This window comes from Drosophila gunungcola, assembly GCF_025200985.1.
Source record: "Drosophila gunungcola strain Sukarami chromosome X unlocalized genomic scaffold, Dgunungcola_SK_2 000023F, whole genome shotgun sequence".
Lineage (NCBI taxonomy): Eukaryota > Metazoa > Arthropoda > Insecta > Diptera > Drosophilidae > Drosophila > Drosophila gunungcola.
In genome coordinates, this window is record NW_026453185.1 from 1,085,347 (window position 1) to 1,156,736 (window position 71,390).

Below are 71,390 nucleotides of genomic sequence, written 5' to 3' on the forward strand. Positions count from 1 at the left end.
AATCTTTATTAGACATACAACTTGATGTGAACTGCTGGAAATGTTTAGATCTGCACGTTTTATTAAAAAATGGAAATTTATATATAAAACTATGAAAGTACAATTTTTCATTTTAATGATGGTGAATTTTCTTAAACCATTTTCATGTTAGCTAATTGTGTTTCTAAAAATATTACCCTAAGCTGCGCTTTTGGATCCTATTACTTAACCAGCTCCATTCTGATTTCAAAGTTTGTGGCTTAAACTTTTAGGCCCATAAATTGACTAATTCATTTAAATTCTTTTTTTAATAAAGATACACAATTATTGGCAGTCAATTGTTTGAAGTCATTTTTAAATTAAATTCATATCAAATTTTCAATGTCCTGTGAAAAGGCGACCCATTTCTTAACTTGACATATCAAATTTCGTGTTTAAGCTGGCACATCTCTTAGTGTTTGTGCTTAAATTTTCTCATAATATGCATCTAAATGGATCAATTTATTCATTGTGAATGCTTTAAACTTGTTCTTGTTCGTATGCCAAATGGCTTATGATTCAGGTAAACTGTCGTTCTGATTGGGTTCTAGTGATGAAAGGGCTTCTGCCCCCGAATCCACCTGCCCCCCTGCTAAGGAGTCCCCTGCCAGGGAGTCCGTTTTTCGGCGGTATGTGCAGCCGCCAGGGATAGACGCCGCCATGCCGCTCCATGATCCCGCTCTTGTGCGGCGGCCGCAGCTTGAAGGTGATGCCCCGCCGGATGGTGGCCAGTGCCCTGGCCTCGCACTGCAGCGCGTTGTACAGCTCGACCTTCTTGCGGGCCACCGTGTGGGTGGTGGGCGGACTGATGGCCTGGCTGACGCAGTTGTCGCGCCACCACTCGAACTCCTCCTGGGTGAAGGCCAGGTTCGAGATGTCGCCGATCTCGTGCAGCACCACCAGATCCTCGTAGCGCAGTCTCAGGGCCACGTTCGTGGGCACCTCCTCGAGCTGGTATCCAAGGTCCAGTTCGCCCAGGCCCAGCACCTCGGCTATCCGATACTCGGGCAGCTCCTGCCGCCCGTTGATATTCACCCGGACAAAGCATCCCGTGACGGCCTGTTCGAAGGCGGGCCGCACCAGGAGCAGCCCGATCCGGTGGCGACTTAGGCGCAGTTGTTCCAACTCCCCGCAACTGGCCACCGGCACATCCGGAGCGGATCTCCGCTCGTGTCCCTCAGCCCAGGACTCATCCTCGTCGTCGATTCGCAATGGCGTGGCCCTCAGGCGCCGCAATTCCCGGACTATTTCCGCTGCCGGGCGACGACTCCGCTGGCGGGACATTCAAACGGCTTGCTCTTCAGTTCTCCACCGCAGTGGTGCGCTTTAAACACTTAAACAATTTTCGGGGACTTTGGAGATTTGCTTTGACCAAAAGTAAAATGATGTCAGCTGGAAAGAGGCCAGGCAAACAGTTGGAGAAAACTCAGAGACTTAATAACGGACTACTTAGATACGGAAAATTACCATTTTAATAAAAAAGTAACTCGACTAACATATTATTTTATTATAAATAAAATAAAATATAACTAAAATATATTTACATAGCTATATTAATTTGAATCAATTTAAATCAACAAATTATAATAATTCGGGATATTACAACTTTATTGATACAGTTCAAAGTGGTGAGCTTTTAACACTTTGCCACTTTAAATAATAAAATAAATAAACCGGATAAGCTCATATTTCCTTTTAATAACTAAATACTTCTTATAATTGTAATCATTAAAATATTATTTAATTACCATTTTATAATCACATACATTATAACATATAATTTAATTAAAAATCATTAAAAAGTCATTTATTTATCATTCCATAAGAGATTATTTTTGAATCAAGCCCTTGTTTCACAGACTTTTTTTTTCAGTGTTATTTGCAGAATTAATTAGGCATTTCAATTGTCTTTGAATGGCGGCCAAATTGTAAAAACGGGTTTTACGAGCTTATATGCGGTTTTGTGTGAGGCTTATAAAAATACCCTCCATTCAAAATCTAAACTAATTGGGTATGAAATTTAAAAAATTAACTCAACTCATAAAAAATGTATATATAAACAAAATCCTGACTTTTAAAATGTTTAAAATTTGTATTTCTACGAACGCATTCAGATAGAACACATCCAAACTGTAGTAAAATAAAAGTATTATTACACGTTTTTAATAATTTGATTTTTTTGGAATAGATTTTAATCGTATATTTTGTTTGATAATTTATTTTTTTTATTTTTTTGCAGGGTATCCTTGGGCTTGTGCTTTTTTTATCTAGTTCATCCATTCGAATGCATTTAACGACCCGCCTCCGTTTTATGCCCTCCATAAATGCCAGGGGCCAAAACTATTAAATTTATATTAATTTCTCAGTTTTTCCTTGGCGAGCATTTCACTTGGCACCCGCTGCTTAACCCCCTAATGCCCCGCCCCGTCCACTTATTGCGATTATACCTGCCGGAGTGAAATGGGTGGATCTTTTCCCATTTGGCAAAAGATTTATTATACAATTGCTTTAATTACAGTTGCAGCTAATTGTATGCGGACCTCCCGGGCAGATGCTACTTTAGACGCTGGCACAGGGCCCATTGGATGGGGGTTAAGGGGGTCACTGGTGGGTTAATGGGTGGGTGATGGTTGCTGGCTGGTGGTTTTTGGCTGCCTGATGGAGGGGTAATGCAAAATCTTTGCATGCTTTGTATGTGAGTCTGCATAAATAACTTGGCTGTATTTGTGGCACATCGAATATGCTGCTCACGCACAAATTTCCCTTGCCACTCCCACTCCCATTCCCACTCCCACTCCGCCCACTCTGCACTACCACCCCCTTTTCAGCCAGAATCTTTGGATCCTCGGCCCCATCCTTCAGCATGCGCACACACTTAAGAGTAAACCCGTTTATGCAAGCTCAGTCATCATCATCATCCCCATCATCATCATCATCATCATCATCATCATCATCATCATCGGCATCCACAACACCATCGCTATCCAGGCCATATCCCATGTCCTTCAGAACCCCCACACCCCCCTCAAAATCCGAACCCACTCACAACATCCAACACCTCCACATCTTCGATGAGCTGACCAACAGAAATTCGCTTCGATTTCGATGATGCTTTCTTTTTTGGCCATAAAGCGAATTGCACACTGCAAATAAAGTTGGTATACGAAGTCCACTTAAGAATACAAACATTTTAAAATGAATTTAGATTCAAATAATTTCAAGTAATGTTTTACCTATTACTCTGCGCACAGTTAAAGATATTTTTCTAAGATTTACATATTGTGAAATTTCAGAATTAAAAAAAAGTGTTACTAACAACTTTCAAAAAGAAATTAATGATTTTATTAAAATATATATTTCATTTTTAACATAAGATGATTTCAGTCCATGATTCTTTGAAATTTGTATAGGTTTGTCAGAAGAAGTTAAAAATAAAACATAAATATTATTTAATAATTGTAATGTGCAGTCTTATAACTATTTTGGTAAATTAGAGAAAATTTGAAATATATATTACATAAAATTGATTTTGGGCATTTCGAATAAATTTCAGTGCACCGACGATGTTGAAGATGGTTAAGGATTTAAAGAAAGTATACGTTGCAATAGACAAAGAGTTGGGGAAGAGGTTACAAATACAAAAATTTAAGAGGGGGCTTGCTTTATAATAAATTTATAAGTCCAATTCATAGTAAAACAATTTGAGGAAAGTAAAAACTTTCACATTGTTAAAGAAAACTAAAAGCAAAAATTCAAAATAATTGGTTTTAAATCAAGGTTTGAAAAACATAAAAGCATACAAGTGTGATGTACATTAACTAACTATGTACAATATAATGCTCACATTGTCTTGCCCGATTATTCATACTAAGAATATATGTACACACTTTACTAGTTGAAAATGCATCCATTACTCAGAGTTAAAAAGGCATAATCCTTTTGCCTAACTTTAAAACAAAGCATGTTGCGTTGAAGTTATTAAAACGCCGTAGACCTGAACGTCATGCAAATAATCTAAACGGAGTGGCTACGGGTGTGAAAAATCCTAGAAAATGCTGAATGCCATGAGAGCCATCCATCACGGGAGCATCAGCTGGTGAGGACCCAACATCAAGTCTACGAGGCTCAAGAACTTTTCCTCGAACACCTTTGGGCTGGAGGGCGCAGTACAGTCACCGCCACAAAGGCCAGTCAGCCACGCCTTGACGTTGACAGGCTGTGCAAAAAGTTTGTGCCCATCAGGAGAGCCATGACCGAAGGGCGAAGGAGGAGCTCTGGGGGCGGAACCCTCATCCAGTCGGCTGGCATGCCGAGCCCAGAACCCTTTAACACCACCCGCTGCCCAGTAATGTAGACATAAGTATTTAACCGGCTGGTCTCCAAACCTTAATGAAATGCAAGGAAATATAGAATAATGGATTTTACTAAGTGCTCTCCCCTCATTTCACCTTAGCTTAATCAATGTTTTTGCTTGCTACATGGTCACACTGCGTCTGTTGTAAAGTTAACATTATTGTTTGATGTCATGGTCACATTGTCCTTATTGTAAGGCAACAAGGTCACACTGTTAGCATTTTCTGGCCCTAATTAAGCATATTAAAAATCATATATTAAGTTCTATTAATTAGAATTCATCAGAATCTTCAAGTTTAGTAACTCTTATTGGTGGTGTTCGAAATGAACTTGATTTCAGTTGGTAGTGGGCAAACGCACTTACCAAAAACTCAGGGACTTAAGTGCTGGAAAATTCCTGTACAGCAAGTGGCGGCGGACGCAGGCTGGATAAGAGCGAATCTCGGATACGGATACCCATGTCAAAAAAAAGAAGAATAAGGCAAAAGGAATGTGACTAGGCCAGAGGCAGTTGCCAGTTGCGAATTGCGAGTTGCGAGTTGCCAGTTGGCAGTGAGGCGAGGAAACTTGTTTGTTGCACAGAAACAAAAGCGTTTCCGCTTTTCATGACAGAAACAAGTGTTAATGGTTTTGGGCTTAGGCAAAAGGCAATGGCGCCGCAGAGCGCGAAGGGAAAAGGACGAAGGACGCTGGATAAAGGACGCAGAACGGACAGCTGGACAATGTGCCGTCCAAGCAGATTAGATATCACATTACAGGCGTGCTGGCGAAAAAGAACCTCTTTTGTAACAATTTGCTTGGCTTACCGATTAGCTGTTACATAATTTTAAACGATTTTCAAAAAGAACTGATTCAATAATAATTAACATACCCCTCTCCATTTTTAAAAATATCCTAGTTTTTAGTTGGCATGGTCACACTGCTCTAGATTTTTATACTGCTCCTTTAGTATTTGTGTTTTACTTGTAAAAGGTCATACCTATTTGGCAATTATTTTTAAGGCTAATGACATGCTTTTAAATTTCCTTAAAAGTATGTGGATATATAAAATACCTTGCCTTGCTTTCTATATGCCACTTGCTTAAAAAATGAGATCTTGTCTCAAAAATACAAAATTAAAACAATACTAATAATAATAATATAATAACATCTTTAAATTGATCGGTTAAATTCCTTATATATTTTAACTTCCAACTTTAGGAGCTGGTCACATCAGTTTTAATAAGTCTCTGTTAGTGCAGTGCAATTTAAAGTAAGGGCTCCGATAGAAATTGTTTGTTTCCTATTTTCTTTGATAATTCTATCATGCTAATTTGTGGTCTTCCCTTATGACAATCAACTCTGGTTGCGTGTCATGGCAGTAAGCCGTACTTCCCACTTTCTCTAGGCTTTTTTCAGCCCCCTCTCCTCCTTTCTCCTTTCTCCCTGTTTTTTTCTTAGTTTCATTGCTTTTTTCCCGCTCCTCGCCTCTCAATTTTTCAGTCTGGGCCAATTTCAGTGTGAAACCACCGCAGTCTGCCCCGCAAAACCCCAAAAACCCAACCACTAGACCCTTGCACCAACTTTCCGCCCCCTTTCTCCTTTTTTTTACTCCGCCTCTGTCTGTGACGTGAGCTCTTTTGCTATTTTGAGTTGGATTTCTCTGCTTCTTTTTTTTTTTTTTTTTTTTTTTTGCATAGTATATATATTTTTTTTTGTTTCCTTGTGCAGTTGCAGCTTTTTGCATTTTACCTCCAGGAATTTTTCGTTCCGTATGCATATGCAAATGCCTCGGCCTACATGTGTCGGTGTCTGTTACCGCACAGAACCCTCTTTTTTTCAGCCCCCCTTTTCTAGCATATGGGAAACTTTTGCCAGCATGTTGCCTATTGCTGTTTTTTTCTGCACTCATTTTCTGGCTGATTCAGGGGACTCCCTTACCCAACCCCCCCCCCCCCTCCTCCCCCCTCCTGCTCTGGTGCAGAATTACAATAATGAAAATGTATTTGCAAAACTCGCCTAATTAGTTGAATATGAGCCATGTTGGGTATTCAAATATGCACAGGCAGGCTGTCAGACAGGGACAGCCAGAGTGGAAAGAAGGGGACAGACAGCCGGTGTGGGAGTGAGCGGAACGGGGAGTGTGTGGCACAGATAGCAAACACGAATTGCAAGAAGTTAAAAAAAAGTTGCTCAATTGCACTGCTTTTGTTTGACAGGCAACATGAAAGCATTTATTGCAGTGCCACTGTACTGCAACTCGACTCTGTTGTTAGAAGTCCCTTTCATTTTAGATCGAATAGCAAGGGTTAAACAGCCCTCTATTTTACACACATGGTCACACTTCGTTTAAACTCACTCTTACACTGTGGGGTCACACTAATTCGTTTGCTTTCGATGAAAAGGGTTAATCTATAAGCCAACTAAATTCTTTAACATCTTTTTATTGCAATGGAACTTTAAAAACTGTCTTTAAAAACCTAAGGCGTTCATGGAAAATTCTAAAAAAATATCAAAATTAGCTGAAAAAATGCGATAACAAATTTAAAAGGAGACCATAAACCTTTTGCGATATTAACCCACTTTCGAAAGTGTGGGGGCAAGTGTTAAAGTTGTCGAGAGCATTGAACGCACCTGCGACACCTGTCCTCCGTCTTTGACTTTGGCTTACAAACAAAGAAGTAAAAAGCTTGAAATTATGATTTCCCTTTTACCCTTGGCTCAGTTTTATGCGTTTGGCAGCAGGTGAGAGCATAAATTTGTTGCCAACGAAAAAGTTTTTTTTTTCTTTTTTTTTTCGGCGGAGGAAGGGCGTGGGATTTCAGCTAGGAACGCACAAACAAAAAAAAACCCTGTCAAACATGAGCAAACATAATCGACGGGCATTCGACAAGCAAATTTACACAAATCACCACATTAGTGGGCGCTGTGGGCACACTGGGCGTGGCATATAGGAGCACACACATCATAATCACAACACATCAAGTGACAATCAAAACCGCAAACAGACAAACGGCATCCCAGAGCAGCCTGTAAGTGATATGTGGGGTGGGGGGCACAGGGGGCACTGGGGGGTTAAGGTTGGTCTGCCCGCTGGGTGGCACTTTTCCAGGGGGGTGGGGGCAATCCCAAGGGGCGTGGGCGTCCCACATGTGTCCGTAATGACGATTAACTGCTGAGCCGCAATTAACTGTGAACAGGCGGAAATACGCTGAATGACAGCTGGAAAAGCGGAGTGCGAGTGGGTGGAAAACAGTGTCGAAAGAGGGGGTGGTGCGGGAAGCTAGGGAAAAAGCGGGGAAAAGCGAGGGAAAGCGGCATCCTCCGGAAGCAGCCGCTAAGGACAGAAGTCAAGGTGGAATAAAAGGCCTGCGACTCGGGCAAAAAAAAAACACATAAGCAGGAAATGAAAAGCAGACACAACACTTTAAAAAAAAAACACAATATAAATATATATATTTTTAAATACCATGGTGTTCACTAAATAAAAAATAATAAAAAACAAACACAAAAAATTTAAAAACAAATAAATATAAATTATAATAACAAAAATTGAGTATAGAATCAAAGGGCAAAACATTTAACCTCTTTAGTTTTTTTTTTATTCATATCGCTTATATAAAAATAAAAATCATTAGAAAATAAAACTTATACCTTCTACGTTAAAAACCATTTATTATAATGTTATACACACCATTTGTAAGACATTATTGACTAATTGGAGAGCCAATCTTTTAAATAAATCTGTTAATTAAAGTTATTTAACCCGTTGACTATACTCAACAAAGCTAAATACTTTATGATGTTTTCATTATTTAGTTCACAAACCGCCTGTTAATTGTAAAAAATAAGTCACAAATGAACCATTTATTCGTTCGCAGGGCCATTTAATCATTTACTTCGCAGCCTTATGAATGAATCAGAAAGCGAAATGGAAGAGGCCGAGTGAATAAATGATTCATACATGATTTCTGACCAGATAACTTGTTCTATCTCTCCGTACTCCCACTTCCCTGTACATTTATTAATAAAGAAAATGGAAAAATTGGAGCATATGTGAGAGTTTTTCCTTCGTTTTGGCGAGGCGGTGTGAGTTTTGTGATATGAATGAGTGCCGACAAAGGCAAACAAATGCGCAAATAAATCGAGCTGGGTGGTATGGTGAAAAGTGGGTGGGTGGAAAATCCAGGGGAGGCTTGCGGAAAATTCATGGTTTGGAAAAGCGGGAGCGTGAAGGACAGCTGAGCACGGATAATGATTATGATGGCGCCCACCTAGGCACGCATTTTGGCCCAACTTTGGATGACAATTGCAGCGCATATCCGCTTCCGGTACTACACCATCACATACACAGAGCCACAAGACATTTATCCTAATCACACACACACAAACGCACACACACACACACACACACACACACACACGCGCAAGCAGGACACTGGGAGCTTATTTATGTGCCCAACTTCTTTTCAACATTGTTCTTTTATTATTTTAGTCCCTGTCGCCTCCTCCCCGAATCTTCCTGCCATTTTTGTCGCAATTTAGCTAAAAGCGTCGTCTAAGAGGAAGTCCTTTTTATACTCGCATTCCCCGTCCGCCGTCGCTCTGTCCTTAATCTCATTCCACATCGGCTGCTGCTCCTTTTGACATGCCCTCATAAAGGAAAAGTCGACGAAAATGGGTGGTGTGGCCGGAAAAGCGACGGCTTACCAAAACCACCATTGTCCTTTTTGCTATAGTATCCTCCATTTCTCGGCAGATCTCTGAAATTGTGAGGCATTTACCAAGCACTTAATCGATTAATTAAAAACAATCAGCCTCTCGCTTTCTTTTTACAACGACATGGTAAAAGCAACGATTTTTTCATACATATAGAATAAGCTATAAATTTAAAAATGGATTGGGTGTGTTTTTCTCTTATTCATAGAGTTAAATCTCATTACAAAAAAAACACAAAATATTTGTTACTTTATTCTCATCCTGTGGATGCCGCTTTATCTTCAGTCCATTCCACCTGCTTTAATTATAAATTTGTGTTTCGGCTCTTATTTTCCGGGAGCATTTTCCAACTAAACTGAGAGTGGAAAACAGTTAAAAGTTCGTTACTTCGTTACTCGTTAAGTTTCAGTGTACGGCCGTTAGGTGTCGCTTTATGGGCACATTTTAGCATTTTCCATATGTTTTCAATACACTAAAAGAAAAATATTAAAGCCATGCCAATTTTGTTTACTTTTGTCTTTATTATAATATTAATAACAGGCGGTTTTTTTTTTGAATTCTTGCATTTTAAAATGTTACAAAATAAGTCCAAATATCAATTTTAAATAAAAAATGTTCCTACATTTTATAGTTCGAAGACTTTCTTAATTTTAAAAGCCAACGTCCTAGTTTTTTAAAACTAAAATATTTGTTAAGAATTCGATTTTTTTTATTAAGCAATGAATATAAATCCACTTCACTGGGAACTGCTTAAGAATCAGTTGAAAGTTATAGTTTGAGAATGCAATCAGCAGCTGTGAAGAGTTGAAAAATAAATGAGAAATTTAACCAGACAATTCTAATGCTGGTAAGGCTTTTCTCTCAGTGTTTAGTTCCAGTTTGCCTCGTTCCTCCAACTTGACTTATTACTCGCAGAAAAAGCAACACACACATGTGTTGTAAAAATGAAAATGGCGCTACAAAAATGAGAAATGAAGAATGACAACATCAAATTAGCTTCATAAAAATGTCGACTCGCTCAGTGCCAGAGTTTTTTTTTTCTTTGAGAGGTGAATGTTGTGGGGGGTGGGAGGGTGTTGCTGGGGGGATTGTGTGAAACAATACAGTTTATAAAAATGAGAGTGCAAAAATATTTTTATGATAAATGACTGTAAACGAGCACGTGAAGGCTGGAAAAGATGGATGGGATGGTGTGGGGTTTCCACCGAACTTGGAGCCAAGGACATTCCATAGACACATAAACGTGCTGCTGTCAACCGCACACGCACATGCCGACACACCCACACACGCACACGCCCGCACACACACACACCCGCACACACACACACACACACACGCCCACATAAGGACATCTATATGACAGGAGCATTTTGGCGTCGACGTTGACATTGACGCCATTTCCGGCCGACGAGGAAAAGCGGAAAAACGGGAAAGCGGGAAAGGTACAGCAGCAACAGTTGTCCTTTGTCACCAAAAAGCCCCCCACTCCCCTCTGGATTTTGCACCCTAACCACTGAAAATTTCCCACGCCCGCAGCGACATGTGTCACACGCACACTGATGTAACCTAGCCAAGTTTTATTTTATGTTTCCCTCTTTTTTTTCACCGGCTGATAGATGGCAAGTTTAGCGATCTTGTTGCCGTTCTGAAGCGATAAATGCAAGGAGAAATATACTCATAGCAAAAGAAAACCTTAGCCTTCAAATTTAAAAATGACACCCATAAAATAGAAAAGAATTCGCGTTTGAAAAAATATTTTATCTTTCAAGTTCTTAAGAGTTTTTTAAATTATCACAATATTAGAATGCTTGGGAATTCGCGTCTGAATCGATCCAATGTATTTATTTATTTAAAAATTGCTGTTAATAAAATAATTATGCTAAAAACTATTTTTAAGCTTATGGATTGCTAAGCAGGGAGAAGTGAACTTAAAAATGGAGAAAACATTAATATTAAGTCATTTCTTTCTATTTATCAATTGGTTACAGTCACTTCTTCTGGTGTTAGTTTTAATGGTTTCGCCAGCGGCGAAATATAATTTTGTGAAAATATATTTTGCACACTTAATAAATCGAGCATTCATTTCGCCCTTGCTGTACAGCTTTTAGGGACTCTGACAAAACCACTTTGCCATCTGCTGCGGTACTCCATATAAAGTCAATATTATGATAATACCGAAAACCGTACAATTCCATTGGCAAAAGTTATTGACCGCATGCCGAAAGTTTTCATAGATTGGAATTATTTTGGCTTCCTTGCCGGTTGGCAAGTTTTGCGTGTACAGTCAACCGAAACTTATTATTAATATCCTTTAGTGTGCTGCAGTGTGGATTTTACTGCCAAGCTTAGCTTTTGCTATTTGTTTAATTAGATTTCTCAAGTGGGAACCTCAGAAACCGCACATTTTCTCAAGACTTTCGTTGGCGGAGGGCAGTGTTGGGCTTGGGGCTTGGGGCTTGCTTTCCATTGCAGGCGGCTGCAATTTTTCGAACTGTTGCTCTTGGATTTGGATTGGGGAAAGGGCGGGGAATGGGCGGGAAAACCGCAGAAGAAAACCCCCCAGGCCAGTCCCCCTACTCCGTTTTCCCCACCTATCGAAACAAAGCTATTTTTCAAGGGGCAAGGCACGAGAGAAGATTTTCCACGCTGTCTCGCAAATATTTCAGTGAGAACTTTAGCATTTTGTGCACTTTAATTTGCGGCGAGCAGAACTCGCAAAGTTTTTCTCCAACCTTAGACCCAAAAACCCGAGTGACCGCATCAAAGAGCCACTGCAAGGGCCATTTGTAAACAGACAAAAGCTAATAGCTGCGGCCCGAAAACTTCCACCAACAATGAAACTTGCATTTCCTTTCTCTCAACTAATTCCGGTTTCTTTATAATATTTTGTATTCCCATTGTTCTCCAACTATTTACCAGATTTCCATCCGGCTCAATTAGGTATTTCGCTGGAAAAAAGTTTGGCAAGTATGGCAGCTAAATCGGTTGAAACATAAACTTTATTGGCGTATTATGCAAATTAAATTAGCTTCGATTAGGATTCTGTGATTTGAGTCACAAGCTTATAGCGATAGTAGAAATAATTTGTTTTCGTAGACAAAATGTATTTATATGTTGTAATTGGTCACATAAAAAAAAACTCTAGTATAACTATACTAATTAAACAATCGTAGGTATTTAAATGTTTTATACTCAATTTAAATAATTTTCACTTTAATCCTTATACATTGCGGTTATTATTTTAAAAATGAAAATATAGCAGTTTAAAAAAATTTTCAATTTATTATTTTTGGAACTGATTTTAATATTATATGTGTGTTCGATATAAAATTTTGAATAAGCATTACATTACAATTACTGTGGAGGCGAAATACTTGGATGAAGGATTTATTTTGTGATTTCCGCAGAAAATTTCAAATAATAATACAAAATAAAATGTTTGTTAATATCTTAAGTTACTGTTATTAAAAATCAAATAATCGCAGACAAGCACCAAATTTGGTCAAATAATATTCATTACAATGAATTTAGTAAATCTACAAAAATTAGTAATACTACAAGAAATTCAGGACTACCTTTTAAGATACTCGAACACAGGACCCGTCGACAATTTAAACTCTCGTTGGGTTAATCGCTGAGTGCTCTAATTGAATTTCATTTCGCATTAAAGCGCCCCAGTGGGCGTTACTGTGGGTGGGTTAACCAATCTGGGCATTATTAAATTATCCCTTAGACACCGCAATCGCACTAGCCCCCTCCGCCAACGCCCCCGCCACTGGTTCCCCCCTCAAACGGTCTTGGCTTTTGTTATTATGAGCTTTGGCTTGGCTTTCTGCCACTTTTCAGTTTGCTGCCAGGCGCTCTTTAGCCATTAATCTTCTTTGACGCGCTTAAATCACATGAATAACAAATTAGATGGCATATTAGTACGTGGCTTTACAGCCTTTGTAATATTTTTTTTTAAGTCCGACAAAATGTCAAATGTTGTGGTGCAAAAAAAAAAAAAAAGCAGGAAGAAACAAGGGAAAAAGAATGCCCACAAAAAGAAAGGGAAATGAGAGTGAAAATTAAATAACAAAAGGATCTCGCTCCCTTGGCTCTATATATTTTGCATAATTCATTGGCCTGTCTAACGGTGCGTATGCGTTATACCCACATTCCCCTTGAGCTTTTCCATTTCCATCCCCCCCATAACATACATTTTTCGCCTCTTTGTGCTGTCATTTTGCTAATTAGCTACGCATTTTCATTGTCGTTAAAACTCCTTTCATATGCATATTTACCCAGTCCACTCCACTCCCACTCCACTCCCACTGAGTATTTATGCTTTTCGCCTTGTGTCCTTCCATTCTTTTAATGCAATTTAATTATTTTGCTATATAGTATGTTTGTGTCGCAGACAGAAAGACAAAGCCCATGTCTTGTGACATGTGCCACATGCCCTCCCGACCTCCTTCACTTTTTGATAAATTATATGCATTTTTAATCTAATTAAATTGCAACAGGCGGCAAATGTCACTGTCTGCTGTTTGTTAATCTTACCGTTTTCCTCCGATCTCCCATAATTAATGGGTAATATACTCAAAAGTAATGACTGAAATTCGGGTGAATTCAATGCTCATCAAATAGTTTCTATTTTCGATATTGTAAACCTTTTTGTATTTTCCAAACCTTTCCAAGGAAATTGACTTCAAAATGTTTTTTTTTTTTTTTTGTGTAGGGCCAATGCTAAAAAAAATTATTTCATAGAGGCAGATTTATCATCATTTCGCGGGATTTGGCCAGCCATTAAATATCCGCCTATAAACATGGCCTGGAAATAATTTCGCGATAAGCTCAAACCATGGACAAATATGCATATTTATGTATTTATGTGTGTGCTCTTTTAACCGATTTCGTTTTTTTAGCTGTGTGCTTGTTATGCGATAATTGCATTTAAGGCACAAGCCGCTTATAAACAGATTTCCTATCTCTCTTCTTTTTCAAATAAATATTCAACCATAAACGCACAGAAAGCAAGCTGATAAGTCCACTGCGAAAATCGCATCAAATATAAGTTAATTTGATTTAATATTTATTTATTTTAAAATATATTAAAGTTCTTTTGGTTGAAGTCAGAACATTATTTAAATCTAGAAAATAAGTAAATAAATAGATCAAAAATAGATCTATGTAGAAATAATACATTAAAAAAAACATACTTTTTAGTTAGGCAGCTTAAAACTCTTTTATTTTTTAAGTTTTGAAAGTATTAACCATCATAAGACCCATAACATCGCTGTATATGCTCCAGAAATATTACCAAGAGACTAAAAACTATGGCGAATTTTCCGCAGACTCTGAAACTTTGGTCCCATTGCAACTTTCTCGGCCTTTCTCGTTCGCACACATGCACTGCAACAAATAACTGGCAGTTAACTGGAATTCCTGACTCCACAGCCATTGTGCCATAAAGCAGCGCAACTGTTGCACAGATGAGAATAGAAATAAAACAGAGCAAAGCAGAGGAAATCTTGGGCAAGGAAAAGCGGGAAAAGCCACTTGGACGAAGCTAGTTAGCTAGAGGGAGAAACAGCAGTGCCTGTTGCCACATAAACAGCAAATTTTATTAGATTACACATACGCCGGGTGGTCCCACATGGAGTAGGCGAAAGCAACTGCATCGCAGGAAAATCAGGAGGCGGAAAATTTGTGCTGGAAGGAGGGGGGACGGTTCGGGAAAGGCGGGGTAAGGCGGGGCAAGGCGGGAAAAAGCGGGGAAAACCGGCGACGGAAAGCGAAGTCAGAGTGCAAAATTTTTATGACTCCCAGCGGATGTTTTGATACGTTTTTATGAGACGCGCGCGTGCTGTAACCGAACGGCGACTTCCGCTCGCCATAGGCCTCGTCTATAACTCCCGGCCCCGTCCCCCTTACGTTCCTACCGCCCCTAACGTCCCTTGACTGCCACGCCCCCCTTTTGACATCGAGCAAACTGACACTGCCTTATCGCACTGTTGAGCATTTGCTTGATGTGCTCTAATAGAAAACGGCAGGCAAATCGAAAACAAGATGCGGAAATGAAAATATCACAAACTTCTAATCCCCTAAAATGACTAAAAAAATAAAAATAAATAATTTAATAAGTTATAAATACAACCTAAAACCATAAACATTTTAAATTTATCTAAACACTTTCATTGACAAATAATAAAATATGTATATTAATATTGAAAAAATCATATAAATAATTTATTACCATTTTATGCATTTTAACAGGAAAGTGAATTTTAAGTTGTGCTTGTAATTGTAGACATAAGTACCTTAGTCAAATTTTAAACGCATTTTTACACAATTCTTTTTAACTACTTCATTTAAAATTACTTACAATTTTTTTAGTGAGACAACATATATATATAATAAAATTACATATTCCAGGCTTTTTTTCGATTTATTGTTCTGAAACGAATCTCAGGGTTTTGAACAGGATATATTTATTTAGATAGGTAGGTTCTTTGCCTTCGTACTTGTCATAAAATTGAAAACTCTCCCAGATAGGGTATAAAAAGGGAGTATATGCATGTGTCTAAATATTTGCCCGACTGTCTTTCGCATTTATTGCAGGGCGACCAACTAGGCGAAGATTGAAGTGATTGCCATGAAGTCGAAATTGGTTCTGACGGGGAAGTCGGTCCTTTGCATAAACAAATTCATCGGCAGTTGGCAAAAAGGAACTCGAATTGATGACACATAAAAGCGAAGTGGGGCCAAATAAAAAGACGTTGGGAAGAGTGGACCAAGGAGCTGGAAGCATTTTATTCACCCATAAATGGGAACGAGGGCTAAAAGGGGTTATTTTAAGCCAACACAAGATTTTCACATTCTTTTTTTTAATAAAGTTTCAGTTACAGATAGAAAGTTTCATATTGGAATGAAGTCTAGTGAATCAATTCTTGATTTGAAATTGTACTAAATAAAGCTGTAATATTAAAAAATATTTAATAGCATAGCAGATTTAATAAATCATGTTTTACATCTACAAGGTATTTTTAAAAGTTTAGTCTACTAAATCTTGATTTTAAGTTTTAGTAAACTAAACAGGAACACTATAAATTTTATTAGCACAGCAACATTAATAAATCATATTTACATCATCAATGCTCATGAACTTGAACATATAAAAATCATTTTAAAATCATAATTTAAAAACATGTGCTAGATTTGTTTTAAAATGAATTTGTCAAAAAACAAACACAATCAATTTTGCCTGTAATCTTAATTTTCCTGAGCTACACTTTTATTTCTTAACAAATTCGAAACGTGTCCAACTTTTTACACAGATCTCTGCTAATTTAAATCCAGTGAAACCTGGACAAGTCTTGGAAACTTTTCCCTCACATCCCTCTGGGCACATCCCCATAAATCTCCGCCTCGATGGCTGACAAACGTTTAACTCCTTGGCTTCGCCGTCATTTGGTTTGAAGTTGTGGGACTAACTAACTATGTGACCCGAACCCATAACACATTCCTCTCTTTAAAAGTTGCCCAAACTTTGGCAGCAGCCCTCTTACATTATCCTCAATGCGGCAGAATGCTTCTGTGCCTGCAAGAGCCTTAGCCCCCGGAAAACCCCTTTTTTCCTTGCTGGAAAATCCCCCGCACTTTTGCCACTTTTCCATGGAGCATACTTTTCGGGCATGGCAAATGGCAGCGCTGATTTACTTTGCAATTACAGCCAACTGAGTGCCTGAGATGAAAGTGGGTGGTATGTGGTGGGTGGAGGGTGGTGGGTGGTGGATGGAGAAAGGGGGGCCTTAAGCAATGAACTAGAAAGCTGTCTGATTAGCGTGCAGCCAGCAAAAGTTTCTCCACTCCACCAACACACACCATAAATACACACTCACACACACACAGATTTATTGAGCCCGCTGTCCGCGTCAATATTTTGCATGGGTTAAACGTACAGGAGGCAAGAAAATCCGGGGGCTAAGTCAACCTAGACCCTCAGCCCCGCCCCTTAACCCCTTAACGCCCTCATGCCTGACTACCTGTGTCAATGGCCAGGGATTTCCCTATGTATGTGAAAGCGGGAGAGAGTGTAAAGGCATGTTTGAGAAAAAAAACTTTCTACGCTGCAGCTCAAGTTCCTTCTTTTTCACTGTTTTACAGGGTATATACTGTATCAAAGGACTTTTGCCATTAAAATATTTCAAAGGGGGTAACATTGCAGTGCAATTAAAATAACTTTTGAGTAATAACAGAACTATACAGTTTTCTTGAATTTTAATAGTTAAGGAATTTTAATTTCATTATAAAAACATTCAAATAAAAGAAAAAAAGAACAAAATAATTCAAAAACATATATCTAACGAATTGATTTGACTTTCTGAATAATAACAAAATAACACTATTTTCCTAAATTTTTAATATTGAATTGTTATGAGTTAAAGCATTTTAATTTTTTTCAAAAATCAGGAGACTTGAAAATCTAATTAAATAAAAGAAGTTTTCTTTAAATTTCTGAAAAAAAAAATCGTATGCACCATAATAATAATAAGCTTTAATAAACAATTATAAAAATGCAGTGACTTGATTGAATAACATTTAATAAATAAAAAGTACACTAAAAAGCTATTTTTCAATTGCAAGGCTAATAAGAAAACTAGGTTAACGCCACTGTAAAATAATAAACTCCATATTTATTTATGCAATTAACATGATTATTGACTTAAAGCGCATAATAAAAAGGGCAAATCAATTAATTCCTAAATACCTTGAGTGCATTTTATAATCGGTTTTAAGTACTTTTTTGTGGTGCTATTTTTTTGTGCAGCTCTTTGATTGCAGCGACAGCCGAGTGACAATAAATTGTTAAGTGCAAAACAGTTTATGGCATTCGAGTGAGTGAGTGACGGCAAACACACCCGAACACGAAGTTTAGGACGGGTTGAAACCCGCTTTAATCTAAACTCAAACAGTAACGGAGGAAGCCCCAAAAGTGCACTGAGCAAAAAAACTCGGCTAGATGAGTGCAAAATCGACACAAAGCATCGGCTTTGTTGTCTGGCTGTAGATCGCTCCACAAAGAAAACCCCTCACGACTCGAACACAGAACGCACTTTGTTCCGGTTTTGAGATTTTTGTGTGGAACTTGTAAAAATAACAGCAGAGCTTGCCATAAATAGAATTATAAATCAAAGCAAAAACTTATACTTTCATTGGCATTGCAAGCTAAATTTCTTTAAAGGCTTATACATAAAATAGTAAAAACATATTTTATTAACTGATTTAGTCATATTATAATCCGCAGTTGCTTAAAAATAGTTATTTTGATTCAAATACCTATAAATAAATATATTTTTTTTAGTTTTAAGTACCTGAAACTATCCTTAAAAAATATAACATTAAATTAAATTAAGATAAGCTCTATCGTTTTTTTACTACTGTAATATTTAAAAGTGTAAACGATTGTGATATACAAAGCAGCATTAACCACTTTCAAAGGTGAAGGAAAATCTAAATAATTCGACGGACCTTACAAATCAATTACAAATTTAAAAATCTTTAAGATTACAAAAAATAATGATAAGCTATATAATTATAATTTTATATCCTTAACTACTGTACCATTTAAAATGTTGAACTATTGTTATGTATTAAGCAGCATAAACAACTTTCAAGGGTAAAGGAAAATTAATATAAACTTCACGGTCCTTACAAATTTCACTTAATCGTCGTTAGCAAATTAATTCTTGGAAATTCGGGAACTGCCCTGGTTAACCTGTTACCCCATGGCCCGTGAAAATGATATTGACAGGCCCCGGAAAGCCCGTCCCCGTTCCCCCTACCAGTCCCAGTCGCAGTCCGGATCAACATTCCGGGCCAACTGGCTCGATGATGAAGATTGATAATGTCCGGACAGCTGATGGCGGGAGTCCAAAAGTCCAAAAGTCCAAAGTCCGCAGGTCCAGGATCCGAGATGAGGTGCTAACGATGACGACAACGAGCGGAGTTTTTGGGGGCATGGGTCGCCGGTCGTTTGATAAATCATGCATGCAAAGTACAGTGCGAACCGCCGAAAGGTGACGACAACAGGCGGATTAACGCAATACCTGTCTTATTCCCGATAAGAATACGCTTCCCTTCCTTTTCTCCCCTAATCAGTATTCAAATAGAAGCACTCAGCCATTGTGCCCTCGTCATGCGGGGCATAATCATAGTTTTAAGAAGGTGATTTTGGTTTTGATGTATCATAGTGTTAAATAAATATCAAAAAACGTAATTTCAAAGTCAAATGTTTTATATAAATATATACAAACTCGGAAGTACCATGAAACCTTTGTTACTTGGCTCGCGTGCAAAAGTAAAAAAAATATAAATTTTAATTTAATTTTTACATGTTTTCATTTATAGCCAAGGGTATTCGGAGTACCAGACTCTTGGCGTTCCTCTTCCTATTATCTCTCACTCAAAACGTCATTTCACTCAAAGTCAACGTAGCCGGCCCCATCTCTTTCCCACCGGCATATCCTCGTCTCTTTTCCGCCAGCATATCCCCGTCTCTGTCGCCTCTGTTGTTGCATTACCTAGCGTCAATGTCCGCCTTCAGTTGCATTTTGTCAGCGGTTTCGTGACGAAGCTCCAAGCGGTTAGCGCCATCAATTAAACGCAAATTTGTTTTTTTTTGGAGTGATTGTCTTGTGGGTGAGGAAAATCAGGGGAAAGTCAGGAAAACGCGGCGATGGGCCAAGAGGATCAGGAGCTGTTGATACGCGGAGGCAGCAAACATCCATCCGCCGAGCATCTGAACAGCGTGAGTAATATCCGTAGAGCCACATTCATAGAAACAGCGATTGCAACATTCGTGACTCGTGATTTCAATCTGCAGCGTGAGAACGGCGGCCCACAAAATGCCAAACCGCAATTGCGCAAGCAAATAAAGGCCTAAAACAAATAATGACAGCAGCTGTAATCAAAACAATGGCGGTTCAATTCATTTTATTCCTTTTTTAGATTTTTTTATTTATATAATAATTTTTAGGAATTTCGTTTTTACACTAAGCAAATTTCAAAGTTTTAGAACCAACAATTTGGTAGTATTCAAAATATTTCCTAAATTTTCGTCTGCCTCATTCTTATCTTTAATTTAAATAAATATTTGATTATATTTAGTGATGCATAACAAGCGAAGTGGTGGCTTGGATTATATTCTAGCTTATGGCTTATTGTTGTTGTCTATAACTCTGGGGGAAAAAAGATACAAGATACCGTATCCGTATCTGTTTCTGTTTCTGTTTCTGTACCTGCACCACCTACACGATCTTAAGACCTTGAGCAAACACGTCTCGCTCATCTGATATTGTACAATCTAGTCTTATCTGGGTCATTATTTGACTAGACGAATGCTTCAGGTTCAGCATCTTATATCTGTTATTTGGATGTGTATCTTGGCATCTTTGTATCTGGCTTCAAATGCTTGGCACCTCGGGTTGTATAACAAACAAATAAATGAGTAGGGTATTTCATCCCCCAGGCTCTTTTTAACAACTTTGAAAAAGTCTAAAAAAGTTGTACAACAGATAGGGAGTTTTTATCTTTTTAGGAAACAAGAAATTAAAGCTAAATAAAATTATTATATATTGAGTGCAACATTTAGACTTTAATTTATTTAGTTTATCCCTTCTATTTTCATAACTTAATTTATCAATGTTTTTGGTATTTAAGAGTACGAAATATTTATTTTACTTGTTTTAAGCATATTTTCCCCCAACTGTTGCCCCAATTTTATTGAGTGTTCGTCAACTTTTCCGCTAAATAATTGTGCCTCCTTCAGTGTTTTGTTCGCATCAAAGTGAATGACTTTGAGTGCACTCATTAGCCACTCGCACACTCGACAAAACGGGGGAAATACAACAAATTGAGTCGCTTCTTCATTCAGTCATTTCAATTTGTCAAGTTCATCAAAAAAGCGGCCCATCCTCTTTTCCTGCGCAACGCCATCTGGCGGGCGGAACGCCCCCTATCGCTCATCACGCTTCTCAAATTTCCTCCTTGTTTGGTAAGTAATTCAAAAATAGCACGCAAAGTAAAAAGTAAGCGAAAAAAATTAAATAAATATGAAATGTAGCATCTTTTGCAGCTTATTCCCAAAAAAAAAAATAAATATGAAAATAAAGAAAAAGCTGGGGAGAGATAAGAAAACCCGGTGGTAAAGGGACGGTAAAAACCGAAAGAAAAGGAAAACTTTTTAATAACATTTTTCGGCCTCATTTGTTGTGAAAACAATTTCTGCCAGGCCTGAGACTCCATCCCTCTTTCTCTCTTTCTCTCTCTCTCTCTCTCTCTCTCTCTCTCTCTCTCTCTCTCTTTCTCTCTCTCTCTCTCTCCACCTGTCTCGCTCTGCTCGGAGACTGCCTGAAAACGGATATTACATTTATTCGCGTCTACCTCTCGCGACGTCTCCCAATTTTTAATTTTTTCTGGCAAAAGTCAGCCCAAAAACTGGACATTGACTGTCTAGAAGAATAAGCTGCCAAAGCATCGCAGCAGAAGATTAGCAGTGAAGCCTCGTTAAAGAAGATTTCGAAAATTTTTAATCTAATTTGAACCATGTTTAAAAGTTGAAATTTTGTTTTAGACCGGCTTTTTAATAATTTTGATATCAAAATTCAAACTTAATATATATACATTAACATTAATCATTACTATAAAAATAAGATATATTAATTGAATTGTTTTTTAACAATTTGTATTTCGACAATATTTGTTTTGCTTTTCATTAATTTTAATATTGTAAAAAAAAGTGTTAAAATAAAGAAATTGTTATCAAAAACCAGTTAATGAAATAATTGAAATAACAATCTGCGGTTGAAAAATGCAGAGTAAATTATTTCCCGTGCTTCACTATAGTAAGAATAAATTTGTTAAAAATGTACTTTAAATAGCATCAAATGTAGGCTTCACTGTAGTTCGAAGCGCCAGCCGCTGAGTGCAAGGTGGACATTATTTCCTTCATTTTTTTAGACTTTTATTGAATGTCAGCTTTTTATTTGGCCCTCCTTCAACGGATTTTGCCTTCCTCATTTGCTTTCATTTTTTTCTTTGCTTAATTTTTATGATTATTTATACAAATTATTATGAGAGCAGCGGTGGATAAAATGTTTTCCATATTGTGGCCGTCATTTTGTCTTGTTTTTCCTTTTTTTTTGCCTGGACGCCAATTAGTGGATCCCTGTTATTTATGCTTTGCCGCAGGCCGATGCGATGGCAAGAAACCCCACAAATGGAAAACAGAAAATTGTTTATGAAAATGAAAATATTCAAGGGGCGGAGCAGGGGGAGCGGAAGTGGTGTGTGGGTGGTTGGAAAAGTGCGGAGGGGGATTTTGATCTGACCATACCGCAAACGTCTTCGGTTACCGCCTTTTCAAAAGGGAAGCCCCACCTGGGCGAAAAACGACAGCTCAGTGGGCTTGGCAATCACTTCGCTTCCCAACTTCGCCCATAAATAATAATAATATTTCTTTGTTATAGTTTTCAGACCATTTCAATTGTGCAGGCTTAATAATATGAACAAAAATACAAAAATCAGAAGCATGCTTTCCAGCAGACTTCAGAAATGGAAACAAAGGAATATTTAAATTTGAATGGTTAAAAAAACAACACAGCTTACAATACATTTTTAAAATCTTGGGATCAAGCAAAGCTAGATTTTTTTAAAATTTTTTTTTTATGCATTACCAAGCAATGGTTAGATTTTATTTATTTTAAAAAATTTTATGAACAAAATAAACCTAGATATAAATATAAATTGCCCATTTAATGCATTTAAAACAATCCAAACATGTTGGTATATCAAAACTCTTCATTTTTTAAATATTTCTCACAAGAAATCCATAATTTTAGCATACTAAATGATTAATCAAGTATTCATTTCGAAGCACTCGTATGGAAAATCCTCCTTTGAAAGCATAGATAATCGACTGAAAAAGGACTCGATTTACTCACCACTTATGTCAAGTAAATATTCATTGCTTGACTGCCAAACTACTCGTTCCACTCATCTATAAAGATTTAGATTCCGCACCGCCGACAAAGAAAAAAAAGCCCCATTTATATGGCCAAGTATCCCTTAAGTTTTATATTTAATAAAAACAAAGCTGACGGGGCTCAAAGTCCCCAAAAGCGAGCCAAACACGCTGGCGCCTTTCACTCGCAATTGTCTTATGAAGTGGCAACATGGTGGACCCCTGACACGCCCACCGCCCACCGCCCACCGCCCTTCTTCAAGGCCGGCTTCGGCTTATGGCCTGCCCTAATTTGCACATTTTAAATAGGCCTGGCCTGCTCGGCAAAACTCGGGACTTGGGCATTTTTATTAAACAGATGGGCGCCCCTTGAAAAGTGATAGGGGGATTTGAGGGTGTGAGGGGGGTCTGTACCCAAAGCAGGGGCGGCGAGGGCAGGGATTAGCCAGGCTAGCCAAGATTTATGCACAGACGTCTTTATTTTTATGGACGAACGCCGTGAAATTGAAAAGTTTTCAGTTCACAACCTTTTCAAGGTGCCCCCAAAATAAGTTGAAACATATTTGAAATTTAAAGACTTTTTTTAGAAAAATTACATTAATATTTTCACAACAAATGAATTGTTTTGTGAAAATATCAATACCTTTCAACGATATTGATTTTCTTTTTAATATTCTTTTCCCTTGCAAAGGACACTTTTTTATTAAAATTTCCAATAGCATTATTTCTTTTGTTTTATTTTGGAGTGTAGCACTTGAAGACTCTTTTGTTTCTTTTGCAGGGCGATGGCGGAGGGGCTTCACAGAGCTGCATTAACCAGGGCTTCGGGCGGGCCAAGAACTACGGCACCCTCCGGCCGCCCACTCCGCCGGAGGACTCCGGATCTGGCAGCGGCCAGCTGCCGGAGAACCTCACCTACGCCTGGCACAACCTGGACATTTTCGGGGCGGTTAACCAGCCGGGATCCGGGTGGCGCCAGCTGGTCAACCGGACACGCGGACTCTTCTGCAACGAGCGACACATCCCGGCGCCCAGGAAGCATCTACTGAAGAACGGTAGGTTAATTGTTTTTTAACCATAACTTATTATAACAATTCTCCTAAAAAAATGTTATTATTTGTGTTTTGCTAAAAAATTCAGAGCTCCTATATTTAATAGCGATAAAATTGTATGTTTATTATAATTATTACTACCCGAATTGCCAAAAATTTAACTATTTTGTGTATGCTTTTCAGTCATTTATTTTAATATAAATATATATATTATTGGCATAAAAGCATTTGACTATTTATAAGAAAGTAAACAATATGGCTCAGGCACATTTAAAAGGTTCCCTTTGTAAAGATCATTGTAAAATTATGTGGTTTCAAAAAGTTGAAAATTTTTAAACTAATATTTTTAGCTTTAGCTGTATTTCATATTTATTTTTCCCTACATTTAATAGCTTTTTCCTTTTTTTATTTGCTCAAATGTTTTTCTTTTATTAACATGCAATTAAAACATATTATTACTTGAGTTTTTCACACAAAATTTATACAGTTTTCCTCTGGTTTTTTGTGCTAGTTTGCGGCGTGGCCTATCCGGGTGAGCTGCTGGCCGTGATGGGCAGTTCGGGGGCGGGAAAGACGACCCTGCTGAATGCGCTGGCCTTCCGGTCGCCGCAGGGCATCCAGGTGTCGCCGTCGGGGATGCGGCTGCTCAACGGCCAGCCGGTGGACGCCAAGGAGATGCAGGCGCGGTGCGCCTACGTCCAGCAGGACGACCTCTTCATTGGCTCGCTGACCGCACGGGAGCACCTGATCTTCCAGGCGATGGTGCGGATGCCACGCCAGCTCACCTACCGGCAGCGGGTGGCCCGCGTTGACCAGGTCATCCAGGAGCTGTCGCTCAGCAAGTGCCAGCACACGATCATCGGGGTGCCGGGCCGGGTCAAAGGTCTATCCGGCGGCGAACGGAAGCGGCTGGCCTTCGCCTCGGAGGCCCTCACCGACCCCCCGCTGCTCATATGCGACGAGCCCACCTCCGGCCTCGACTCCTTCACCGCCCACAGCGTCGTCCAGGTGCTGAAGAAGCTGTCGCAGAAGGGCAAGACGGTCATCCTGACCATCCACCAGCCCTCCTCCGAGCTGTTCGAGCTCTTCGACAAGATCCTCCTCATGGCCGAGGGCCGGGTCGCCTTTCTGGGCACGCCCAGCGAAGCCGTCGACTTCTTCTCCTAGTGAGTACACCAAAAAAAATCAAAAACTTAAGTTAGGTTTTAATATGTGTGTCTTGAAAACAAACTACAGACAGTGTTAAGGTATAAATGTTACTTCAAAACTGAAAAATATAGCCCCATACTTTATATTTCCATTTTTATACCGGAGAGTAGGAGAGTATTTTTAATAATAAAATTTTTCAATAAAGTAGTGAGTAGCACTCACGTTAAACTGACAAAAAAAATGTAAAATCATAATATTAAATACAATGCATATTCAATTATTTTAATTAATTCGAAAACTATTAGGTTTAAAATAGGCTCTTGCTGTTTTAAATGCTTTTTATTTATGTTTACTATGGGTTACATTTAAAATACTTTTTCAATTAGATAAAAATCAAAGTGAGAAATATTTAAATTCTTAAATAATTACTGCCTTGTTATCAAAAGTGCAAGGAGACTTTTATTTTACAATGTTTTTTTTTATTATAGTTCTCATGCCGCCAGAAATGTACAACAGAATTTTCTTGACATCTAAGTCTTCTTCAATTAATGGGAACATTAAATGGCACATGTTAACTTAACTTAACTTGAGTTGTTTTAAGTTAATATAGAATATTTTAATAGAATATTTTACAAATATGCTTACAAGTACAGCAAATTTATTACCAATTATTTTATTATTCATTTATTTCAATAGACAATATAAGGAATTTATTTATTAAAATATTTTTATTAACTATTTACAGCGTTGGAGCACAGTGTCCGACGAACTACAATCCGGCGGACTTCTACGTGCAGGTTTTGGCCGTGGTGCCCGGTCGGGAGATCGAGTCCCGGGATCGCATTGCCAAGATCTGCGACAATTTTGCCATCAGCAAGGTGGCGCGGGATATGGAGCAGCTGCTGGCCACCAAGAATCTGGAGCAGCCGCTGGAGCAGCCGGAAAACGGGTACACCTACAAGGCCACCTGGTTCATGCAATTCCGGGCAGTCCTTTGGCGCTCCTGGCTGTCGGTGCTCAAGGAGCCACTGCTCGTCAAAGTGCGACTTATCCAGACAACGGTGAGTGGTTCCAAGGAAGACAAATAAAGTATCCCGACTAATCTTACAAATTCTGTTTAATTTTATGGCTCTTTTTAAGTAACAAATCCAATTTAACATTGATTTTTCATAAAATACCAAATAGCTGAGCTCAAAGTAACATTCAAAAAGTGTTTTTCATATTATGCATTCTTTTTTAAAATATATATAAGAGATATGACCTTTTTTATGTTTATTTTTCCCAACCTGTTTTTATTTTATTCAACACAGCATTTTGACCTTATAAATGTAATGTTATTACAAAAAGGAAATAAAATTAATTAAACACACAACTAGCGTATTAGGATTAATAAGAAACAAGTAATTTTATAATTTCCAGATGGTTGCCATCTTGATTGGCCTCATCTTTTTGGGCCAACAACTAACGCAAGTGGGCGTGATGAATATCAATGGAGCCATTTTCCTCTTCCTGACCAACATGACCTTCCAAAATGTTTTTGCCACGATTAATGTGAGTTGTATTTTTAAATAAAATAACAAGATTTCGTCTTAGTATAATATTTTATTTAAATATCCATTGCATTTTAAAGTACTTATTAGTATTTAAGATTTGTAAATATTATATTCATTATATTGATAGTAATAAAATTCATTAGACAATAATATTTAACTTTTTAAAATCCACGCTAACATGTTTTTTAGATGACTATGACAAGTATTATGAAAATTTTTTGAAATAAGATTTATAAATGTATTTTATTCTTGGATATTGCTTAAATTGATTTAATGTTTAATTTATATATTAAATACAAAATGTTGAATTAATTTTTCATTGTTTGTATCAGTATTAGGTATAGATTAAAATGAAAATCTCTAAACTGACTATTAAGGATCTTCTCGCATGTTATCCGTCCGGAATAATCGACTTTCCTTCCATTTCGCCTTAGGTGTTCACCTCAGAGCTGCCGGTTTTCATGAGGGAGGCCCGCAGTCGTCTGTACCGATGCGACACGTACTTTCTGGGCAAGACGATTGCCGAACTGCCGCTGTTCCTCACCGTGCCGCTGGTCTTCACGGCGATCGCCTATCCGATGATCGGCCTGCGGGCCGGAGTGATGCACTTCTTCAACTGCCTGGCCCTGGTCACGCTGGTGGCCAACGTGTCCACCTCGTTCGGCTATCTGATATCCTGCGCCAGCTCCTCGACCTCGATGGCCCTGTCGGTGGGCCCGCCGGTCATCATTCCCTTCCTGCTGTTCGGCGGCTTCTTTTTGAACTCGGGCTCGGTGCCGGTGTACCTCAAGTGGCTGTCGTACCTCTCGTGGTTCCGGTACGCCAACGAGGGCCTGCTGATCAACCAGTGGGCGGACGTGGAGCCGGGCGAGATCAGCTGCACCTCGTCGAACACCACGTGCCCCAGCTCCGGCAAGGTCATCCTGGAGACGCTCAACTTCTCGGCCGCCGACCTGCCGCTGGACTATGTGGGTCTGCTCATCCTGATTGTGGGCTTCCGGGTGTTCGCCTATCTGGCCCTTCGCCTTCGGGCGCGGCGCAAGGAGTAGCCGGAACAGCCGCTCAATAGTTAATGCATTTTTTTACCATCACTACTATCGTGTTTATTGTTTGCCCCCCACAAAAGCCAATGTAACACTGTTTGTGTCAATAAAAACAAGATATGACGTATATAAAATGAATAAAAGACTATTAATATTCAGTGGAAATTTAAGTTAAGTTAACAACTCTGAGGCTTAGTTCTGTTAATGCAATAAAATGTATAAATTTTATGATTTTTTTTTTTAAATTTTAAAATTTAATAGATTCTGATTTTATAGGGATTTTATTCTCTAATAATATTTTGGGAAATAGCTTTATTATTTTGATGTTGATGTTTTAAATTGACTTATCTCTAAAAGTTCGTTGTTATAATATGTTTAATTTTTTTTGTTTCCCCAACCAAAGGATTTACTTCAACATACTTCACTTACAAATCAACTTCGACATACTTCACTTACAAATCAACTTCGACGTACTTCACTTACAAATCAACTCTATTTTTTTTTTAAATACAAATCAGATTTTATATACAAACTTTTGAAACGCGCGCGCATTGCGACCACACCACTATCGCCAAGTTCACCGCGGCGGGACAAACCCACCACGCACGCGTTCAATTTCACCACCCTCTCAGTTTTAACGTTCTTTGGTTCCCGACGACTTGCGACATTTTAAGCTGGTTCATTATTCGCGAGATAAATTCGAGTTATTAAATTGTTGTGTTCTAGTAAATAAATTTAAAATTAGTTTCATTGGTGTTAACGGAGGTAAGTACGTCTATGTGCGGTAAAAATGCTTTGAAAAGGAATTACAGAGTGCCGTTTTCATAAAAATAGGAAAAATCTTACTTCTTTCCTTCTTCTTCTTCCTTTCTGTTTTTAATGTAAGAATTTTTAAATTAAAATTGTTAAATTAAATATAAACAAAAATAGTTTGATCCAAAGTTAATTATCATTTTTTCTGCTTAATATATTTTAAAGTTCATTTAATTAATGAATCTGTTTGATTTTTGCGGAACTAGTTCGCGCTCTCTTCGGCTCGCTCTTCTCTTTCTCTTATCTCTCTCTTGGCGTGAGGTGGTTTTTTTTTTGTTGTTTTGCGCTTTTTGTGTTGTATTTTGTGTGTTTGGTGTCGCGGTCACACTAGTGCTAGAGACCAAAGTATTTATTGTTGACCGAAGTAAAGTAAAGTATTTAAAACAAAAGTGCAGCGGATATAGTTAATAACAAAACATTTGTCGACGGTGGCGGTGCGGCATTTTTTCGCGCTCTTTGCTAGAACGACGTCGAATTTATTTTTAAAATAACTAAAGCGAACAAATCTATGTTGTTGTTTTTTTGTTGTTTGTTAATTTTCCAATTGCAAAGTCAAATTTGTTGTTTTTAGTTTTTGGCATTTTCCAACGTGGCAACACGTGTGTGTGTGTGTGTGTGTGTGTTGGTGTGCGAGTGAGTGTATGTGCGTGATTGTGTGTTTGTTTATTGGGAAATCGCGCAAAACTATTTAATTGATTTTTCACCGGTTTAATTCCTAACCCCAAAACTCAACTTCTTCCTCTTCTTCGCCAGCTGTTGCATACAGCAACAACAATAACCACAAATAGCAAAACAAAAACAAACGCAAAACACACAGAAAGAAAAGCAGAGTGAAAAGGAAAAATCGGCGAGAAAAGCCGCAAAAAAAGAAGCAGCCATCAACATGAATATCGATTCGTTGAAAAACGAGTGGGAGGAGCTCAACAAGGAGTTTGTCGAATTGGAGGTAAGTACAAAACGAAAATCGATTAGTAATATTCCAAAAAAATATATATCTAAAAAATATCCGAAAAACAAGAAAGAGACACATGCACACACACACACGCACACCCACGCGCGTGTCTGTGTCGCTTTCACCTTGAAAAAAAACAGCTGCTTGTTTTCTTATTAATACCCTTGTCAAAAGGCAATGGAACTCACCACCAAACAAAATAAAACTTAACGAAACAAACAATATGTTGCAATGCTTTTTTATTAAGTTGTATTTTTATGACCACAGACTGGTTAAAAAAAGAAATTATATTATAATCATAATTATGATCAACTATTTGTAATTTTACTACAATTTTTAAAACAATTCTTGTTTAAAGTTTTTCAAAACATGATGATTTATTGAAAATGTCAAAAATATTTAGAAAATATATTATATAGTTTTAATCAAGAATTGTTCTCATATAAGTTTGATTTGACTCTATACTTTTATTCTTAGCTATTATTGATATTTGCTAAACACACCATATCGAAGTAATAAAATGTTATAAAGCTAATATCAGTAAAAGAATCGATCGATGAGCAAGGTCTCATTTCAAAGATTAATGAACCCGAAGTTGCTATATAACTGTGTGAGTAATGCCATCAGTTACAAACGTTATAATGATGAAAATTCTTAAAGATTAGGAAAACAATACCCGAAGTGTTAATGAAAATTATCGTAAACCTATCTTAGAATATGTAGATTTGCAAGGGTATTGTAGATTTCGGCTTACCGAAGCTTCACCCCATCGCCTTCCCTTTTTTTCGGATATTGCATGTATTGAGTGGTTTAACTAACTCTTTTTCAACCCTGTCTATTCCCGCCGATCGCAGAACTGCAACAGGCGGTACATTGAGCTACTGGACCAGCTGCACAGCCACCAACAAATGTGCTTCAACGAGATCAAGCATCAGCGGTACCGCATGAACCAGATAACGGCCCTTCTGCGACAGTGAGTACTGCAGGTCATCAACCCTGAAAGTTTTAGAACCCCTACGGATTAGGATTGGAATTGGGATTGGGAATTCCTTGACACAAGTCCTTAAGCATCTGCTAGGCTTACCCTTCCAAGGGTCGTTATTATTACACTATATCCATACACTATATTGATCAAGTATGATTGAGCCCAAACCAAGAACCTTTTTTGTTGCTTTATTATGAGGTAAAACTGTTAAGTTTACAATGCTATTTTCAAACAACATGCAAGATAAGATTACTACCAAAAAAATACCTTTTTAACATTATCGAAATTATCAAACCCAAAGTTTAAACTTATTTTAAACATTTAGGGGATGATAATTTGTATAAAATAAACTGGTGTCTGTACTTACAAATCATTTCTTTAAAAATATACATTTGGGATACCAAAATCAAAATTGTAATATAATAATTGGGATTATATGTTGAAATATAAGATCACTCCATTTGCTTAATTGATGTTCTTATTGTTTAAGTAACAACATAGCATTCAACCTTTTCCTTAAAAACCAGTGCGATCTTTGCACAGCGGCATTTCCAATCGAATCGCTTGGCACCTTGAAAATCGGGGCCATTTTCCCGCCCCTTCCGCGGGGATTTTCGGCTGGGCACTCTGTGCTCTGTATTTGCCCGATTGGAATTTGACTTCAATCAATTTGGAGCCGTCTAATCAGGCGAACACACGCATTTCAGCACTCGAGCACTCGAGCTACCCGATAAGTGGGGAGAACAGGAGAACACAGGTCTTGCGGCAATTAGTCAGGCGGTAATCAGTTCTTATCGGGGAACTGGCAACAGTTGGTCGAAACGCTTGGAAACGGTGTTTTTACAACTGTTTTTTTTTTTTTTTTTTTAGTTTTTTTACTTTAGCGTGTTCTTGGCCATGATAAAACTTTTGATAAACCAGAGCCCCTAGACTTTGGCCTCCGTCCACTTTTCAGGTGTATAAAAGACTCAGCTATTCGGTGTTTCGTTTGATGGTGGCCTCATAAAAATAACAGTTCGGCCAATACGCTCAAGAAAAAAGAAAAACACAGAAAAAGCAAAAGAAAATGAAAAAGGGGGAGTGGAGCTATTTTGCCGGACTGCAAATTAAACCGAAAACTGACCAGCTGACCAGCTGCCCTTGACCCTCCGCCGTAATCGCACAGACACACTCACCAGCGCAACACGCAATCCCAGCAAATACAATAACACAATTGTGCGGGCACAGTGGAGCAGATCAAGCGTTCCGCGTGCAGAAATTAAATGTTTGTACTTAAGGTGCTTAGATTGTACAGCGTATGCGGAAATAGTTCCATTTTAGACGGTGAAATCTATCTATATACTGAGTTGTACAAATTCCCAAAGGGAGAGGTCCAATTATATAGTGTATAGTTCGATCCTATCAAAAAACTAAATATAGCTTAATTAGTAATTAAACAAAGCACTTCCCTCTATCTGGGTTGTATTAAATCTTTACAATTATTTATATGTTTACTTTCATTTTTTTTTTTTTTTTGTATAATTATTGAAGTGAATTTTGTTTGTTGTTGTGTGTAAACCTACCTTTGTCGGCCTATAAATTTAAGATTTAGCTTTTTGAAATATTTTTAATACAGGCCAAGAGCCTAAATAACCCCGGGGTGAAATTGTCTTAACGCGAATTGCTTTTGCCGCGCATGCAAATCGCCGCCTCAACTTTGACCCACTGTGCGGCCAAGGCTTTTTGCTTTTTTATTTGTTTTGAGCGCGGTCCCGCAGTGAGCGAAGTAGAAATCGCTTGCATTGGCGCGCTTTTAAACGCTCGCGAATGTGGGGTATATATTATATGTATGTAGGTAAATACACAATCAGCAATGATGAAACATCAGATTCTTGACACTTTTATTAGTCGTCTTTCCGTTTGTTTGATTTTTATATAAGTTGGCTTATCGCTGGCGCTTCTATTTATATTTCTATTTCCTTATTTTGAATTTGGCGTCACGTTGCAAGCGTTTGATGAACCCAGCGACCTCGTGAACGCATTCATTCGGTCACATACATAAATTATGCAATTCGCGGAGTAAATATCTAAAATCGACTGAATACCAATTTGACCTGACAGGCCCTGCACTTAAGAAAATAGATTAAAGCTAAACTAAAGTGAGCAATGGTGACTTTTAATTTTCGTTTATGTTGATTCCTTTAATTCCTTTGATTTAAAGCCTGTTATACATATTAAGTGAAGATTTTAGTTAAGGAAAAATATTCTACAATTTGTTTAATTTAAACTTTTAAGGAAAATGATTTAAAACCTATTTTTTCCAAGTGTAGGCAAAGAAAACCTGTTACCTTCGCGCTGATTTTGTCGCTGGTTTCCTTCTTTTTCTCCGTGTTTTTTTTTTTGTCAAACCAAATGAATTTTAATTGGGACTCGCAAATTGGGTGCCGGAGTTGCGGAATTTGCTCCTGTTTGTGTTTGTCGAAGAAAGAGTCCGAATGCAAACAATGGCAAACCAAGTAAATGCATTTAGCATCATCATTTGCCAAGCTTCAGTGGCCACTCAAAAATATTGTTTATACACTAATGATCAAATAGAGTTGGGTAAGCTCGTTTTGTAACGATTTCGTTGGCCAGATATCTCAGTTAATTGGAATTGTAGAGCTTGGTGTGTGTGTGTGTACGTAAAGAAGCTTTTAATTTGTTTGCACTTTAAAGTGTTTTTTTTGTAGGTGTTTCTATGAATTTGTGATAGGGTTCCCAAGATACTTTTTAGTCACTTGGTTTTTTATGATTGAATTGTGACTTTTGGGTGTGTTTAAGCTTACGAATTCGCTGTACAAATTATCCATTATCATGAAAGAAATACAAAGTTAAACATTTTTGCACTCCCATAATTTTTGAGACCCTCCTCATATGGAAATTTTCTTTCATATTGTGCAAAACAATGAATTACTTGTGATTTGTTGTGTGGCTTTAAATATATTTTATAGGGCTTTGCAAGTTTTCCATTATCTTGTACGAAAGGATCCCAGAAAATAGTTGGAAATTTGTGTACTTCTCTAAGTTTTGGACCCTTTTCTATGGAAATTTTCCATTATCTTAGACGCAGTTATCTGGCAAAGATTGTCAAGTCATCATCACAGACGAAATTGTCGGGAAAGGGGTTGTGCTCCCATAAGCAAATGGAGCGGAAACTAGAATAATCGAACCACTTTGTACGGTGGTCACCTCCGTATCGTATCGCCATCGTTATCTGTTCATCGGGCACAACGGGGTATTAGGAGTGTTTAAAAATAAAACATGAACTATACAACCGGCTTGGCCTGATAAATGGCCAGCCGGCCCAGTGCCACAATAAATCTACCTTTGAAGCGCCATATAACATTGATGTACTGAAAGCGGAACCCGCGTTTATGGTATCCGTTAATTGACCACATAAACCCCGCCCACTTTGGCCATCAATTATGTGCATCTAAATTGAACTTTGACGCTGGAAATTGCTCTTCTAGGTGGGCGACCTCGTTCTGCTCTCCTCTGTTCTTTTTTTCTGGCCCGCAATAAACAAATAATTATAAGCGAATAAATTACAAAAATATGACAAAATCTAGCATGTGTGGTCAATCAATAAAACAATAAACATAAATTTGTACAAAATCCGAAATATAGTTATATGTTAATTTATGGGAAAATAACAAAAAAAAAATATTGGCCACTGACACGATAGTCTAATTGCGTTATATATAAAATATCTAATCGGATTCCGCGTAGAAATTGCTTCACAAAAATTTGAAATTTATAAACAAATCTTGTAAACCAACAATTTTAAAGCTATTATAATTTAATCTTTAGATTAAGGACCTGAAATATTTGATATATAACATTATTTCATATTTACAAACAAAAAAATTTGCCTTGAAATCAAAAGAGAATCGAATCTAATCTAGGTTAATGTTTAAGTAAATTAAAATTTCACTTAATTTATTTTTAATTCTGAGAAATAAAGAAAAACAGTAATTACGTATTGTTGTTTTTTCAAAACGTAATAAGCTAGTTTTGCTCTATCATCAAATGTTTTTGGAATAATAATGATGCTAATTACAGTAGCTAGTTACCTTTCTATTTGTATGACTTATCATAAATTCTTGGGAATCGACTGTTTGTAAAACTATTTGTTTAGATATGTTTTTTCATTTAATTAAAGGTATAAAACTAAATTGTAGCAAAAATATTATATATATTATTTGTTGCACTCAGTTAGTAAAATATAAACCCCTTTTCCATGTGTTATTTCAGGTTCAAAGGCCCCGTTCCGGCGGAGGACAAGGAGAAGGTCGATGACCTGCACAAGATGACCTTGAAGCGCAAGGCGCAACTGCACGAAATTGAGCAATCCTTGCCAGCGAAATCCGGTCGCTACTTGCAGGTGAGTTCTTCTACAAACAAATGGAAACTTTCCACCAAGTGCAAGCGGGGAATGAGTAAAGTAAAAAGTTCCCTTCTGCGCGACAATTTGTGCGTCTTGTTATGGACTCCGGGACTTGAGACTTGGTCTTGGACTTGGACTTGGTCTTTCACTTGGTCTTGGTCTTGGTCTTGGTCTTGGTCTTGGTTACAGTTTTTTACTTGGACTTGCTTGGACTCTCCACTCGAGTTGACTCAACGTAACTTAAGTTGACTTGACTTGAAGTTGACCCACTGAATTCCACTTGCAACCTCCGCTCTCCGCATCCAATTGCAGATAATCCTGGGCGATGTGAATGTCTCGATTCTCAACAGAAACGACAAAGTTCGCTATAAAGATGACTATGAAAAGTTTAAATTAATACTCAACGTAATTGGACTGATAATGGCCTTCTTCAATTTGATATTCAACTACAGGTAAGTGGTTGGACCGTCCATCCATCTGGCTGTTCATCTTTTCAGCCCGCCTTCGCTTTGTGAAATGTGTGTGTGGTGTGTGTTTTTTTTAGGGCCTTGGAGCTGGCCTTCATATTCCTGCTGGTCTGGTACTACTGCACACTGACCATCCGCGAGTCCATCCTGAAGGTGAATGGCTCGAGGATCAAGGGCTGGTGGCGGGCGCACCACTTCATCTCCACGGTGGCCGCCGGAGTGCTCCTGGTTTGGCCACAGGGCGAGCACTGGCAGATCTTCCGGATGCAGTTCATGTACTTCAACGTCTACATCAGTGAGTTATGCTGCTTAAATCTGTGAATTGCTATGTATTTTATTTCTAAAGAGGGTTCGTAGGTACTATAGTATTTCATACGATTGGAATTGAATTTCAATATGTATGCATGTCATCATGTATAATAGACTACAAATAACATTTCAGGTTTTTCCTATGTTTGTAATTATTTGAATATTAGCTTAGAAATTTTGGCTGTGCGCCTGTTCCTACAATTTTAAATTGATAAAATAAATATAAATTTTACTTAGGGCATAATATTTAATATTTTGGTTTAGTGTTTTGTTGAATTTTTCATGACGAATAATTCATTTTAATCACCGAGGAGGTTGCTTATCTGAGTAATAACAAAAAATGTACATATCTATATACATTTTATTAGAATTTCCCTAGAAATCTCTGATTATTGTTTCAATATAGACCCCAATTCAATTTATAAATTTAAGATAACGATTTGAGTTCCACCGTCACTTTCAATCGCAGGCATCGTGCAGTATCTGCAGTTTGGCTACCAGAAGGGCCTGCTCTACCGGCTGAAGGCGCTGGGCGAGCGGCACAACATGGACATCACCATCGAGGGCTTCCACTCGTGGATGTGGCGCGGGCTGAGCTTCCTGCTGCCGTTCCTGTTCATCGGGTACGGGTTCCAGGCGTACAACGCGTGGACGCTCTACCAGCTGGCCACCGGCTCGGCGGACGCGCCGTGGCACGTGTCGGTGATGTCCGGCCTGTTCCTGTTGCTGTTCGTGGGCAACATGGCCACCACGCTGTGGGTGGTGCCCGAGAAGATCCGCGAGCGGGCCAAGGAGCGGTACCGCCTGCAGAGCATGGGCAAGTCGATGAAGCTGCGCCAGGAGATGAAGGTGAGACAGTGGCTGGGCCACCTAACGAATCACTTGAAAAAGCTCTTCTAGCCAAATGGATTGCCTGCCGGAAGCGCCACTTAAAAGGCATTTATAGATATATATATATATTTCGTTTCGCAAGCAAAAAGGTTCAAAAAGTCAAGTCAATTTCCCACGAAGAACTAGTAATTGAGGCTGTGTAAAATAAACAAAGACTGAAGTGCGTTGAATATTGACTAAAGACACAATTACAAGGCGTTTCTTTTTAACACAGCATGTGTTTGATAACCAGTAATTCAGATGCTGCAAGCAAAGGCGGAATCTCTCTGAAAATGTTAAATTAGTATATTTTTTTTTAAGGAAATACAATACAATGTGTTGTATAATTGCAAAGGTTTGCCCAGTTTGTAGCCGATATTAAATTGCAGTTTAAATTATTTTATGTAATATATACATATATATTGTAGCTGCTCTTTTGACTTTTGTTGCACATTTTGTTGCCAAATGAATGGCAATTTGTTTGCCATAAACAAAGGCATTCGCTACAAGTGTTTTGTTCGTATTGCAACGCCAACAAAATATTTAAATAATTAAATGTATAAGGCTGCGATAAGGTGACGTCACATTAACCCCTTGCTGCCCAGGTGACCTCTGTGTGCTTAACCCCTATTTATGTTTTCTCTGCTCTTTGCTTTTTTTTCCGCTTTTTGTTACAGAATAGCGCCAGTGATTTGGACCTATCGAGTGGATCGAAACTTTCGCCAACTGGGGTTACGACTACTTCCATTGCGACTGCGACGCAAACACCCGCCGACAAGAAGGAAATTTAAGCAAATCAATGGTTCTGTTTAGCCAGGCATTTCAATTACACAAATAATTACTGTTTTTATGATTTTTTTTTTCCTATTTATTAACTTTTTCCCTTGGTTTTGTTCTTCTCCAAACCCCAACCCACCCCCTCCCACAACGACTTTGAACTATGCTCTTTTTCCATTTCACACACATAATGTAAAACCGATGTACATTTGAAGCAAACACTATATAAGCAGAAAAAAAAAACAATTTATAGTCATAATACACATATTTTTTTTCGCCTAATTGTAAGTATGAAAAATGAGAAGATGAAATATTAAATGGAATTGAAGTGACCCGTTTTTGTTTACTTTTTATGTTTAGACTAAGATTGAAATGGAAGCTAAAAAAGACAAATAAAATAAACTTGTGGTAAAAAAAAATATGACTTTTGCTTGTTTTAATGTCAAGTGGGCATATTAAAATAATGGGGAATTTCTATGTACATTTTTTATTACCTTAATAAACTAATGCCACAATATTCAATTATGATTTCTACGAAAAAAAAATTTTTTTTCGACGAAAAAACTCAGTTTAGAGGGAATTACGATTTAGTTTAGCAAATTAATCATCGAAACTAAAATAAGTGCTTTCTGTGCAATTAATGTAGTAACATGCTTGATGTTTTTTTTATGTATTTATATAAAAAACTCATTTGCAAAAGTTGAAGATTATGATTCTAATTTAAAACAATTTGTTTTTTCATTGAAAAAACTTTAAATAATTTTTATTAAAAAATTATATATAAAAATTGTGTAAATAATATAAGAAATATTTTTTTTTTGGTTTAACTTTATTCTACCATAATTTAAGTGTACATAGAGTTGCTCGTCTTATTTTAGGAAATCAATTTAAGCGTAATTAAAATCGGGAAACACTTTTTGTATGGATAACATGGCTGGTTAGCATATTTAATCCGAAAGGATTTGTTTTATAAATACTCCAAATTTTCAAATTAAATAAGTTTAGAATTTAAGCGGTTTCGCAGGAGTGCAATGGATTCCATAAAGCGGCGGGCGATGTGGTGACAAGGCTTAGGTGATGTCGCCTTGTTTTACTGGCGGCCATTAATGCGGCTCCCTGTTTCCCCCCTCCCCTCCTCCCCCTGCTTCACCACCCTCTGGCTCAACCCGGAAAGGGGAATCCCCCTGGCTTTTCCGAATCCCCCCTCACATTTTGTGCAGCAAAGGTTCGCCTCCTGCAATGCGGCAAAAAGCGGAGCGGTTTTTGCAGCTCCATTTTGCCATCGCCCGGCTCGACCGCAAAACCACAAGCCCAGTGTCCCTGTATTATTGCGTTCCTACACAGAGAGAAATTACTTAGCCTTAGCCTGAATAAATGATGCAATTTGGTTATGAAGCATATTGTATATGCTTGTATATGAATAAGACTTCAAAAAAAAAAAAAAAAATTGGAGGTATACAAAATAAATATTCAAGTATTTGATATTTTTAAATAATTGATTTAGGGTTTATAAACTCAACAACACCAAAAAGGAATATAAATAAACAACAAAACAACAAAGGAAACGCGAGATTTTAAGACCAAATATTTATATATTAAATGGCAAAAGTAGGTGATATTTTCGGGCAGTGTTCGTGGGTCCGGGCAGTTGGTCCCGGATCCAGGATCCCGGGATCCTGGCCATTTTGCTTGTCTGCGCTCTGCCGCAGCCTAATTTGGCGAGAGTTCATTAATTGCGTAAACGGCGCGCGCTTTTAATTATGTCGAACGTTGAGCGGTGGGTTGGTAGGTTGGCTCGTATTTTGTGCATTTGTGGCACTGTTTGCATTGTTGTTGCCTATCCCAGTGTTTCACCAGCCCAACAGCCCAACAGCCCAACAGCCCACCAACCCATCACCCACAATCGAAAGACCACCCACAACCCACTGTTTTTCTGCGGCAAATGGCAACAACGGAATTTACGACTTTTGGTCAACGCAGCCGCAGCGACCATCAAAAAGGAGGCGGCCACAAGGGTTAAAGAAGGGGTGTGGCCGGTGGTTGGCTCGAGGGCTAAGGGGTTAAGGGTCTTAGGGAAACCCCCTGTACGATTATCATTTATTGCAACCGCATACGCTCGCAGCGGAAAATGCCGGTTTGATTGGGCCATTGTAAAGGCGGGTAATTCGTTAATTTGATAAGCATACGCCATGTTGCACCGCCACCGATTGAAAATCACGCACGTTGAACCAAATCGACAAAAAAAAAAAAAAACCAAAAGTGGCAAATGAGGAGGCAAACTATGAGCATCGGTCGGTAGCAGAAAATTGATAATGCCAATATAGCTGCACCCGTGGGTTGATTCACTGGTTTCCAGGAAAAAAAAAAATGCCCTCTAGGTGATCAATAAAATGCAATTTAATCGACTTTTATTTAATCATAAATATTGTGAGGCAGTAACTAGATTTAATGAATTAACCATTATTGCATAATATGTTATCAAGCCTTATAAAATTTTGTAAATATATATGATTCATTCTATTGATTGTTGTATGCATACCAAAAATGAAATAACAAAAATAGAACGTGCTTTGAATTTGTTTAATTTCCTTATAGTGCTCCTTGTAGTTTTGTTTTATAAAATATATTTTAAATAAATAAAAAATAAATATAAAATTAAAGCTTAAAAAAATAATCAAGAAAGTTCCTTTCTTGTTTATAAAAGATTTGATTTTGAGCTTATTTGTATATTAAATGTAAACAAACTTTATTATTGTGTCTTATTACCCATTCAAAAAGTTTTTTTTGTTATTTAAAACTTAAAGGAAAATTGTTGAATTTTGTGTTGCTAATTAAATTTCAGATGAGCTTATAGAGGCCCTGCCTCTAGGCTACTTTTTTTAAACAATTTAATTAGAGAATTTTGAAAAAGTCCTGGCTCCGAAACTGAGTTTTCCGCAGAACTGCGGTCCTCTGGAAGCCATGACTACGAGTCGGCCCGAATTGGCCAAAAGCGATTCGCAATGGCCCAAACCACAGGTCGCGTGGGCGATGACAGTCCGCTCGGCTTTCGGCCAATAATTCTGATTTAATTTATGCGCGAAAAATCGCACTTAATCAGCTTTTGATTTGCGCATCATACGGCGCAAAAAATGCGAAACGAGGTCATGCGAAAAAGGCATTTTATAATTTTTAAAATTACGCTTAACAATTTCATTCACATTTGAAATAAAACAAAAGCATTTTTTATTAAGTTGTTGCTAACGTTTAATTAGAATTGCAACCACTAAGTTAGTGCCTATATTTTGCATCTCGTTGACTATTTTTATATCCTTAAAGTTATGGTGTATAATTAAATTTATTTAAATTGTAGGTTGCTAACTTGAAGTAATTATCGGGTTGCCAGTTGCAAACGCAAGTGGCTATATACACTCACTATTGTGAGTCACTGAAATTTGATTTCAACAATTAAACTAATTTAGCTCATGAAAATTAGTCATCAGGTTTATGATCCATAAATATAACGTATTCGGATTTTTCCTAACCTTTTGGCGTGGCAACACAATTAATTTTGGGTTGCTTTTAACTATTACTCAACGTTTTTTTTTTAAATCAAAAAAAACACAGAGCCCCTCTTATCAGCAATATTTTAGTCTTCATTGTTTCTTCAATAAATGTAGCATATTAGTTGATTTAGAACGTTCTCCTCGATTGGTACTTAGCTTCCAATATGCTGAAACTGGGATCTCTTTTCTTCTGCTGTTTCCTTCTGCTGGGCCGATCTTCATGTCAACCGAACGATCCTCCCAATAAGAGTGGCCAATTTTGCCTCACAACTCTCCATCCTGTGATCGATTTAATATCCGAAACCAATTCCAAACTCCTGTCACTGCAGTCAAAATTGGATGTCCAGGGGACGTATTTAACGAAAGAGGATTTCGAGACGAGGTTAAATGTGACAGAAGAACATATTGCGGCTACAAGCACCCACGCTCAGCTCACAGAGCTCCAGGAATCTTTAAATAAGACACAAGATGACATCCAAATGAGACTGATTCGGGCGGAAAAAACAAATGCAGAGCTTTCAGGATATGGTACTCGCAGTCCTCTCCAGGTTCGAGTCAAAGTTTATACCGGCGATTTTCGAGGAAAATCGGTGACAGGTACTTTTACATCGAAAAAAGCTTAACAGCCACATGGACTACCGCTGCAGCCAGCTGTCGTAATATGGGTGGATTCCTGGCGTCGTTCGGAAGCGAACAAGAATTCAATGCCCTCAGGAAACACCTGTCAGATAGGAAAACCTACTGGCTGGGCATCAACGATCGGAAAAATGAGCAAGAATTCATATCTGCAGCATCCGGAAAACCGCCCAAATTTGTTAAGTGGCATCCTACAGAGCCCAACAATCATAACAACGAGGACTGTGTGTCCCTTTATAGTGGCAAAATGTTTGATAGCTCCTGTAGCGCATTATATTACTGGATTTGCCAGGCCGACACCGAAGTATAGATAATGTCAAACGCTACCAATCAAAATTGTATATGCTTAACTTATTTTCTGTGTATTTAAAATATTAAAAAACTAATCAAATTGCATCCTTTTTTGTCCATACTCACTCCTTAATGCTGCTAAATAATTATGAGCTATTTTGCCTTTGATATAATGCGCTGGTTTCGCTGGAAAAAAGTATTCCCTCATAATTTTTGGGAGTGGGACCAAAATTGGTTAATCACATCATTTTAGCACGAAGCTTAAATCGAACATTCGTAAATACATTTTGTATGGCGTGGAGATGGGGAAATTTAAGCATTCGATATTTTAAGAAGTCTTTAATGTAAAAGTGTGGGTAAAATACTGTTTTCTAGACTTTAATTGAACTCAAAGTAAATATATCTCTAAGAATACGGCACGGTGCTCTTTTTATACCCTTGCAGAGGGTATTATAATTTCAGTCAGAAGTTTGCAACGCAGTGAAGGAGACGTTTCCGACCCTATAAAGTATATATATTCTTGATCAGCATCACTAGGAGAGTCGATCTAGCCATGTCCGTCTGTCCGTCTGTCCGTCTGTCCGTCTGTCCGTCCGTTTGTATGCAAACTAGTCTCTCAGTTTTAAAGCTATCTGCATGAAACTTTCCCAAAAGTTGTCTTTCTATTGCAGGTAGTATATAAGTCGGAACGAGCCGGATCGGACGACTATAGCATATAGCTCCCATAGGAACAATCGGAAAAATAAATGAAAAAAAATTATAACTTTGCTGTTTTTTAATTTTTTGTTTAGTTCTTCGACATATAGTAATGGTAAAATATTTCCGATTTACGGTTTAAATTTCATCAAAATCGGACGACTATAGCATATAGCTCCCATAGGAACAATCGGAAAAATAAATGAAAAAAAATTATAACTTTGCTGTTTTTTAATTTTTTGTTTAGTTCTTCGAGATATAGTAATGGTTTAATATTTCAGAATTACGGTTTCAATTTCATCAAAATCGGACGACTATAGCATATAGCTCCCATAGGAACAATCGGAAAAATAAATGAAAAAAATTATAACTTTTCTGTTTTTTAATTTTTTGTTTAGTTCTTCGACATATAGCAATGTTTAATTATTTCAGAATTATGGTATAAATTTTATCAAAATCGGACGTCTATAGCATATAGCTCCCATAGAAATAATAAAAATATATAAAATAACTATCTAATAATTGAGCTGCAAATAATCATAGTTTCAATGTTTTTTTTTAGCACATACTCAAGTAAATCATAATTTAAATGTTTTCAAAAGTATTTAATTAATGCAATAGCTGCAAGGGTATATGAACTTCGGCTTGCCGAAGTTTGCTTTCCTTCTTGTTGGTTTTAAGATTGTAAGTGTACTCATGTTTTTCACAACTTTTTCCGCTGAATTATAATATTTTCGGATATAGTATGGCAATAGACTTGTTTTTAAGATGCAAAATATAAACAACGTTTTTGTACATCATACATTATAATATTCATCCTCCGCTAAACTTGGCATTTCCGGTTGTAAATTGTTAGCTAAATGGACGCGTACAAAACGTGTGAGTAAAGGCAAAAAAAAGACTATGTACAAATTAAATTCCAAGTAAATCAGCATTTCATATTAATTATTATTTTAATACCGTAATACCATGAAAACAAAACAAAAATAAAGATTTGACACGTATAAGGCGGCTTATCAGCAATATTTAAGCCTGCATCCAGTAGCTACATTTTAGTTAATTTCTTGAATTCCGCTCGAGTAGTTTGAATAACTCAAAATGCTGCAGCTTTCATCGCTTTTGTGCGGTCTGCTAATAGTCCTAATAGTCCTTGCCCTGCAAGGATCTCTTGTAGACTCCCAGGATAGGAGCGCACCCTACCCGTCCTTGGACAATTACCATACGATCCTCGCCAGGCTGGAGGCAATTGAAGCAGGGCAAGCCGCCATGAAAAGGTCCTTGAACAATGTGGATGCACGGATGCTGGTCAAATTGGAGGCGATAGAGAACACTCTGGCCAGAATAGTGAGACAACAAGCAGCTATTCAAGCAACGCCTCTCAGCAACCACTCCAAAATCGATTCGAGGGCCGTGCCACCAAACTTCGAGGGAATCGCCGGCAGGTATTTTTACATCGAAAGAAGTTTAGTGACCACCTGGGCATCGGCTGTAGCCACCTGTCGTGACATGGGTGGATCTCTGGCGACGTTCAGGAACGAAACGGAACTGAATGAAGTCAGGAAACATCTGCCCAATGGAAGCTCCTACTGGCTTGGCCTCAACGATCGGAAAAAAGAGGGAGAGTTCGTTTCGGCAGCGTCCGGAAAGCCGGCCAAATACTTCAAGTGGTTTCAAAATGAGCCCAGCAACACTGGAAACTATCAGCACTGCGTTTCTTTTTACAACGGAGAAATGTACGACATTGCTTGTGACGAGTACTTGTACTTTATTTGCCAAGACACCGAATAATAGATCAACTCAACCGCTGATAATCACAATTTAATATATATGTATGTAAATTATTATTGTGGTGTTTAAAATATTAAAATATTATTCAAGAAAGTTCTTGTTTTTCTTATTAACCCCAATAGGGTGAACCCTAATGGACCAACTACATAATGTTAGCACGCACTTTAAATCGAAGACTAGAAAATAAATAATATATGCGGTTGAGCTGGGGAAACTTATTCATTGAATAAGTGTAAGTAGCTGGAGGAAAAAGCAGGCTTTTAAATTGAACCTAATTAAATAAATATAATTTCTACTGCTTTTTAATAAATTTGAAATTAAAGTGCAGAAATGAAGGACCTTCAGTAAGTCCATATTAAGTTCCTTTCCCATATCGATACCAAATTCATCGCAAATCGTTTCGAGAAATTGGACACCAGGCACTTTTTGCTTTTCAAATATACGAAATATTATCATCGGCTGCCAATATACAACAAAAACATGTTTTTTTCGACTTTTTCCGCTGAATTAAAATTTTTATAGATTTCGGCATGGCAATAACATTGTTTTTTCGGTGCCAAATACAAGCAACGCATTTGAACATTATAATATTTATTTAATGCATGAACATAAATAGTGTTGTTGCCTACACCGAACATCAATACATTGTTAAATGAATTTTACTGCATTATTATATTGTTATATGTATATAAAAGAGTAATTGCCTTTCCTAGAATCGAACATAATTCACATTAGATGACAGCTTTCTATTAGGCCACGTACTTTATTAACTAATCAGCAGCATTTAAGTCTTCATTCTTCGTTTCATAAACTGTCAGAATCAGTGCACATAGAACGCTCTTCTCGATTGGTTATTAGCTGTCAACATGCTGAGGCTGTCGTCTATTCACTTACTTTGCTTCTTCATCCTCCCGGACCGCCAAGGATCTTTGGCGGCTATCGAGGACAATGTCCAAACGGTTTGTCTACTGAGCGATCCTGCCAATCAGTGTGCCCCACACTGCCAGGGTACTTTCGTTCTGATGATCGACTCCATTCAAGCAACCAGTGCCAAAATGGATGGGATCCAACAGTCTCTGGACACCAAACTCCACTCCCAATTGGTCACTGCGAAAGAGGACTTCGAGCGGAGGTTAAATATGACGAAGGAGCATCTTATGGCTGCCAATTCCGAGGCGAGAAAAAATGTTCAAGCCCTGCAGACCCAAATGGAGTACCAGTACCAGGAGATCGAGAATTCTTTAAGGAAGACCAGCACTCAGGAAGATCTCGGGGCGGCAGTGAATCGCACGGAAGACCAACTGCTGGCGGTGGGTGTCGACATGAAGAGGCAACTGCTGGATTTCAGGAGCAGAGTGGAGGAGCAGCACACTGAGCTCCACGAAACGGCGAGCAGGATCGTCACAAAGGGCGACTTTGAGGCGGAAATGCAGACGGTGCAGATGAGGATGTATGCCCAAATTCAGGAACTTCAGTCGAAACTAGTGGGTCAGCATAGGGAAATCCAGGATTCCCTAAGGCAGACCAACACCCACGAGCAATTCGAGGCGAGACTCAACCAGACGGATGCCAAGCTGCAGTTGCTCCAATCGAAAATGGAGGACCACCAGGTGGCTATACAGAACTGTTTGCAGGAGCTGTTGGCCAAAGTGGAGGGCCAGCAGGCGTCCATCAAGGACAGCCTGCTGGAAACGCTCCAGACCAAAACCAATGTGCAAATTATACCGCCCAAGTTTGAGCAAATCGGCAGCAGGTTCTTTTACATTGAACAGAAAGTGCAACAGAATTGGTTTGCCGCCTCGGCCACCTGTCGCCATATGGGTGGCCACTTGGCCGCCCTGCGAAACCAGGGCGAACTGAATGCCCTCAAGGCGAAGCTGCCGCTCCAGGGTGTCCAATGGCTGGGCATCAACGATCGCGAGGAGGAGAACAAGTTCGTATCGGAGGCCTCCGGAAACTCAGCCACGTTTCTGAAATGGGCTAAGGGGGAACCCAACAACCTCAACAAAAACGAGAACTGCGTGGCCCTGCTAAACGGCTTAATGAATGACGACAATTGCCTGCTGCCACACCACTTTATTTGCCAAGCAGGCAGCGAAGTCTAGATTAAAATACAATTAAAACCATTATTTATGTACTTAATATATGAGAATAGGTTCTCCTCGATTGGTACTTAGCTTCCAATATGCTGAAACTGGGATCTCTTTTCTTCTGCTGTTTCCTTCTGCTGGGCCGATCTTCATGTCAACCGAACGATCCTCCCAATAAGAGTGGCCAATTTTGCCTCACAACTCTCCATCCTGTGATCGATTTAATATCCGAAACCAATTCCAAACTCCTGTCACTGCAGTCAAAATTGGATGTCCAGGGGACGTATTTAACGAAAGAGGATTTCGAGACGAGGTTAAATGTGACAGAAGAACATATTGCTGCTACAAGCACCCACGCTCAGCTCACAGAGCTCCAGGAATCTTTAAATAAGACACAAGATGACATCCAAATGAGACTGATTCGGGCGGAAAAAACAAATGCAGAGCTTTCAGGATATGGTACTCGCAGTCCTCTCCAGGTTCGAGTCAAAGTTTATACCGGCGATTTTCGAGAAAATCGGTGACAGGTACTTTTACATCGAAAAAAGCTTAACAGCCACATGGACTACCGCTGCAGCCAGCTGTCGTAATATGGGTGGATTCCTGGCGTCGTTCGGAAGCGAACAAGAATTCAATGCCCTCAGGAAACACCTGTCAGATAGGAAAACCTACTGGCTGGGCATCAACGATCGGAAAAATGAGCAAGAATTCATATCTGCAGCATCCGGAAAACCGCCCAAATTTGTTAAGTGGCATCCTACAGAGCCCAACAATCATAACAACGAGGACTGTGTGTCCCTTTATAGTGGCAAAATGTTTGATAGCTCCTGTAGCGCATTATATTACTGGATTTGCCAGGCCGACACCGAGGTATAGATAATGTCAAACGCTACCAATCAAAATTGTATATGCTTAACTTATTTTCTGTGTATTTAAAATATTAAAAAACTAATCAAATTGCATCCTTTTTTGTCCATACTCACTCCTTAATGCTGCTAAATAATTATGAGCTATTTTGCCTTTGATATAATGCGCTGGTTTCGCTGGAAAAAAGTATTCCCTCATAATTTTTGGGAGTGGGACCAAAATTGGTTAATCACATCATTTTAGCACGAAGCTTAAATCGAACATTCGTAAATACATTTTGTATGGCGTGGAGATGGGGAAATTTAAGCATTCGATATTTTAAGAAGTCTTTAATGTAAAAGTGTGGGTAAAATACTGTTTTCTAGACTTTAATTGAACTCAAAGTAAATATATCTCTAAGAATACGGCACGGTGCTCTTTTTATACCCTTGCAGAGGGTATTATAATTTCAGTCAGAAGTTTGCAACGCAGTGAAGGAGACGTTTCCGACCCTATAAAGTATATATATTCTTGATCAGCATCACTAGGAGAGTCGATCTAGCCATGTCCGTCTGTCCGTCTGTCCGTCTGTCCGTCTGTCCGTCTGTCCGTCCGTTTATATGCAAACTAGTCTCTCAGTTTTAAAGCTATCTGCATGAAACTTTCCCAAAAGTTGTCTTTCTATTGCAGGTAGTATATAAGTCGGAACGAGCCGGATCGGACGACTATAGCATATAGCTCCCATAGGAACAATCGGAAAAATAAATGAAAAAAAATTATAACTTTGCTGTTTTTTAATTTTTTGTTTAGTTCTTCGACATATAGTAATGGTAAAATATTTCCGATTTACGGTTTAAATTTCATCAAAATCGGACGACTATAGCATATAGCTCCCATAGGAACAATCGGAAAAATAAATGAAAAAAAATTATAACTTTGCTGTTTTTTAATTTTTTGTTTAGTTCTTCGAGATATAGTAATGGTTTAATATTTCAGAATTACGGTTTCAATTTCATCAAAATCGGACGACTATAGCATATAGCTCCCATAGGAACAATCGGAAAAATAAATGAAAAAAATTATAACTTTTCTGTTTTTTAATTTTTTGTTTAGTTCTTCGACATATAGCAATGTTTAATTATTTCAGAATTATGGTATAAATTTTATCAAAATCGGACGTCTATAGCATATAGCTCCCATAGAAATAATAAAAATATATAAAATAACTATCTAATAATTGAGCTGCAAATAATCATAGTTTCAATGTTTTTTTTTAGCACATACTCAAGTAAATCATAATTTAAATGTTTTCAAAAGTATTTAATTAATGCAATAGCTGCAAGGGTATATGAACTTCGGCTTGCCGAAGTTTGCTTTCCTTCTTGTTGGTTTTAAGATTGTAAGTGTACTCATGTTTTTCACAACTTTTTCCGCTGAATTATAATATTTTCGGATATAGTATGGCAATAGACTTGTTTTTAAGATGCAAAATATAAACAACGTTTTTGTACATCATACATTATAATATTCATCCTCCGCTAAACTTGGCATTTCCGGTTGTAAATTGTTAGCTAAATGGACGCGTACAAAACGTGTGAGTAAAGGCAAAAAAAAAGACTATGTACAAATTAAATTCCAAGTAAATCAGCATTTCATATTAATTATTATTTTAATACCGTAATACCATGAAAACAAAACAAAAATAAAGATTTGACACGTATAAGGCGGCTTATCAGCAATATTTAAGCCTGCATCCAGTAGCTACATTTTAGTTAATTTCTTGAATTCCGCTCGAGTAGTTTGAATAACTCAAAATGCTGCAGCTTTCATCGCTTTTGTGCGGTCTGCTAATAGTCCTAATAGTCCTTGCCCTGCAAGGATCTCTTGTAGACTCCCAGGATAGGAGCGCACCCTACCCGTCCTTGGACAATTACCATACGATCCTCGCCAGGCTGGAGGCAATTGAAGCAGGGCAAGCCGCCATGAAAAGGTCCTTGAACAATGTGGATGCACGGATGCTGGTCAAATTGGAGGCGATAGAGAACACTCTGGCCAGAATAGTGAGACAACAAGCAGCTATTCAAGCAACGCCTCTCAGCAACCACTCCAAAATCGATTCGAGGGCCGTGCCACCAAACTTCGAGGGAATCGCCGGCAGGTATTTTTACATCGAAAGAAGTTTAGTGACCACCTGGGCATCGGCTGTAGCCACCTGTCGTGACATGGGTGGATCTCTGGCGACGTTCAGGAACGAAACGGAACTGAATGAAGTCAGGAAACATCTGCCCAATGGAAGCTCCTACTGGCTTGGCCTCAACGATCGGAAAAAAGAGGGAGAGTTCGTTTCGGCAGCGTCCGGAAAGCCGGCCAAATACTTCAAGTGGTTTCAAAATGAGCCCAGCAACACTGGAAACTATCAGCACTGCGTTTCTTTTTACAACGGAGAAATGTACGACATTGCTTGTGACGAGTACTTGTACTTTATTTGCCAAGACACCGAATAATAGATCAACTCAACCGCTGATAATCACAATTTAATATATATGTATGTAAATTATTATTGTGGTGTTTAAAATATTAAAATATTATTCAAGAAAGTTCTTGTTTTTCTTATTAACCCCAATAGGGTGAACCCTAATGGACCAACTACATAATGTTAGCACGCACTTTAAATCGAAGACTAGAAAATAAATAATATATGCGGTTGAGCTGGGGAAACTTATTCATTGAATAAGTGTAAGTAGCTGGAGGAAAAAGCAGGCTTTTAAATTGAACCTAATTAAATAAATATAATTTCTACTGCTTTTTAATAAATTTGAAATTAAAGTGCAGAAATGAAGGACCTTCAGTAAGTCCATATTAAGTTCCTTTCCCATATCGATACCAAATTCATCGCAAATCGTTTCGAGAAATTGGACACCAGGCACTTTTTGCTTTTCAAATATACGAAATATTATCATCGGCTGCCAATATACAACAAAAACATGTTTTTTTCGACTTTTTCCGCTGAATTAAAATTTTTATAGATTTCGGCATGGCAATAACATTGTTTTTTTCGGTGCCAAATACAAGCAACGCATTTGAACATTATAATATTTATTTAATGCATGAACATAAATAGTGTTGTTGCCTACACCGAACATCAATACATTGTTAAATGAATTTTACTGCATTATTATATTGTTATATGTATATAAAAGAGTAATTGCCTTTCCTAGAATCGAACATAATTCACATTAGATGACAGCTTTCTATTAGGCCACGTACTTTATTAACTAATCAGCAGCATTTAAGTCTTCATTCTTCGTTTCATAAACTGTCAGAATCAGTGCACATAGAACGCTCTTCTCGATTGGTTATTAGCTGTCAACATGCTGAGGCTGTCGTCTATTCACTTACTTTGCTTCTTCATCCTCCCGGACCGCCAAGGATCTTTGGCGGCTATCGAGGACAATGTCCAAACGGTTTGTCTACTGAGCGATCCTGCCAATCAGTGTGCCCCACACTGCCAGGGTACTTTCGTTCTGATGATCGACTCCATTCAAGCAACCAGTGCCAAAATGGATGGGATCCAACAGTCTCTGGACACCAAACTCCACTCCCAATTGGTCACTGCGAAAGAGGACTTCGAGCGGAGGTTAAATATGACGAAGGAGCATCTTATGGCTGCCAATTCCGAGGCGAGAAAAAATGTTCAAGCCCTGCAGACCCAAATGGAGTACCAGTACCAGGAGATCGAGAATTCTTTAAGGAAGACCAGCACTCAGGAAGATCTCGGGGCGGCAGTGAATCGCACGGAAGACCAACTGCTGGCGGTGGGTGTCGACATGAAGAGGCAACTGCTGGATTTCAGGAGCAGAGTGGAGGAGCAGCACACTGAGCTCCACGAAACGGCGAGCAGGATCGTCACAAAGGGCGACTTTGAGGCGGAAATGCAGACGGTGCAGATGAGGATGTATGCCCAAATTCAGGAACTTCAGTCGAAACTAGTGGGTCAGCATAGGGAAATCCAGGATTCCCTAAGGCAGACCAACACCCACGAGCAATTCGAGGCGAGACTCAACCAGACGGATGCCAAGCTGCAGTTGCTCCAATCGAAAATGGAGGACCACCAGGTGGCTATACAGAACTGTTTGCAGGAGCTGTTGGCCAAAGTGGAGGGCCAGCAGGCGTCCATCAAGGACAGCCTGCTGGAAACGCTCCAGACCAAAACCAATGTGCAAATTATACCGCCCAAGTTTGAGCAAATCGGCAGCAGGTTCTTTTACATTGAACAGAAAGTGCAACAGAATTGGTTTGCCGCCTCGGCCACCTGTCGCCATATGGGTGGCCACTTGGCCGCCCTGCGAAACCAGGGCGAACTGAATGCCCTCAAGGCGAAGCTGCCGCTCCAGGGTGTCCAATGGCTGGGCATCAACGATCGCGAGGAGGAGAACAAGTTCGTATCGGAGGCCTCCGGAAACTCAGCCACGTTTCTGAAATGGGCTAAGGGGGAACCCAACAACCTCAACAAAAACGAGAACTGCGTGGCCCTGCTAAACGGCTTAATGATTGACGACAATTGCCTGCTGCCACACCACTTTATTTGCCAAGCAGGCAGCGAAGTCTAGATTAAAATACAATTAAAACCATTATTTATGTACTTAATATATGAGAATAGGTTTTTTTTTTTACAATAAAAATGTTGAAAGATTCGAATTACGGCAGCTTTCAGATGGTCAATCTTACCAAGATAGGAAAACAAAACTAAAAATATTTTAAAAGATGATCACTTTTGTAAGGCTGACAACCTATACTTTCGCTTTAAAAACTGATAAATAAAGTGAACAAATTAACTTTTTAATATGTATTACTTACAGTGGCTCACAGATAATTTCAAATTGTTTTGTATACGGATAATTTATATACATTTTTCAATTTGGCATTGCTAGTTATCATATGACAAAAGCTGGACTCAAACGAGAACACAAAAATACGCAAAATGATATTGAAATTTTCGAATCAAATCAAACGAGCATAATAAAATAATAATGAAATAGATGCAAAGGCAAATTGTATCTGGTTTAAAAATATGAATAGAAACGCATGCATATGCGGTCTATTAACAATTGGACAGAATAAAAAATAAAATTAATTTGCAAATTAAATTTGCGCCAACAACAGTGGAAGTGTATTTCGGCAGCCGAGGACAACAATGGAAAAGCCGGAAAAAGTCATCAAAAACAAAATTCCATTTTCAAAAAGAGCCAAAACTTTTTCAGCCCAATGCGGAAGTGAGAGCGAGACAGAGATAGAGAGATGAAAGAAATGGCAAATTAAATCGAGCAATCAAATGAGCATAATAAGTTAATCAAGAAGTTGGCCAGGATCAATGGGGTCAGTTTCTGACCCTCCTGTTTGTCCCTCATTTTCTTCTTTCCCTTTGGGGAAAAATTGAAAAGGAGACAAACAGGTTGACATACAAGCAAATAAATAAATGCACTCAACTATGTAATATGGCCAACAACAAAAAGGGAACAAGAGGGAAGGGGGGTGGAATGTCCATGGTCAGACATTGTCTGCCCGAAAAACCCCCCTTCCTTTCCTTTGCTTCCTTCGAGCAGCAAATGTAGCGTAAAATCGTTAGTTTCGTTTTGGCCCGGTCCGGATTTTGAACCACGTAATCAGTCGCCTTTCCGCCCCCTCGCTTAACCCCCCCATGGTCCGAGGGGGCCGCCACCGCCACCACCACCGCCTGAGCCTGATTTATACCCGGCACACGATTTTCGGTTGCCAACAAAATGTTTGCAGCATTTCTTCGCTTTGGTCCGCCGGCAACAATTGAAAATCAGATCAATGCACCAAGATACAAGCGTACGGAATGGATCGACAAAAGTCCCACGGAACGAAAGGGGTTAAGGTTTAATCAAGGTTTTATTTTTCCAAAAACAGAGAAATTATATAAAAGACTTGATGCTTATAGATTCGAATGATCAAATATTTAACTAAAAACATCTACCAAAACGAAAAAAAAATAGGGAAAGAATAATATTATTTTATTTTATTTATTTATACGTTTTTATTTATTTTACATAAAACATATAATACTTTTTAAAATGTTGTGAAAATTATATAATTTTTTGTATACATTATAAAATGTATTGTATTTATATATATTTCTATATAATAAAGGAATTTGGGTTTTGTGCTTTTTTTAAAAGTATTTTTTTAATGTAAATTATTTGATGTTTTAAGCAATTAATATTTTATATTCTTTGTACGTTATATTCTTTAATAATTTCCTAAATGTGAAATTGGACGTTTCATGCCAATTGTATTATTTGCTTTGTTTGTTATAATCTTTTGATATTAGGTTCATCAGAAGTATATTATTGGACGTTTCATGCTGAAAACATTATCTACTTTGTGTGTTTTAATCTTGTATAATTTTCTTGTTAAAAGTAAACATATCAAGATCATCAATATTAAAGGCCTAAAAGTTGCAGTCATATAATTATAACCTTTTGTTTCTAGCTAAGAATTACTGGATGGCATTTTGAACTCAATTATAATCACGGATTCCTTTCAAAGAAGTCAATCCTTATTCCCCTTAATCCCTTGCTGGCAAACATCCTGGTCACTTAACCATTTTTCTAACTTGGGTTTGAATTATGTGCCGAATTAGTTGGTCCTTTTTTGGCGTACAAATGGGGGGTGGTTGTGTAATGAGGGGGTGGTATAAAAAAGGGGGGCTCTCTAAAAAACTCTCCTACTCGCACTCCTAAAACTTTAACACAAATTGAATTATGCAGTCGCCAGTCGCAGACACAAAGAGAAAACTTGTGGAAAGGGATAAACAAGGAGTGAAAGAGGGGGACGGCCATTAGGTGAGGGGGCGGGCATTCACCGCCCACCCAAGGCCACTCCGCCCGACATTGCCAAATGTAACTGAAATTTATTGAAATTTGTTAGCAGACTCAAAACCCGCCACAAAAGACCGCAGCTCCTCTGCGGCACCGAACCATTCCTTCTATATTAAAAAAAAAAATAATAATAAAATAAAGTTCGGTTCACGCTTTTTGTCACGCTTTTGCCGCCCGCGGTCAAAAGTCAGGCGCTAGCCACTCCCCCTTTCATATTATTCTTTTTTTTTGTTTGGTTTTTTGAAGGGCGGTTTGTCAGAGTTGTCGCAGTTGGGAGTCATCTAGCGACAACCCTGCGGCTCTAATCGTCAGTTGTCGTCCTATGCCTACACCAATTTCTGCAGTCCTAAGGTTCCGATGGAAGAGACGGCTTTCCGCTTTTTTATTTATTGATTCCAAAAGAATTTTATATATTTTATCAGATCAATACTTTAGAATTCAAACAAAATATATATAAAGCTATAAAAAACAAATGACACTCATTTGAAATAACCCTAATACCTTAAAAAAAAGTATTTAATTTAATCGTGTAAATTCGTATGGAAATACTTTTAATAAGTACTTCTTTTTAACTATATTTATATACTTTAATTATATTTTAAGCAGAAAAGCATATTAAGTATTAAAAAAATTTGTGTTTATTTTAATACTTTAAATTCGCATTAAAATACTTTTGATTTTTATATGTTTTAAAATGTTCTTTAAATATATTTGAAATAAATGCCACACACTTAAACAATTTTTTTTTTTTAAGTACAAAAATTCAAAACTGGCTCTAAGTCTTTGTAGCTCTATAATATCTTGAGATTTTACCAAATTTTTTTGCGGATAGAGTGCTTAAAATGTCGACGATTAAAGACGATTGGTTGGCTCTGCACTTTTAATTGCTGACAGGCTTTGGTCATGACAAGGAAAAAGCCCACTGGGGGCCACCTTTTACAACGCCGCCGCACACACTCAATTTTTGGGTTCTCTTTTTTTTTTGGAGATGGGATGGGGTACCCAAAAAAAGTTTGCCAGCTGCAACGTTTCGCGGTTGCATGCTAAAAAGTTTTAAGTGCCCCGCTCGACCAGCCACCACCCACTGTCAGCCGCTTTTCCGCCCGATTTTCATCCTACATCCAACGTCCCAACTCAACCATTTTGCCCTTATTCCATTGCTCCCCCCATACGCTTTAGTTTTTCTATTAGGCATCCCAGGCTCGTCTCATTTGTTGCCTATTTGTCCATGGCTCCCTGGCTTTTCCCAGCGCTTTTCCCAGCGCTTTTCCCAGCGCTTTTCCCAGCCCATTTTCCCCCAGCCTCTGTTCCCTTTTTTTTCCCCTCCACAGGGACATCGTAAAAATGCCAATGAGCCGACCTGAGCGAGCGGCGTTAAAAACTTTTCTCATTTATCAGGCGATGGAGGGACCAGCGCGGTAACCTTTTGCTCCCACGTCCACTTTTGGCCAACACACCACCCGCCACCCACCGCCCACACCGCCAACCACGCCCACTACTCCACTGGCGTCAGGTAAATTGATTGTCGCCGCCAACGAACTTCGATGGTTGTTGGTCAACTCAACTCAAACTGAAGGCAAAGGCACTGGAAAATGAATTCTTCAAAATTTTTTAAATTCATTAATGTAATCAGTACCGTAATAATTCAATTCTTTAAGCTTAAAGTCAATTTAACTTATTTTTAAATCAAATGGAGACAAAAATATAAATAAAACAGAAACATTAAATATAATATATGCAAATGCTCTTTAAGAAAAATGATCAAAGGTAAACTAAAAAGACTTAAAAACAATATTTAAATTAAAAACATAAAATATCAAGTGTACATCCTGTTTTTGAGAAAATACTTTAAGAGAAAAATCAAATATATCCGTTTTCAAAAGCTCTTTAAGAAAATTGTTCAAAGGTAAGCTAAAAAGATTGTAAAATAACAACATTTTTCTAAAAGCTGCAAGCAGCTTGTCTAATTCTTATTAATTTTATAAAAAATAATTACATATACCATGCAGTTTTTCTTTCAGTGTAGCCACAACGTAGCGGACCGCCTTTAAGCTTTCGCACGCCCAGTATTTAATTGCTGTAGTTTTCCCCCGATATTTGCCGCCGTTCTCGGCACTCTTTCACACTCTTTCTGGATTTTTAAAACGACAACAATGGGCCAGCAAGTGGCAAAAGTTTTTGGGTCAGCTGGGGGCGTCAAAGGGTTAAGGGCTGCAAAAGGGCGAACCGAACTGCAGTTGAAGCCGGTTAATGGCCAGGCAAATGAGCAAACTGGACAAGCGGCTAATGAGCAGCCGCCAAAGAGTTGGGCGAACAAATTTGTACACAAATACGAAAAAAAAAATTAAAAATAATAATAATAATAAAAAACAACGGTGAAAAAGTTCAGTTGGCCAATGAAAAAAATATGTTTCAATAGAAAACAGAAAAAATTCTATGCCAGCTCTGTATGATTCTATCGTTCGCCTTTTATAAAATGTACATGTTATTTAAAATCGTAAGGAAAATCTTATCTCGAGTACTAAGAAAAATAATTTATAATAATATATACATATATATAAAACAACTAATTTCGCATTTTTCTAAAGTGGTTATACAAATTTGCATAAATTTCCCGAAATTAAAAATGTTCCATGATTGGAAATTGTATCACGCATTCAAGCATGTATGCCATCCCATGACGCACAGCCATTAGAGTTACTGTTTTGTGTAGCTGGAAAACTTTACAATCTATCCCCGGTAGGTTTCGAAAAATTTATTTTTAAATTATTTCTGAAGAGCCTTGTTGAAACTTTGCCAAAATGAGACCCAAAGTCAAAAAAGTTGCTATTTTGAACAGCTGGCAACCTATGCCATCCAACCCATTATTTCCCAGGGTTTTGACACAAAAACCAAGTTTTTAATGTATTCTTTGTGTTTTTGGAGATTTTTCAAGCAAAATTATTTCTAAAGAGTCTTTTTGTTGTAACTTTGCCAAAATAAGGCCCAAAGTCAAAAGAAATGCTATTTTGAACAGCTGACAACCTATACCATCCATCCCTGATCGATTGAAAACCATTTTGAAAAATTAATTTAAGTCCAAATTTCTTACTTTTTTGTAAGGGGGTACATCATCATTTTTTGCAGAAATTTGAAAATCTGAAAAAGTTTTAACTGTGAACGCCATTCGATTGGAAATTTTATTACGAATTCAACGGTGTATGACATTCCACATTTTGACCATTATTTTCCAGGGTTTTGACACAAAAACCAAGTTTTTAATGTGTTTTTTGGGATTTTTGGCGGTTTTTTCAAACAAAATTATTTCTGAAGAGTCTTTTTGTTGTAACTTTGCCAAAATGAGACCCAAAGTCAAAAAAGTTGCTATTTTGAACAGCTGGCAACCTATGCCATCCATCCCTGATCGATTGAAAACAATTAATTTAGTTTTGACAATAAAACCGAATTTTGAAAAACGTTTTGTAAAAAATTTATTTATGTCCAAATTTCTTACTTTTTTGTAAGGGGGTACATCATCATTTTTTGCAGAAATTTGAAAATCTGAAAAAGTTTAAACTGTGAATGCCATTCGATTGGAAATTTTATTACGAATTCAACGGTGTATGACATTCCACATTTTGACCATTATTTTCCAGGGTTTTGACACAAAAACCAAGTTTTTAATGTGTTTTTTGGGATTTTTGGCGATTTTTCAAACAAAATTATTTCTGAAGAGTCTTTTTTTTGTAACTTTGCCAAAATGAGACCCAAAGTCAAAAAATTTGCTATTTTGAACAGCTGGCAACCTAAGCCATCCATCCCTGATCGATTGAAAACAATTAATTTAGTTTTGACAATAAAACCGAATTTTGAAAAACGTTTTGTAAAAAATTTATTTATGTCCAAAATTCTGACTTTTTTGTAAGGGGGTACATCATCATTTTTTGCAGAAATTTGAAAATCTGAAAAAGTTTTAACTGTGAACGCCATTCGATTGGAAATTTTATTACGAATTCAACGGTGTATGACATTCCACATTTTGACCATTATTTTCCAGGGTTTTGACACAAAAACCAAGTTTTTAATGTGTTTTTTGGGATTTTTGGCGGTTTTTCAAACAAAATTATTTCTGAAGAGTCTTTTTGTTGTAACTTTGCCAAATTGAGACCCAAAGTCAAAAAAGTTGCTATTTTGAACAGCTGGCAACCTATGCCATCCATCCCTGATCGATTGAAAACAATTAATTTAGTTTTGACAATAAAACCGAATTTTGAAAAACGTTTTGTAAAAAATTTATTTATGTCCAAAATTCTGACTTTTTTGTAAGGGGGTAAATCATCATTTTTTGCAGAAATTTGAAAATCTGGAAAAATTTTAACTGTGAATGCCATTCGATTGGAAATTTTATTACGAATTCAACGGTGTATGACATTCCACATTTTGACCATTATTTTCCAGGGTTTTGACACAAAAACCAAGTTTTAATGTGTTTTTTGGGATTTTTGGCGGTTTTTCAAACAAAATTATTTCTGAAGAGTCTTTTTGTTGTAACTTTGCCAAAATGAGACCCAAAGTCAAAAAAGTTGCTATTTTGAACAGCTGGCAACCTATGCCATCCATCCCTGATCGATTGAAAACAATTAATTTAGTTTTGACAATAAAACCGAATTTTGAAAAACGTTTTGTAAAAATTTATTTATGTCCAAAATTCTGACTTTTTTGTAAGGGGGTAAATCATCATTTTTTGCAGAAATTTGAAAATCTGGAAAAATTTTAACTGTGAATGCCATTCGATTGGAAATTTTATTACGAATTCAACGGTGTATGACATTCCACATTTTGACCATTATTTTCCAGGGTTTTGACACAAAAACCAAGTTTTTAATGTGTTTTTTGGGATTTTTGGCGATTTTTCAAACAAAATTATTTCTGAAGAGTCTTTTTGTTGTAACTTTGCCAAAATGAGACCCAAAGTCAAAAAAGTTGCTATTTTGAACAGCTGGCAACCTATGCCATCCAACCCATTATTTCCCAGGGTTTTGACACAAAAACCAAGTTTTTAATGTATTTTTTGTGTTTTTGGAGATTTTTCAAGCAAAATTATTTCTAAAGAGTCTTTTTGTTGTAACTTTGCCAAAATAAGGCCCAAAGTCAAAAGAAATGCTATTTTGAACAGCTGACAACCTATACCATCCATCCCTGATCGATTGAAAACCATTTTGAAAAATTAATTTAAGTCCAAATTTCTTACTTTTTTGTAAGGGGGTACATCATCATTTTTTGCAGAAATTTGAAAATCTGAAAAAGTTTTAACTGTGAATGCCATTCGATTGGAAATTTTATTACGAATTCAACGGTGTATGACATTCCACATTTTGACCATTATTTTCCAGGGTTTTGACACAAAAACCAAGTTTTTAATGTGTTTTTTGGGATTTTTGGCGGTTTTTCAAACAAAATTATTTCTGAAGAGTCTTTTTGTTGTAACTTTGCCAAAATGAGACCCAAAGTCAAAAAAGTTGCTATTTTGAACAGCTGGCAACCTATGCCATCCATCCCTGATCGATTGAAAACAATTAATTTAGTTTTGACAAAAAAACCGAATTTTGAAAAACGTTTATTGAAAAATGTATTTATGTCCAAATTTCTGACTTTTTTGTAAGGGGGTACATCATCATTTTTTGCAGAAATTTGAAAATCTGAAGAAATTTTAACTGTGAATGCCATTGGATTGGAAATTTTGTTACGAATTCAACGGTGTATGTCATTCAAACTTTTGACATCGACTGTTGAAAAGCGATTTTTTCAAAAATTGGTTTTATTGCCAATTTTTGAATTTTTGACAAGGGGTTGTTACATCATGATTTTTTGCTTAAATTTGCAAAACTTTACCATCTTAAGCTGCGAATGCCATTCGATTGCAAATTTTATAATGAGTTCGCCGAGATATGGCATTCCAGCTTTTGATTATTATTTTTCACAGTTTTAATAAAGAAAACCAAAACTTGCGGTATGTTTTTAAGCATTTCCACATTTTTATACGAAATTGGCTAAAATAAGACTTGTCCTAGCGTACTTAGCTATCAATTCGTATTATATTTTATACCAGAGAGTACACACCTTACTTTTTAATTTTTTTCAATTAACCCACAACGATCACTTCTGTGGCCATTCGGTGGGGTTTCTGCTCGACGCCAATTCCGTTTAATAAATATTCACACATTAACGAAAACTCATCGACATCAATTCTGGGAAAAGACCCTTCTTGCCACTTTTCCACCTTCGCTTTTCCGACTTTCCACGCATTTGCGCAGCGCTAATGGCAAAAACAATAAATTTTCAGCCATACCATCGATATCCTTTCGATCCTTGTATATATTTCGTTATTTCGGGCGTTCCTTTTCTTTTTGTTTGTTGTTTTTTTTGTTTTTAAATTACTTTCGAGCATTTAAAATGCGGCAAAATGAATTGACAGCGATTTCCGTTGCTGAGCAGACGCCTTTAGTTTAATTATTTGAGCAGTTTAACCCGAGGATAAAGGATAAAGGAGCCACTGCACACATGTGTCAATTAATTATAAAAAAGTATTTACATTTATTCCAGCGCCATGTGGGAATGGGATTGGGCATGTGGCAAAGAAAAACAAACTGGAAAAAAAGCGCCTGGCGCGAGGATGTGCCAGGATATCCCAGGATATATATGTGCATATATGGTACAGACACCCGACTCGCACACACTTTCATAATAAAGCGTTAATCATGTTGACGCGCCACTGTTCTGCTCGCCACGCCCCCTCATTTGGGCCCCGCCAACGCCCCGCCCCCCAATCCGATGGGGCTCAGCCCAAACTAACAAGATTTGGTGAAAAATGTGTTAAAGCCTTGAGATATATGCACGCAAATTAATTCCCTTCCGCAGGCCAAAGGGATGGAAAGTCCTGTGTACTTTAAGAATCTTTAAGCAGTGGTTGGAAAAATGGGCTGTAGCACTGCCAGCATTTTTAATAATATTATAATATTTATTTGTAATGCTTTATTTAACTCTTAATAAATTGTGATGCCCCTTTTTTTCGTTTTCTTTTTGCATACAATTTGTTTAAGGCAGAGACAAATTATTTTTTAAAAATGACCAAAAAAGTTTTGAATACAAACATTTGATTTCCGGAGATGCCCAATTTGTTTATGATTGATTGGGAATGTAAATATTGAACTGCTGACTGATTTCTAAACAATGATATAAGCTTCAATAATTTGTTGGGACTTAAATTTGAATTTTATGGTTGTACTTTACCAACTCTAAGATATCTATTAAGCCAATACAATATAAATTGGGAACATATATATGTTCATACTTTTTTACATTTATGTTCATTAAAACAGATTAAATATAAAAGTAATTAAGAGTAAAGAATACATGTTTTCTTTAGAAATTATCTCTTATTCAACAACATAAAATCTAAAATAAAAGATAGTTCTTAACTTTCCAATGAAATAAATCGGCATATGGTTAATTGATTATTTAATATTAAGCACTTTAAGGATCTTCATGTCCTGCAGATTGCTGTATAATCATTTCGACTGGCCCCTTGAAGTATGCAATGTTGGCCAAGTCCTGACATCGTCGTGCGGAAAATGGTTGGGAGAAAGGGGGTGGAAAACGGGGCTATGTGGCAGATTCAACGAGCCAACGAGGACAGGCGCCAAAGCAAACAAACAAACCAGCCAAGCAAAATGAAAACAAAAACAAAACGACGGCAAACAGAAGCAACAACTAGGAACTCACACACAAACACACACAAACACACACACACACACACACAGGTGCGCATTTTCCTGAAATGGCATTTGATGGACGGGGAAAATTCGTGGAGAGGGGGGAGAGGGGAGGGGGACTGGCGGAGAGCAAATCCAAGAACCAGACATTCTCCATATCGTTGTTCAGGTGACAGCCGCCTCTCGCACAAATGATAATAACTGGACAAGCAAAATAATGTACAAAACAAGATGGCAAATAAAAAGTGCAGAGGCTAACAAAAAAACACAAAACAAAATGCATGAGAAGGACAGAGAAAAATGGCCAGTAGACACACTAAAAGAAAAGTTTAAAATAAAGAAGTGATTTATAGCATTTAATTGCACACTGCGTATGAGTGATGTTCAACTAGGCATGCATCACTCATACGCTGTGTTGTTTTGTTTAGAAATATAAGCTTTTTTAGGCAAAAAATACTGTTTATAAAATAAAAATATCTCCATAATTCTCCTTTCTTTTTTTTATTTTAAGCATGGTGTTACACCATTTATTTTTCTTTTAGAAATAAAAGATATTTTTTCGTCCTGTGTATTTTATTTGCACTTGTAGTGGTTATTGTCTCTATTCCCTCGCCCTTCGCTCTCCTTTCTGCCTTCCTTTTCGAGTGTGCCAAAAATATAAATATGTTCCACGGCTTTACGCCACTTTTATACACTCTCCTCTAGGATTCACTTCCTTTTTCTCCCTTCAATCCTTTGCACCTCACTTCCTTTTATTTCTTCCTTTTTTCCATACGTATTTTTTTCGGCTTTGTCGCGTCGTGTGTTTCAATGTGTTTGTGTCATGCAGTTGACGTGCGCTTATTTTCTATTCCGCTCCATATGTCACACTCACACATGTGCGCACACATGTACAGGCTGGAAGAAAGCAGGAGAAAGCGGGAGAAATGCAGAACCGTCGGCGCTTTTGTTGTGCATCGCTTCAGTTTTTCGTGTTCACTGTTTTGCCGCTTTTTTTTATACTTCTTTTTTTGAGCCTTTAAAAACGTACTCTATAGGAAAAAAAATTCAAATTGCTTTATAATGAATGATATTAGGGCAATTTGGTTTTGTTTAAAAAAACAACGTTATTATTGTTTCCTTTAAATTAAAGTATTTAAATAATAGCATTAAAATAATAACTATGTTAACATGAAAACTACACTCTTAAAAAACTTTTAAATAAACAAAATTTAATTTAAGTAATAATAAAAAATATCCACACAGAAGTAAATTGATATATAGTCCATTTCAAAAATAAATAAGAGTATCTCAGGTGCATCCTTGAATCATTTTGTATAGTTCTCAGAATTTTCGGCTGTTGAGTGTGTTAGTGTGATATGCATTTGTGTGGATTGCATCTGTGTGCGAATTTGTCTGAAATTTTGTTGTATAAATTGCGTTGGGAATAAGAATTGAGTTCTAAAGAGATTTAATGGCATATTCTGCCTAACTCCCTCTTTACTCGCACTTTTCGTCTCTTTTTTCTTTATATAGCCATCTCTTTCTGTCGTGCTCTTCTTCTATCTCTATCACTTGACTAAGAAACATCTTACTTGACTTCTGCTTCTTCTCCATAGCAAATGGGTCTAAACAATATGTGCTTATATAAAGCATTTTGGCTTTGTCAATTTTGCATTTTCATTCTCAGATTTTCTAGAGAGGAGGGGAAAAGGAGGAGCGGTTGGAAGAGGGGCGGGGCCGTGGGTCAGGGGATTTGGGGAGCCTGCAGTTCTGGTCAAATCACTCGAGTCCCCATTTTTGTCTCCTAATAATGGCACTGTGTTTGCGAATTGTTTCTTCTTTGTTTAAATAATAAAACTGACTGAACTTTAAAGAGGAAAGCAGTCAAAAAGTTTTGGCATTAAAGAATGAAATGGAGAGAATTTAGTAGAATGGGAACAAAGCAAATAATTTTAAATGTTAACAAATTGCTCTAAAATCGGAATTGTAAAAAATTGATGAGGAGGCAATAGGAAGTGATAAAGAATTCAAAATATTTATAACCAAAACATTGAACTTAATCGAAAAATAAAAAATGGTTTATTTTATAAACTTTTCTCATAAAATTATAAGTAAACTCTTTCCCAATAAAATAAAATAAATTAAAAATCATTTTAAATTTTAAGTAATTTTACAAATTTTATTAATACTTATATTTTAAGGCTTAGTAGTACAATGTTATTTTCGGGTTTTCAAAATAGTTTTATGTTGGAATGCTCCCCATTTGGTAATCCGTTTAGGCCCTTTCAAATGGTTTTAAAACATTTAACAACATTTCACATTTCAAAACATTTCATTGCAAACTATAATCTGAAAACAAATCGTGTTAAGATTATTTCCCTTTTTTATGTGCAGCGTTCAATGGAAGTCTTTAAACCATTTTTCCCGCTCGAAGTGCGTTCAACGAACTCTGTGCCAACAAGGGGCTAAAGGGGGCGTTGGGAAGCGGGAGGGGCGTGGCTGGGCTTGGTTAAAATCGCCAGTTTTTCGAAAGCATGGTAATATGAAAATTGCACTGGCTGTTAACCCTATTTGCTGTTGCTTTTGTGCCATAAACGCAGTAACTCCTTTTACCCCTTTTTTTCCTTCTTGGCAATACGCCCCTGCTGCTGGTGTTGTTGTTGTCGTTGTCGTTGCTGATGTCGTTGTTGTTGTTGTTGTTTATGCTGATTTCGTATCATCAGAGATTTCAGCTTGATGGTCTGTCAGGCTCCTGGCTTTGAAATGCAAGCTGGCAGAGCGTAAAGGAGCGAAAGGAAGCCATTTGTACACTTAGAAAAATAGTATATGTTATATATATTGACAACAACTAATAGGCGATACGAACATTGGCTTATTTATATTTATAAATTGCAGGTTCATACATATTCAGGTGCGGTGATTTAATTTGCAATGGACAAATCAATTAATTAAAATATCAAAGAATATAAGAAAAATATATTTTGCAGAACAAGTTATGGCAAAATGTTTTGTTTCTTTAAATTTAAATTTTAAGTTTAAATGGACCTCAAAATAATTTTTTAAATACAAAATAATTAGTTTGTGAAAGAAAATGTTGCCTGGCCTTGATTTGAATAAGACCAAAATGGCTGGCAATTTTGTATAAATATTTTGCGAGTGTAGTGATTGGGGGCAAAAAGTGTAGCATACTTTTCAGCGCTGCCTGATTATATGAAGCAGAGCCTCGCCGGCGGGCACTAAAAAGTGTGAGGGGGCGGGTGGATTTCGAGTGCCGGGGGATGGAGTGGTGCAGCTAAAGGGGCGGATTGGTGTGCAACTGCTAGCCAAGCACAAAAACTGAGCCCCAGCAGATAGCCGAAGTGCGTGGGCGGTGGTGCGGGAGGGGCCACATATGCGTGTACCCTTAGACCCACCACCTTTAGTACCCCTTTGCATCCAGCCCAACTCTCGTATTATCTTTGGCCAGCGGCGTGTAAATCATTTTGTATGCATTAAATCGTCTTCCACCTGTTAGGATCCAACCCCTCCCCACCCAGGTCCTTGAGCCAACTAATTTATATACATGGATTTTTTGCGCACATTTTTTGAGTTTTCATCTCTGGCTAGTTTTTAACCAAATCCAAATTAGTTACGCATGTGTGCCACAAAATGCGAATTTCCGCTAATTTACTGTGATGAATTATAAAACCATTTCTTGCTCAAAATACCCGCAAGCCATGTCAGAAACAGTGTATTTTTAGAGAAGATGTTTGAATGGGTAATTGGTTGATGAGTTTATGTTAATTAGATGTATTTTCAGTAAGGTCATAAGGGTTTTCTTGAAATTTAAACGTACGTGTTACATGTTTGCAAAAGATCTAAATATATATTTCTTATTAATGCTTCAGGTATGTTACATTAAATCTTAGGAATTATAACAAGAGGAAAACTAAAGTATTTATTGTGGTAAAATATAATATAAGGCAATATCGAAGTTGAGTTTACTAGATATATAATAAATTGTTAATTTATTCTTATAATATTTCTTAGGAACTATTGATTTAATAAAACCAAAAATTAATTGAACTTTGTGATATCAGTACTTTTATATATTTTTAATATGAAATTTATTTATTTTGCCAACTATAAAGACTTTCCATTTTGAAAAGGAAAAATTAGATACTGACTTTCCACTACATTCGCACGGTCACTTTAATAAAGACAAATGCCAAATTGTCAGTGCCAACATTTTGACCTAAACTTTTGGCCGGGTGGAAGAAAAACGCCCAGTTTTGGCTAGCTTGTTAATGTTTGACCAAAGGAACCCGAAGAAAACCCATGAAAAACATTTGCGGTGTGCGTGTGTGTCAACTGCTTTAGCTAATTTGTCTCCAAGGAAATCATTGCTGGGTTCGGGGAACTTTCATTTATTAAGTTTGTTTTGAATATACTCGCGGTTTATGGCCCGGAAATTTTTTCCAGCCAAAATCATTAAAATTTCGAGCGAAATTTGTTGGAAAAGTTGGAATTTAATTAGGTGAAAGGAAAAGCAGGAGGAGAGCACTTATTCCGTGTCGTTGAATATGGGTTCCTGTCTCATTTGCTGTGTGCTGTTGTTTTGGCAGAACCAATTTGCTCAGTAATTGAATCTTCCTATTATATAATGTCATTTAAATAAAATATATATAAAAAAAATATTTGTTTAAAAAAACATCAACAAAATATAAAAAACACTTTTCACACATTGCATGCTGTTTGTTAATAAGGAATAAAATATATAAAACTATATATTTATGCAAATTTATTACCAATAAGACCAAATTATAAAATGCACTGAGACCTCGTCTATCCACCTGCTCCATATAACATTGAAAAAGAATGTTTAAAAAAAGCTCTATTCAGTTTAAATAAATGTTGTTCAAATAATAAAGGGACAAAAAATTCTTTATTAGATTTTAAGATATTTATTGGAAATACCATACTCTTGGCGCTAATTAGTTTTCAACAGCTGTATGTACTAATATATAGTTATAATCATCACATATTGGCATGGAAACTGATTTTCATTTTAATTGCAAAATAAACATAATTAGTGTGAAAATTGGACTTTGGCTTGAAAGAAAAGGAATTGAATGCCGTTCCAGGAAAATGACTAAAAAGGGTAGGATCGAGTGAAGAGATATGGTAATCAACGCCAAATAAAATTATACATTTTTTTGAGTAACTGCATGGATATAAGACTTCGTTTTTATCGTGCTTTATTGTCTTAATCATTTGTTTTTCCCCTCTGATTGACGACTGTTTGATTCTTAAATGCTTAATTTTGCTTCATTCTTCGTGAATTTGTACGTGCTTGTGTTAATTACATGAAAATTGGCAGAGCTTTTACAGTGATTTTTTTTTAGGGGTGGCTTTTGTTTCTTTGCCGCGCCTTTTGTTTCGCTCAGTGTACCGTGTCTGTGTGAGTTGAATCAATTTAAATTCATATGCCAGTGTGAGAAAGGCGCCTTTTGTATGAGTGAGTGAGGCCAGCATTCATATGCATATTTTATATTTGGCAGTTTATTTACGAGGAAACGTTTATACAACCGCTGGTCGGTGGCAATCCCAGCCACGCCCCCATTTCCCCCCTGCCTTCGGGAAATGGTACACAAGCGAACATGGGTGTAGTGACACTTTTGGTCTTTAAAACAGTTGACCGCTGCTTTTCCTGTCACTTTTTGGCAAGTTATTTTTGGGTGCGAAAATGATAAGGAAATTGTTTGCCTTGAAAACAATAATTGAACCACATCCTGAAGAAAATTGTTTAGTTGCTTAAATTTTGTTGAAATTTGTTAAATAAAATTATATGTGTGGACGACAGCTTAAATAATAATTTAAAATATATTTTTATAAATTATAAGATTTAATGAGCATGATTTATAGTAAAGTAGGAGTAACACACCAAGAAAAACGATTGGTTTTTAATAATAGCAATAAACAAAAAAACAGTGTATAAAATATAGTTTTTTTGAAACAGTCTCCTTTTTTTAAGAGATTAAAAAATAGCCTTTAATACCTAAATTACTAATCAAAATTTGTATAGTTTTTCTTTCACAACATTTGTTTTTAAGATAGCTTTCTAAATCACTAATAAATATTTTTATAATTATATAAAACCTCTTTGCAATATTTACTTAAAAAGTTGTAAGGATCTAAATTTTAATCAATATTAAGATTGTTTTATTAGACCCCCTTACAATAATTGTATTTAAATTTTATTACGAGCTTGTGATTTTAAGCTAACAAAAAAATATCAAACATGTTTCCACATAAGCTTCCTAATATCTTCCTTTGCAGACCTTTTGGCCTGAGAACACCAGTCAGCCAACTAGTGAAGTTAGTTTTCCACACGTCAAGTGAGACCGCCAGCCCCCTTTTGAATTCCCCGCCCTTGGTGAGAGCCCCCCTGTCGTGTGGCGTGTTGAGTGCCTAATAAAATCATAAAATAGCAGGTGTTTAGCGCGCCACAAAACGCCCAAAAGGACAGCCCAGAACACGGCCCGAAACGGATACAAAGGACGAGGGGTGCCGAAGCAAGGAAGGTCCTCCATATAATGGCCGCCCAGCGTCAAATTTGATATTATTAATAACCCTTTTTCTAAATGAAATTTTGTGGCAGCAAACATTTCGCTTGTCATTTTGCCAAGGCGAAACGAATGACACAAGTACATCACACGGGCGCCCAGACAAATCCCCCATACATATATATATATATACGTATATAATCTGCCCATTTGATACACTATAACCTGGTTTTAGGACATTCTTTAAAATCTTGTAGTTTTGGAATAAATTAATTATTTCATTGAGCGTCCAAGTAAATTTTTGTGTTTTATTTTTAATTTAATTTCTGTTTCTCTAAATTAGAATTTAAGAAATCTATGCATATAAAATTATTTTTATTATTTTTTTGGGGGCTTCAATTTAAACAAATTTTGTAAATGGTCGGAAATAAATATGTGTTTGTTTTGAATTTGGGTATTAAATTGAAATAAAACTCTTTCATTCTTTCAGGGTGTTTCCTTTTTCAATTTGCGACTTCTGTGATTTTCCCTTGTCTTCGTCGACTGGCTGTTAGTTAGTTAGTTAGTTAGATACCCTCTGATCCCCCTCCACACCCCTGCTTTCCAGGCCCCCCTTTCTTTCCCCTTTTGACAGGACGTTTTTGGCGCTTTGATTCGAACTTCGAAGCGTTGCGGTGGAGGAAAAGCAGTGGATATGGCTGAAAGCCTATGAAAAATGATGTATATCAGGTCGAATGGGGGTGGCAGTGGGCGGACGGGGTGGAGGGCGTGGCTGGGAGGAGGTGCCTGGCACCGTTTCTCATGTCGAGTGCCTACCATGGCTGTATTAGTGAGTATCTATGTGTGGCATGTCATACATTTTTCGTTCGTTTGTTAATTGAAAAATGTTGCCTACCCGAGGGAGTGGGCATGGGCATGGGCATGGGCATGGGCTTGGGTGGCTATATAGGGGGGGGGGTGGCGGGGCTATGCCGAGGCACACATCATCAGAGCTTGTCAAAGTCACACACCGACCCCTGACCCCTGACCCCTGACCCCCACTCCACCCCCTACCCCATGCTATGTGCCGAAAACATGTCTTGGAAATTATAATTTATGGCTCGTCGCGGCTGCTTTTAGTCTGATTTTTTTTTTTATAGGGCACATACTCTACCAAAAAATCATGAAAAGACGAGAAATTGCCATCATAAAAACGAAAGGCACACAAAACGAATTTAATTTTGGGTTTTAAGTGTAAACTTATTTGTTTAAATAAAACAATGACAAAACCTCAAAATAAAAATCTAGTAACTTTTAATTAAAATCTACATTTTTGGAATTTTAAGTTATTAAACTACTATAATTTCATTTTAATTGATAAAGAGTAACATGAAAAAGCTAAAATTGACATTTCAATTTGGAGAGTATCAGCTGGATAAATAGTGTCATTTAGATTTTCTTCTACTTAAGACGAAAATTGAAAATTTGCATGGGTGCTCGCTGTATGTGTGCCTCGGGCTATTTACACGGATTTGTGTATATATGTAAGTATAGTATACTACGGCATGCAGGTTAATTAATTAGAAATATGCAACTCAGCAGATTGGCTGGCAAAAGAACAGAGCCGCAACATCCTTGAAGCGGCCTTCCACCTGCCAAACATACACAACCCACCACCAACCACCGCCCACCAAACCCACACCACTTTCCGGCGTTTTAAAAACTGCAAGCTGCATGTCACTAATATCTCTTTTAGCGTTAGAGCGAGATGACCTAAGCTACACTGAGAATATGTTCATATATATTGCTTTTTTAAAACGTAAATTTATTTATTAGAATGTTTTATAAATTTGTGACAAACTTATGTTTTTAATAACATTTCAACTTAAAGTAAATAACAAAAAATTTAATATTAACTGAGTATATGAGTTACATCTATGTTTAAATTTTAAATGGGTATTTAAAGATTTTATTGCTGAGTTTAAAGACATGTATTATTACAAATTTTCATTATATATATACGAAACTTACTTTTTTAGCCGTAACACGTGTTTCTCTGTGTTTGCTTCGTTTTTTTACGGTGTATGTTTGTGTGTGTGGTCTGAAAATTAATTAGCAACGGAAATTGCGCTAATAAACTAACAAATTTACGAGCTACATTCACGCCAGGCCAGACCAGCCCAACCTACCGCCCCCCTGCCACGCCCACTGATGCTGCTGCCAATGCCGATGGTTTTCCTTTTGGCTTTTCCCATTGCCTTTGCGCTTTTCCACTGGCAAGCTGGCAAGCGGAAACACTGAAGTGGCCATCATTAGGAGGCAACGAAAGGGGGGGGGCGAAAAACAGGATGGCAAAGTAAAAAGGAGTAAAAAGTTGGCGGAAAAATCGAATTTAGTAATGCGCTATAGTCGAGAAGTTCATGTTTGTAAGCAACTAATACTTTAACTTACACTATATAAAAGTTGAACAAGTTTTGAGACGAATTATAATTAAAAAAAACATATTTATATACTTTATTTCTTCAGCTAAGCTTAAATAGTTTAATTTATTCTGGTATTGTAATTCTTTTTTAAATTTAAACATTTTTAAAAATCTATATTTTATAAATACATGAGAAGGATTAAATACTTGTTTGATAATATGTTTTTAAAATGTTTTTATTTAAGATAATTGAATACGATTTTGTCAACATCCAATTCGAATGTGATCACATTTTAGGCTTACATATTGGAAAAGTGTTTGTGTGTTCATACCGAACAATCCTTTGGCAAAAAATGCCAGTTTAAAATGCCCCTTTAAGCTTAAACGCTTCTTCTTCTTGACAATTTCATTGTGGTTTGCTTACTACTGCCAACCGGCTGGGGTAAACAAAATAAATAAACAGAATAA

The 71,390-nt window shown here is 37.4% G+C and overlaps 6 protein-coding genes across 13 annotated transcripts; 5 read left to right on the top strand and 1 right to left on the bottom strand.

The window, feature by feature from the left end:
* Positions 1–293: 293 nt before the first annotated feature.
* On the bottom strand, positions 294–1,454 carry LOC128260391 (RNA polymerase-associated protein RTF1 homolog). The gene has a single exon (XM_052993358.1). It carries the CDS (start codon positions 1,300–1,302, stop codon positions 538–540), a length of 765 nt encoding a protein of 254 aa, XP_052849318.1. The 5' UTR covers positions 1,303–1,454; the 3' UTR covers positions 294–537.
* An 18,207-nt stretch (positions 1,455–19,661) lies between these two features.
* LOC128260408 (protein white) lies at positions 19,662–28,036 on the top strand. The gene is made up of 6 exons (XM_052993382.1): positions 19,662–19,861; positions 23,856–24,129; positions 24,638–25,292; positions 26,021–26,336; positions 26,695–26,826; positions 27,263–28,036. The coding sequence occupies exons 1-6, from the start codon at positions 19,790–19,792 to the stop codon at positions 27,875–27,877; spliced, it is 2,064 nt and encodes a 687-aa protein (XP_052849342.1). The 5' UTR covers positions 19,662–19,789; the 3' UTR covers positions 27,878–28,036.
* A 293-nt stretch (positions 28,037–28,329) lies between these two features.
* On the top strand, positions 28,330–37,781 carry LOC128260413 (transmembrane protein 120 homolog). Of its 8 annotated transcripts, none has more exons than XM_052993390.1 (8): positions 28,330–28,636; positions 29,438–29,630; positions 30,491–30,609; positions 34,894–35,023; positions 35,339–35,478; positions 35,571–35,788; positions 36,272–36,651; positions 37,350–37,781. In XM_052993390.1, the coding sequence occupies exons 2-8, from the start codon at positions 29,568–29,570 to the stop codon at positions 37,461–37,463; spliced, it is 1,164 nt and encodes a 387-aa protein (XP_052849350.1). In that variant the 5' UTR covers positions 28,330–28,636; positions 29,438–29,567; the 3' UTR covers positions 37,464–37,781. The 8 variants fall into 8 exon arrangements, with proteins under 8 accessions (XP_052849350.1, XP_052849349.1, XP_052849348.1 ...); XM_052993389.1 differs by lacking the exon at positions 28,330–28,636 and adding an exon at positions 28,945–29,053; XM_052993388.1 differs by lacking the exon at positions 28,330–28,636 and adding an exon at positions 28,980–29,118.
* A 5,891-nt stretch (positions 37,782–43,672) lies between these two features.
* LOC128260416 (C-type lectin 37Db-like) lies at positions 43,673–44,553 on the top strand. The gene is made up of 2 exons (XM_052993404.1): positions 43,673–44,446; positions 44,528–44,553. Exon 1 carries the CDS (start codon positions 43,716–43,718, stop codon positions 44,403–44,405), a length of 690 nt encoding a protein of 229 aa, XP_052849364.1. The 5' UTR covers positions 43,673–43,715; the 3' UTR covers positions 44,406–44,446; positions 44,528–44,553.
* Positions 44,554–45,248: 695 nt separating this feature from the next.
* On the top strand, positions 45,249–49,845 carry LOC128260456 (uncharacterized). Its single transcript, XM_052993472.1, has 4 exons — positions 45,249–46,504; positions 46,561–46,778; positions 46,975–47,365; positions 49,150–49,845. Exons 1-4 carry the CDS (start codon positions 45,272–45,274, stop codon positions 49,843–49,845), a joined length of 2,538 nt encoding a protein of 845 aa, XP_052849432.1. The 5' UTR covers positions 45,249–45,271.
* An 844-nt stretch (positions 49,846–50,689) lies between these two features.
* LOC128260412 (CD209 antigen-like protein B) lies at positions 50,690–52,063 on the top strand. Its single transcript, XM_052993386.1, has one exon. The coding sequence runs from the start codon at positions 50,713–50,715 to the stop codon at positions 51,949–51,951; it is 1,239 nt and encodes a 412-aa protein (XP_052849346.1). The 5' UTR covers positions 50,690–50,712; the 3' UTR covers positions 51,952–52,063.
* Positions 52,064–71,390: the final 19,327 nt, after the last annotated feature.

Coding starts and splice junctions, on each gene's coding strand:
- LOC128260391 (XM_052993358.1), bottom strand. CDS start 1,302: ATGTCCCGCCAGCGGAGTCGTCGCCCGGCAGCGGAAATAGTCCGGGAA.
- LOC128260408 (XM_052993382.1), top strand. CDS start 19,790: ATGGGCCAAGAGGATCAGGAGCTGTTGATACGCGGAGGCAGCAAACAT. Junction 24,130..24,637: donor GAAGCATCTACTGAAGAACG/GTAGGTTAATTG, acceptor TTTTTGTGCTAG/TTTGCGGCGTGGCCTATCCG. Junction 26,827..27,262: donor ATGTTTTTGCCACGATTAAT/GTGAGTTGTATT, acceptor ATTTCGCCTTAG/GTGTTCACCTCAGAGCTGCC.
- LOC128260413 (XM_052993390.1), top strand. CDS start 29,568: ATGAATATCGATTCGTTGAAAAACGAGTGGGAGGAGCTCAACAAGGAG. Junction 30,610..34,893: donor ATAACGGCCCTTCTGCGACA/GTGAGTACTGCA, acceptor GTGTTATTTCAG/GTTCAAAGGCCCCGTTCCGG. Junction 35,789..36,271: donor GTACTTCAACGTCTACATCA/GTGAGTTATGCT, acceptor TTTCAATCGCAG/GCATCGTGCAGTATCTGCAG.
- LOC128260416 (XM_052993404.1), top strand. CDS start 43,716: ATGCTGCAGCTTTCATCGCTTTTGTGCGGTCTGCTAATAGTCCTAATA.
- LOC128260456 (XM_052993472.1), top strand. CDS start 45,272: ATGCTGAGGCTGTCGTCTATTCACTTACTTTGCTTCTTCATCCTCCCG. Junction 46,505..46,560: donor TTTGCCAAGCAGGCAGCGAA/GTCTAGATTAAA, acceptor ATATGAGAATAG/GTTCTCCTCGATTGGTACTT. Junction 47,366..49,149: donor TTTGCCAGGCCGACACCGAG/GTATAGATAATG, acceptor TAGTTTGAATAA/CTCAAAATGCTGCAGCTTTC.
- LOC128260412 (XM_052993386.1), top strand. CDS start 50,713: ATGCTGAGGCTGTCGTCTATTCACTTACTTTGCTTCTTCATCCTCCCG.